The sequence below is a fragment of the Coregonus lavaretus genome, assembly GCF_964263955.1.
Source record: "Coregonus lavaretus genome assembly, chromosome: 24".
Taxonomy (NCBI): domain Eukaryota; kingdom Metazoa; phylum Chordata; class Actinopteri; order Salmoniformes; family Salmonidae; genus Coregonus; species Coregonus lavaretus.
Genome location: NC_140011.1, coordinates 46,680,409 through 46,752,497, shown reverse-complemented (window position 1 = coordinate 46,752,497; position 72,089 = coordinate 46,680,409). Strand labels below are relative to the sequence as shown.

General features: G+C 46.6%; 2 protein-coding genes across 2 annotated transcripts; both read left to right on the top strand.

Moving 5' to 3' along the window:
* Positions 1 to 26,607: 26,607 nt before the first annotated feature.
* Positions 26,608 to 49,077, top strand: LOC311099914 (interferon alpha/beta receptor 1-like; the record flags this gene model as incomplete). The annotated part of the gene is made up of 6 exons (XM_084140631.1): positions 26,608 to 26,665; positions 26,842 to 26,965; positions 27,489 to 27,661; positions 29,783 to 29,919; positions 46,840 to 46,978; positions 48,929 to 49,077. The coding sequence occupies 6 exons, from the start codon at positions 26,608 to 26,610 to the stop codon at positions 49,075 to 49,077; spliced, it is 780 nt and encodes a 259-aa protein (XP_083996757.1).
* A 2,095-nt stretch (positions 49,078 to 51,172) lies between these two features.
* Positions 51,173 to 52,015, top strand: LOC311099913 (uncharacterized protein; the record flags this gene model as incomplete). The annotated part of the gene is made up of 2 exons (XM_084140630.1): positions 51,173 to 51,824; positions 51,933 to 52,015. 2 exons carry the CDS (start codon positions 51,173 to 51,175, stop codon positions 52,013 to 52,015), a joined length of 735 nt encoding a protein of 244 aa, XP_083996756.1.
* Positions 52,016 to 72,089: the final 20,074 nt, after the last annotated feature.

Sequence of the window (72,089 nt, the reverse complement as noted above, 5' to 3'; positions counted from 1 at the left end):
GATTGACTGATCCCTCCTGATGACCCGGTTAAACATGACTCCAACAGGTTCATCAGGAGGGATCAGCCAATGAAGTTGGAAGTCCCACCCAGTTGACTACATTGAAATGGTTGAATCCATCAATGGCGCTGGCCATGGTAATACAGCCTTTTGGCCACTAGAGATCTCTATCATTCTCTATGACTCCCCCACACCTCACATCCCCCATAATGCACCTCATCTTCAGTGGAGGCTGCTGAGGGGAGGACGGCTCATAATAATGGCTGGAACGGAGCAAATGGAATGGCATCAAACCATGTGTTTGATGTATTTGATACCATTCCAATAATTCCACTCCAGCCATTACCACGAGCCCGTGGTCCCCAGTTAAGGTACTACCAACCTCCTGTGCTCACCTCCCATCCCCCATAATGCACCTCCATCCCCCATAATGCACCTCCCATCCCCCATAATGCACCTCCAATCCCCCAGAATGCACCTCCCATCCCCCATAATGCACCTCATCTTCCATCCCCTATAATGCCCCTCACCTCCCATCCCCCATAATGCACCTTACCCACCATCACCCATAATGCACCTCACCTCCCATCCCCCATAATGCACCTTACCCACCATCACCCATAATGCACCTCACCTCCCATCCCCATAATGCACCTCACCCTCCATCCCCATAATGCACCTCCCATCCCCCATAATGCACCTCCAATCCCCCAGAATGCACCTCCCATCCCCCATAATGCACCTCCCATCCCCCATAATGCACCTCATCTTCCATCCCCTATAATGCCCTTTACCTCCCATCCCCCATAATGCACCTTACCCACCATCACCCATAATGCACCTCACCTCCCATCCCCATAATGCACCTCACCCTCCATCCCCATAATGCACCTCACCTCCCATCCCCCATAATGCATCTCACCCTCCATCACCCATAATGCACCTCCATTCCCACATAATGTACTCTATGTATACTATATATTGTAATACCATAATGTACTGGTACTCTATGTTCAAATGAATACATGTTGGGGCTCCATTTTTCTCAGGTAAACAAAAATTACGTACTGAACAAATTAATGTATAATTTTGAAGTTACATTACAGATGTTGAGCCTGTGGGGACCCTCTAGAGATAAAACAGATGTTGAGCCTGTGGGGATCCTCTAGAGATAATGGCCAGACAGAATGAGCCTGTGGGGATCCTCTAGAGATAACGGCCAGACAGAATGAGCCTGTGGGGACCCTCTAGAGATAAAACAGATGTTGAGCCTGTGGGGATCCTCTAGAGATAACGGCCAGACAGAATGAGCCTGTGGGGATCCTCTAGAGATAAAACAGATGTTGAGCCTGTGGGGACCCTCTAGAGATAACGGCCAGACAGAATGAGCCTGTGGGGATCCTCTAGAGATAACGGCCAGACAGAATGAGCCTGTGGGGATCCTCTAGAGATAACGGCCAGACAGAATGAGCCTGTGGGGATCCTCTAGAGATAACGGCCAGACAGAATGAGCCTGTGGGGACCCTCTAGAGATAAAACAGATTTTGAGCCTGTGGGGATCCTCTAGAGATAACGGCCAGACAGAATGAGCCTGTGGGGACCCTCTAGAGATAAAACAGATTTTGAGCCTGTGGGGATCCTCTAGAGATAACGGCCAGACAGAATGAGCCTGTGGGGATCCTCTAGAGATAACGGCCAGACAGAATGAGCCTGTGGGGATCCTCTAGAGATAACGGCCAGACAGAATGAGCCTGTGGGGATCCTCTAGAGATAAAACAGATTTTGAGCCTGTGGGGATCCTCTAGAATGATCCCAGGAGCAGGAGGTCATATTGTTATATTATACACTGAATGGGTTAGGGTTAGAATGTACCAAACATTAAGAACTCCTTCCATCCTCATCCCCCCCTTTTGCCCTCATAACACCTTCCTAATATTGAGTTGCACCCCTCATCCCCCACTTTTGCCCTCATAACACCTTCCTAATATTGAGTTGCACCCCCCATCCCCCCTTTTGCCCTCATAACCCCATCCCCCCCTTTTGCCCTCATAACACCTTCCTAATATTGAGTTGCACCCCTCATCCCTCCCTTTGGTCCTCTGTAGCTCAACTGGTAGAGCACGGCGCTTGTAACGCCAAGGTAGTGGGTTCGATCCCCGGGACCACCCATACACAAAAATGTATGCACGCATGACTGTAAGTCGCTTTGGATAAAAGCGTCTGCTAAATGGCATTTTATTTTTTTTATTTTTTTATATAACAGCCTCAATTCGCTGGGGCATGGACTCAAGGTGTCGAAAGCGTTCCACATGGATGCTGGCCCGTGTTGGCTCCTATGCTTCCCACAGCTATGTCAAGTTGGCTGGATGTCCTTTGGGTAGTGGACCATTCTTGATACACACAGGAAACTGTTGAGTGTGAAAAACCCAGCAGTGTTGCAATTCTTGACACAAACCGGTGCGCCTGGTGCCTACTACCATACCCCGTTCAAAGGCACTTAAATATTTTGTCTTGCCCATTCACCCTCTGAATGGCACACATACACAATCCATGTCTCAATTGGCTCAAAGCTAAAAAATCATTATTTAACCCGTCTCCTCCCCTTCATCTACACTGGTTGAAGTGGATTTAACAAATGACATCAATAAGGGATCTTAGCTTTCACCTGGATGCAACTGGTCAGTCGATGTCATGGAAAGAGCAGGTGTTCTTAATGTTTTGCAAACTCAGTGTATATTAGTGTATTATTATTATTAGGGCTGTCAAAGTTGATGAGTTAACTCGAGTTTTAGTGCAATTCTTTTTTTTTTGCAGTTAATCGCATTGTCTGAAATCGTAAAAAATACGCTGAAAACATCCCAAGTATATCATATATACAGCTAAAATCTACAATGCCATGTAAAACCCTCAAAAACATTGAAGTTACACTGCAAAAAGTGATTTCTAAGCAAGCCTAAATATCTTGAATCAAGATTTTTATTTTCATATATTGAGTGATAATTCACTTAAAATGATTTTTTTTTCTTACCAAGATAAATTGGCTAACCTCATTGGCAGAACATTTGTCTCATTTTAACCCCCCCAGAAATGCATAATACAAGTAATTTATCTTATTTCAAGATATTTTTTGGGTAAAATATCATGATGCATTTTGCATCTCCCATCCATCATAATGCAACTTCCTTCCCCCATAATGCACCTTCCTTCCCTCATAATGCACCTCACCTCCCATCCCCATAATACACCTCACCTCCCATCCCCCATAATGCACCTCACCTCCCATCCCCCATAATGCACCTCACCTCCCATCCCCCATAATGCACCTCCCACCCCCATAATGCACTTCACCTCCCATCCCCCATAATGCACCTCACCTCCCATCCCCCATAATACACCTCACCTTCCATCCCCCATAATACACCTCACCTTCCATCCCCCATAATGCACCTCACTTCCCATCCCCCATAATGCACCTCACCTCCCATCCCCCATAATGCACCTCACCTCCCATCCCCCATAATGCACCTCCCATCCCCCATAATGTACCTCCCATCCCCCATAATGCATCTCACCTCTCATTCCCCGTAATGCACCTCCCATCCCCCATAATGCACCTCACCGCTCCTTTCCCATAATGCACCTCCCGACCCCCATAATGCACCTCACCTCCCATCCCCCATAATTTACTGTATTATACTATATACTGTAATACCATAATGTATTTATACTTTATGTTAAAAATAATACATGTTATCTCCATTTAAGATATATGCATCAGAGCTGAGACTCTCACGAACATGTACATGTAATATGTTTTGCTCTATGACTCACAAGCCACAGGAGTAGTTAGAAGGTAAGGAGCATCTACAGAGATCCCAGGAAATCCCAGGACATAGTGTCTATAATACTGAGTCATTAGAAGGTAAGGGGTCCTTCTCCATAGAAGACAGGAAATCCCAGGACATAGTGTCTATAATACTGAGTCATTAGAAGGTAAGGGGTCCTTCTCCATAGAAGACAGGAAATCCCAGGACATAGTGTCTATAATACTGAGTCATTAGAAGGTAAGGGGTCCTTCTCCATAGAAGACAGGAAATCCCAGGACATAGTGTCTATAATACTGAGTCATTAGAAGGTAAGGGGTCCTTCTCCATAGAAGACAGGAAATCCCAGGACATAGTGTCTATAATACTGAGTCATTAGAAGGTAAGGGGTCCTTCTACAGAGATCCCAGGAAATCCCAGGACATAGTGTCTATAAAACTGAGTCATTAGAAGGTAAGGGGTCCTTCTACAGAGATCCCAGGAAATCCCAGGACATAGTGTCTATAAAACTGAGTCATTAGAAGGTAAGGGGTCCATCTACAGAGATCCCAGGAAATCCCAGGACATAGTGTCTATAAAACTGGAATAAGCTCACATAGTTGCTGTCACAAACTCCAAACTCCACACAGTTGTCACTGAGCAAACTATTTCTGTACTTAAAGAATTCTTATAAATTCATTTTTATCAGGTTTTTGCTTGGTGGCCCTTGTTTTTTTGATTGACATTTGTCAATAAAACTCATGAATGCAACTGTTTATGTCAATTCTTTGTGTTTTGTGACTTGTAGCCCTGGTTGTCCTGAAAAGAAAACGATAGAACACTTCATTGTGAAGCTAAATATCAAGGCTGGACATCATATTATACATATGAACTGTGCAGGGTACAGTTCTGTTGACAACAGTGTCTTCAGTTATGTTGACAACAGGGTGTCCAGTTCTGTTGACAACAGGGTGTCCAGTTCTGTTGACAACAGGGTGTTCAGTTTTGTTGACAACAGTGTCTTCAGTTCTGTTGACAACAGGGTCTTCAGTTCTGTTGACAACAGGGTGTCCAGTTCTGTTGACAACAGGGTGTTCAGTTTTGTTGACAACAGTGTCTTCAGTTCTGTTGACAACAGGGTGTTCAGTTTTGTTGACAACAGTGTGTTCAGTTCTGTTGACAACAGTGTGTTCAGTTCTGTTGACAACAGTGTGTCCAGTTCTGTCGAGAACAGTGTGTCCAGTTCTGTTGAGAACAGTGTGTCCAGTTCTGTTGACAACATTGTGTCCAGTTCTGTTGACAACAGGGTGTTCAGTTTTGTTGACAACAGTGTGTTCAGTTCTGTTGACAACAGCGTGTCCAGTTCTGTTGACAACAGTGTGTCCAGTTTTGTTGACAACAGTGTGTCCGGTTCTGTTGACAACATTGTGTCCAGTTCTGTTGACAACAGTGTATTCAGTTCTGTTGAGAACAGTGTGTTCAGTTTTGTTGACAACAGTGTCTTCAGTTCTGTTGACAACAGTGTGTTCAGTTCTGTTGACAACAGTGTGTTCGGTTCTGTTGACAACAGTGTCTTCAGTTTTGTTGACAACAGTGTGTCCAGTTCTGTTGACAACAGTGTGTTCGGTTCTGTTGAGAACAGTGTGTCCGGTTCTGTTGACAACAGTGTGTCCGGTTCTGTTGAGAACAGTGTGTCCAGTTCTGTTGACAACAGTGTGTTCAGTTCTGTTGAGAACAGTGTGTCCGGTTCTGTTGAGAACAGTGTCTTCAGTTTTGTTGACAACAGTGTCTTCAGTTCTGTTGACAACAGTGTGTCCAGTTTTGTTGACAACAGTGTGTTCAGTTTTGTTGACAACCGTGTATTCAGTTCTGTTGACAACAGTTTGTCCAGTTCTGTTGACAACAGTGTCTACTTCTGTTGACAACAGTTGTCCACTTCTGTTGACAAAAGTGTGTTCGGTTCTGTTGAGAACAGTGTGTCCAGTTTTGTTGAGAACAGTTTGTCCAGTTCTGTTGAGAACAGTGTGTTCAGTTCTGTTGACAACAGTGTGTTCAGTTCAGTACTACACCGTCTCTGACGCTCGTCGGATGTGACAGGGCTTGAAAACTATTACAGACCACAAAGGGAAGCGCAGCCGCAAGCTTCCCAGTGACACAAGACTTCCAGACGAGCTAAACCACTTCTATGCTCGCTTCGAGGCAAGCAACACTGAAGCATGCATGAGAGCACCAGCTGTTCCGGATGACTATGTGATCACGCTCTCCGTAGCCGATGTGAGTGAGAATTTTAAGCAGGTCAACATTCACAAGGCCTCAGGGCCAGATGGATTACCAGGACGTGTACTCCGCGCATGTGCTGACCAACTGGCAAGTGTCTTCACTAACATTTTCAACATGTCCCTTACTGAGTCTGTCATACCAACATGTTTCAAGCAGACCACCATAGTCCCCGTGCCCAAGGACACTAAGGTAACCTGCCTAAATGACTACCGACCCGTAGCACTGACGTCTGTAGCCATGAAGTGCTTTGAAAGGCTGGTCATGGCTCACATCAACACCATTATCCCAGAAACCCTAGACCCACTCCAATTTGCATACCACCCCAACAGATCCACAGATGATGCAATCTCTATTGCACTCCACACTGCCCTTTCCCACCTGGACAAGAGGAACACCTACGTGAGAATGCTATTCATTGACTACAGCTCAGCGTTCAACACCATAGTGCCCTCAAAGCTAATCACTAAGCTAAGGATCCTGGGACTAAACACCTCCCTCTGCAACTGGATCCTGGACTTCCTGACGGGCCGCCCCCAGGTGGTAAGGGTAGGTAACAACACATCTGCCACGCTGATCCTCAACACGGGGGCTCCTCAGGGGTGCGTGCTCAGTCTCCTCCTGTTCTCCCTGTTCACCCATGACTGCATGGCCAGGCACGACTCCAACACCATCATTAAGTTTGCCGACGACACAACAGTGGTAGGCCTGATCACCGACAACGATGAGACAGCCTATAGGGAGGAGGTCAGAGACCTGGCTGTGTGGTGCCAGGATAACAACCTCTCCCTCAACGTGACCAAGACAAAGGAGATGATTGTGGACTATTCTCATCGACGGGGCTGTAGTTGAACAGGTTGAGAGCTTCAAGTTCCTTGGTGTCCACATCACCAACGAACTATCATGGTCCACACACACCAAGACAGTTGTGAAGAGGGCACGACAAAGCCTATTCCCCCTCAGGAGACTGAAAAGATTTGGCATGGGTCCTCAGATCCTCAAAAAGTTCTACAGCTGCACCATCGAGAGCATTCTGACTGGTTGCATCACCGCCTGGTATGGCAACTGCTCGGCCTCCGACCGCAAGGCACTACAGAGGGTAGTGCGTACGGCCCAGTACATCACTGGGGCCAAGCTTCCTGCCATCCAGGACCTCTATACCAGGCGGTGTCAGAGGAAGGCCCTCAAAATTGTCAAGGACTCCAGCCACCCTAGTCATAGACTGTTTTCTCTGGTACCACATGACAATCGGTACCGGAGCGCCAAGTTTAGGTCCAAAAGGCTTCTCAACAGCTTCTACCCCCAAGCCATAAGACTCCTGAACAGCTAATCATGGCTACCCGGACTACCTGCACTGCCCACCCACCCCCACCCCATCTTTTTACGCTGCTGCTACTCTGTTAATTATTTATGCATAGTCACTTTAACTCTACCCACATGTTCATATTACCTCAACTACCTCAACTAGCCGGTGCCCCCGCACATTGACTCTGCACCGGTACCCCCCTGTATATAGCCTCCCTACTGTTATTTTATTTTACTTCTGCTCTTTTTTTTCTCAACACTTTTTTTTTGTTGTTGTTGTTTTATTTTACTTTTTTATAAAAAAATAAATGCATTGTTGGTTAAGGGCTGTAAGTAAGCATTTCACGGTAATGTCTACACTGTTGTATTCGGCGCATGTGGCATATAAAATTTGATTTGATTTGTTGACATCAGTGTGTTCAGTTCTGTTGACAACAGTGTGTTCAGTTCTGTTGACAACAGTGTGTTCGGTTCTGTTGACAACAGTGTGTCCGGTTCTGTTGACAACAGTGTGTCCGGTTCTGTTGACAACAGTGTGTTCGGTTTTGTTGACAACAGTGTGTTCGGTTCTGTTGACAACAGTGTGTTCGGTTCTGTTGACAACAGTGTGTTCGGTTCTGTTGACAAGTGTCTTCAGTTCTGTTGACAACAGTGTGTTCGGTTCTGTTGACAACAGTGTGTCCGGTTCTGTTGACAACAGTGTGTTCGGTTTTGTTGACAACAGTGTGTTCGGTTTTGTTGACAACAGTGTGTTCGGTTTTGTTGACAACAGTGTGTTCGGTTCTGTTGACAACAGTGTGTTCGGTTCTGTTGACAACAGTGTGTTCGGTTCTGTTGAGCAAAAACAGTGTGTCCAGTTCTGTTGACAAGTGTCTTCAGTTCTGTTGAGAACAGTGTCTTCAGTTCTGTTGACAACAGTGTGTCCGGTTCTGTTGACAACAGTGTGTTCGGTTCTGTTGACAACAGTGTGTCCAGTTCTGTTGACAACAGGGTGTCCAGTTCTGTTGAGAACAGTGTATTCAGTTCTGTTGAGAACAGGGTGTCCAGTTCTGTTGAGAACAGTGTATTCAGTTCTGTTGACCAGTGTGTTTTGGATCAATGTATTATATTAAATGTATCATGTATATTTATTAATGAAATGTACAGGTACTCTGTCTGTCAGCCTGTTTGTCTCGCAGTCTGGCTGGCAATCTGTCTGGGTGGCTGTCTGTCTTTCTGTCAGTCTGTCTTTCTGCCTGTCTGTCTGTCTGTCTGTCTGTCTGTCTGCCTGCCTGTCTGTCTGTCTGTCTGTCTGTCTTTCTGCCTGTCTGTCTGTCTGTCTGTCTGTCTGTCTCTCTTTCAGTCAGTCTGTAATACTAATATTAATAATATAATAGTCTGTAATAATAATAATAATATTGTGGTCCTCTGTAGCTCAGCTGGTAGAGCACGGCGCTTGTAACGCCAGGGTAGTGGGTTCGATCCCCGGGACCACCCATAAAACAAAAAAATAATAATGTATGCACGCATGACTGTAAGTCGCTTTGGATAAAAGCGTCTGCTAAATGGCATATTATTATTTATTTTATTATTATATTGACCTTCTTTATTTATTTATGGACGTTTTATTTGATTTGTAATAGTAATAATACTACTAATAATAGTAATGGTAATTAATGTAACTACTGTATGATGTATACTGTTTTTATTTTAGTTTTTAGTTCTGACACAGGAAACTACCTGATGTAGAGAGAGAGAGTGTTATTCTATGTTTTTACCTGCGTGTGTGTGTGTGTGTGTGTGTGTGTGTGTGTGTGTGTGTATGCATGTGTGTGTGTTTATGCGTGTGTGTGTGTAAGCCATGTACATTTACATATACATTTACATCATTTAGCAGATGCTCTTATCCAGACAATGTAGACTATTGTGTTACACAGCGATGACTCTCTGATGTTGATCTGAACTAATAAAGATTCATTCATTAAACTGTTGCTCTTCCTGCTCTTCCTGTGTAGCCCCTCCGAGTGTGTGTCAAGGTGTGGCCTATAGAACCAGTTTCTGGATTCTCTGTGGTAGAATTCATACCAACACATTAGTCATGTGGTGTTGTGATAGTGTGTGATAGTGTGTGATAGTGTGTGATAGTGTGTGATAGTGTGTGTTAGTGTGTGTTAGTGTGTATATGAGGAAGAGCAGCAGGTAGAACAGGATGTCTGAAGGTATGAGAACAGGAAATATAAAACACAGAGCTCCAGACACTCAAAACTAGAGAAACAAACGCACCTGGACGCTTCTGACATGGGAAAATTGGAGATCAATCAACTTCATTGACATTGTGGACTTCCTGTGACCTGTATGACATTACTATGGCAACCCTGTCATGACCGTCACAGGGTCAGAAGTGGCCAATGAGATGCTGCGCTGCTCCAAGACAGGTGAGTTACAACCACACCTGACAAGAGTTCAGTTTGACAGAGTAACAAACCAAATGGACTGTTAGCTAACGTTGGCTAACTATTTCAACTGAAGATAGCACCTCAGACCTCTCTCTCTCTCTCTCTCTCTCTCTCTCTCTCTCTCTCTCTCTCTCTCTCTCTCTCTCTCTCTCTCTCTCTCTCTCTCTCTCTCTCTCCCCCCTCTCTCTCTCTCTCTCTCCCCCCTCTATAATAATAATAATAATAAGCCATTTAGCAGACGCTTTTATCCAAAGCGACTTACAGTCATTCATTTGATACAGTAATTCAACATAGGCAGAAAAAAGATTGCGATTAGTGTAGCACAAAATAATATTTTATTTCATAACTTTGAACACATAACAGGGCAGAATAAAATCAGATTAAAAATAAACATTTAACCTTAAATTTAGGCAGGGGAGTCTCATTGAGACCACGGTTGTGCTTTTTTTGACAGGCAAGTGAAAATAGGGTGATAGTTTAGGTCTCAAGGGTCACATTCGCCTTCCAAACCTTGAATTGTGTCAATGAATAGAAGAAATCAGTTAAACTTGCCAAAAATAAGTAAAATTACCAGTTTCTTCATTGATAGTGTAATGATTAAGTAATGAGATATTACTTATCTTTCTACCATCGTGGGTTTAGTTATAACGCTGGTAATTCAGATTAATGGCTTTTCAGCAGTGTAAAATCAGCAGAAATGTCAAAAAAGGCATCAGAATTCCAGTAAATATTACTGAACATGGGTAGAAAAAGCTTAGTCAACACCTCACAAACCAGGAGAGAAAAAAAACTCCCCTACTGCAGGTCCTCTCTCTCCCCCCCTCACTCTCTCTCTCCCCCCCCCCCCCCCCCCCCCCCTCTCTCTCTCTCTCTCTCTCTCTCTCCCCCCTCTCTCTCTCTCTCTCTCTCTCTCCCCCTTCTCCCCCCTCTCTCCCCCCTCACTCTCTCTCCCCCCTCACTCTCTCTCTCCCCCTCTCCCCCCCCCCTCTCTCTCTCTCCCCCTCTCCCCCCTCTCTCTATCTCTCTCTCTCTCTCGTTCGCTCTTTTTTCTCTGTCTCTATATGTCTCTTCCTCTCTCTGTCTCTCAATTCAATTTCAATTTAAGGGCTTTATTGTCATGGGAAACGTGTGTTAACATTGCCAAAGCAAGTGAAGTAGATAGTAAACAAAAGTGAAATAAACAATAAATATTAACAGTAAACATTACACTCACAAATGTTCCAAAAGAATAAAGACATTATAATGTCATATTATGTATATATACAGTGTTGGAATGATGTACAAATAGTTAAAGTACAAAAGGGAAAATAAATCAACATAAATATAGTTTGTATTTACAATGGTGTTTGTTCTTCACTGGTTGCCCTTTTCTTGTGGCAACATGTCTCAAATCTTGCTGCTGTGATGACACACTGTGGTATTTCACCCAATAGATATGGGAGTTTGTCAAAATTTGATTTGTTTTCAAATTCTTTGTGGGTTTGTATTCCAATTTCCTCTCTCTCTCTCTCTCGCTCTCTCTCTCTCTCTCGTTTGTCCATAAAAATAACATCTAATTGACCAGAAATACAGTGTAGACATTGTTCATGTTGTAAATGGCTATTGTAGCTGGAAACGGCTGATTTTTAATGGAATATCTACATAGGCGTACAGAGGCCCATTATCAGCAGGAGTGGGAGGCCCCGGTGCACAACTGAGCAAGAGGACAAATACATTAGAGTGTCTAGTTTGAGAAACAGACGCCTCACATGTCCTCAACTGGCAGCTTCATTAAATAGTACCCGCAAAACACCAGTCTCAACGTCAACAGTGAAGAGGCGACTCCGGGATGCTGACCTTCTAGGCAGAGTGGCAAAGAAAAAGCCATATCTCAGATTGCCCATCTTAACCTTTTCTTTATATTGGCCAGTCTAAGATATGGCTTTTTCTTTGCAACTCTGTAGTACACAGCGTTGTACGAGATCTTCAGTTGCTTGGCAATTTCTCGCATAGAATAACCTTCATTTCTCAGAATAACCTTGGTGCTGATGTTTAGGCCGAGGTATACCACTGGTCAAAAGTTTTAGAACACCTACTCATTCAAGGGTTTTTCTTTTCTTTTACTATTTTCTACATTGTAGAATAATAGTGAAGACATCAAAACTATGAAATAACACATATGGAATCATATAGTAACCAAAAACGTGTTAAACAAATAAAAATATATTTTATATATGAGATTCTTCTGTCAAAAGGCGTCAGTGAAATGCGGTGGGCGAAGTCAAACGCAGGACACAGAGCTGATCAGAAAACGTACTTTACTAGAAAGTAATCTGAGAATACACCATCTCCACACAGGGAGGAAATAACCTGCACACTAACGACTACCGATAACGATAACAATCACGCACAACACACAGTGCAAGACAGAGGGTTAAATAGGGAAGACAATACTACATAATGGGAAACAGGTGTACACATTAAAGACATAACAAGTCGAACATGGAAACATGGATCGGTAGCAGCTAGTACTCCGGTGACGACGCACACCGAAGCAAGGAGGAGGGGCAGCCTCGGCTGAATCCGTGACAGTACCCCCCCCTTGACGCGCGGCTCCAGCCGTGCGCCGACCCCGGCCTCGGGGATGGCCAGGAGGACGCGGAGCAGGGCGGGTCGGATGACTCTGGTGGAAATCCCTCAACATGGAGGGATCGAGGATGTCCCTCCTAGGGACCCAGCACCGTTCCTCCGGACCGTACCCCCCCCACTCCACGAGATACTGCAGGCCCCCCACCCGACGCCTCGAATCCAAGATGGAACGGACCGAGTACGCCGGAGCCCCCTCGATGTCCAGTGGGGGCGGAGGAACCTCCCGTACCTCAGACTCCTGGAGTGGACCAGCTACTACCGGCCTGAGGAGAGACACATGGAACGAGGGGTTAATACGGTAATTAATAGGAAGTTGTAACCTATAACAAACCTCGTTCAATCTCCTCAGGACTTTAAATGGCCCCACAAACCGCCGACCCAGCTTCCGGCAGGGCAGGCGAAGGGGCAGGTTTCGGGTCAAGAGCCAGACCCGATCCCCCGGTGCATACACCGGAGCCTCACTGCGGTGGCGGTCGGCGCTCGCCTTTTGTCGCCTGATAGCCCGCTGCAGGTGTACATGAGCAGCGTTCCAGGTCTCTTCCGAGCGCCGAAACCACTCGTCCACCGCAGGAGCTTCGATCTGGCTCTGACGCCAGGGTGCCAGGACCGGCTGATAACCCAACACACACTGGAAAGGCGTGAGGTTAGTAGAGGAGTGGGGGAGTGAGTTTTGGGCTATCTCTGCCCAGGGGATATAACCTGACCACTCCCCCTGCCGGTCCTGGCAATAGGACCGCAGAAACCTACCCACATCCTGGTTTACTCTCTCCACCAGCCCATTACTCTCGGGGTGAAAACCCGAGGTAAGGCTAATCGAGACCCCCAGACGTTCCATAAACGCCCTCCAGACTCTAGAGGTGAACTGGGGACCCCGATCAGACACTATATCCTCAGGCACCCCGTAGTGCCGGAAGACGTGTGTAAACAGGGCGTCAGCAGTTTGTAGGGCTGTAGGGAGACCTGGCATAGGAATGAGACGGCAGGCCTTCGAAAACCGATCCACAACGACCAAGATCGTGGTGTTCCCCTGTGAGGGGGGAAGGTCCGTGACAAAGTCCACCGATAGGTGAGACCACGGCCGTTGTGGAACGGGTAGGGGTTCTAATAGATGGGACCACGGCCGTTGTGAAACGGGTAGGGGTTGTAACTTCCCTCTGGGCAGGTGTCTAGGTGCCTTACACTGGGCGCACACCGAGCAGGAGGAAACATAGACTCTCACGTCCTTGGCTAAAGGGGGCCACCAGTATTTCCCACTAAGACAGTGCACTGTCCGACCGATACCAGGATGACCAGAGGAGGGTGACGTGTGAGCCCAATAAATCAATCGATCACGAACCTCGAGCGGCACGTACATCCGACCCTCCGGACACTGGGGGGGAGTAGGCTCGGTACGTAACGCCCGCTCGATGTCCACATCAACCTCCCACACCACCGGTGCCACCAGACACGACGCCGGGAGTATGGGAGTGGGCTCAATGGACCTCTCCTCTGTGTCATACAGTCGGGACAGGGCGTCTACCTTAGCGTTCTGGGGACCTGGTCTGTAAGTGAGAGTAAACACAAATCGAGTGAAAAACATAGCCCATTTTGCCTGACGAGGGTTCAACCTCCTCGCCGCCCGGATGTACTCCAGGATACGATGGTCAGTCAAAATGAGAAAAGGGTGTTTAGCCCCCTCAAGCCAATGCCTCCACACCTTCAGGGCTTGAACCACAGCTAACAGCTCCCGGTCCCCCACATCATAATTGCGCTCCGCCGGACTGAGCTTCTTAGAAAAGAAAGTACAGGGGCGGAGTTTTGGTGGCGTACCCGAGCGCTGAGACAGTACAGCACCGATCCCAGACTCGGACGCATCCACCTCAACCTGGAATGCCAAGGAAGGATCCGGATGAGCCAGCACCGGAGCCGAAGTAAACAGGTCCTTCAGATGCTTAAAAGCCCTGACCGCCTCAGCCGACCACTGCAGACGCACCGGCCCTCCCTTTAGCGAGGAGGTAATGGGAGCCGCTACCTGCCCAAAGCCCCGGATAAACCTCCGGTAGTAATTGGCAAAACCCAAGAACCGCTGCACCTCCTTCACCGTGGTTGGAGTCTGCCAATTACGCACGGCCGAAATGCGGTCAATCTCCACACCTGACGCGGACAAGCGGTGTCCCAGGAAGGAGATGGACTCCTGGAAGAACAGACATTTCTCCGCCTTCACATACAGGTCATGCTCCAACAGTCTACCAAGCACCCGACGAACCAGGGACACATGCTCGGCTCGTGTAGCGGAGTATACTAGAATGTCATCGATATACACCACTACACCCTGTCCATGCAGGTCCCGGAAAATCTCATCAACAAACGATTGGAAGACTGAAGGAGCATTCATCAGACTGTATGGCATGACGAGGTACTCATAGTGCCCCGAGGTGGTCCTAAATGCTGTCTTCCACTCATCTCCCTCCCGAATACGCACCAGGTTGTACGCGCTCCTGAGATCCAATTTAGTGAAGAAGCGCACCCCGTGCAATGACTCCGTCATACTAGCAATCAGAGGTAGTGGATAGCTATATTTTATTGTGATCTGATTTAGACCATGGTAGTCAATGCACGGGCGTAAACCTCCATCCTTCTTCTTCACAAAAAAGAAACTCGATGACGCAGGGGAAGTGGACGGCCGAATGTATCCCTGTCTCAGAGATTCAGTGACATATGTTTCCATAGCCGCCATCTCCTCCTGTGACAGGGGATACACGTGACTCTGGGGAAGCGCAGCGCCTACCTGGAGGTTTATCGCACAATCCCCCTGTCGATGGGGTTGTAATTGAGTCGTCTTCTTTTTACAGAAGGCGAGAGCCAAATCGGCATATTCAGGCGGAATGTGCATGGTGGGAACCTGGTTCGGACTTTCCACCGTAGTTGCCCCTACGGAAACACCTACACACCTCCCCAAGCACTGATCAGACCATCCCTTTAGAGCCCTCTGTTGCCATGAAATAGTGGGGTCATGAGATGTTAACCAGGGAAGCCCCAACACCACGGGAAATGCAGAAGAATCAATCAGATATAGACTAATCATTTCCTCATGGCTCTCCTGCGTTTTCATCCTGAGAGGCGCTGTGACCTCCCTAATCAAGCCTGACCCCAAAGGGCGGCTATCTAGGGCATGGATGGGGAAGGGCACATCGACAGGCACAATAGGAATCCCTAACTTATAGGTAAACTGATGATCAATAAAGTTCCCAGCTGCGCCTGAATCTACTAGCGCCTTATGCTGGGACTGAGGAGAAAACTCGGGAAACACAACATTCATACACATATGCGCAACAGGGAGCTCTGGGTGAGTTGGGTGCCTACTCACCTGGAATGACTCATCAGTGCGCTGCCTACTGCCTCGACTCCTAGGAGGCCCTCCCCAGCACCGACCAGCAGTGTGTCCTCTGAGGCCACAGTTGGTGCAGGGGACGGCCCCTCTACTGGTCTCCCTCATAGCAGCACCTCCGAGCTCCATAGAGGTAGGGTCGGAGGTGCTGGGGGATGGAATGGACGGCCCTGGATCCGGACGTCCGCGGGTAGCCAACAGGTTATCCAGTCGAATCGACATGTCCACCAGTTGGTCCAGGCTTAGGTTGGTGTCCCTGCAGGCCAATTCCCGACGAACGTCCTCCCTCAAGCTACATCGGTAGTGGTCGATGAGGGCCCTCTCATTCCATCCTGCGTTGGCAGCCAGAGTCCGAAAGTCCAGTGCGAATTCCTGTGCGCTCCTCTTCCCCTGTCTGAGGTGGAATAGACCCGTAATAACAAGTGCAGAATTACTCGGCATGTAAACTGTAATACAATGTACTCAGGAGACCAACGGACAATATTGGACAAGGACAATGGGGAACAGAGGGCACATATATACACATACCAATCACGGGGAATGGGGAACAGAGGGCCATATATACACATACCAATCACGGGGAATGGGGAACAGAGGGCCATATATACACATACCAATCACGGGGAATGGGAACCAGGTGTGCGTAAGGAGACAAGACAGTCCGGGGTTGGTGGTAATGAAACAGATCAGTGACGCCTAGAAGGCCGGTGACGTAGACCTCCGGAGCTGGTGAACGGAATGAGCAGCAGTACCGTGACACGTAGCATTCCTAATGAAGGTGTCTCTACAGATACACGGTAGTTATTGGGGTCAAATTTGTCTCCACTTTTGTGGATTGGGGAAGATGCCAGTGCTAAGGATGATGTTTAAGTATAGCCAATTGGAATTTGTGGTCTGTATATTTTATCATTTCATTGAGGATACCATCAACACCACAGGCCTTTTTGAGTTGGAGGTTTTGTATTTTGTCCTGTAGTTAATTCAATGTAATTGGAGAATCCAGTGGGTTCTGGTAGTCTTCAAATCAAATCAAATTGAATTGTATTTGTCACATACACGTGTTTAGCAGATGTTATAGCGGGTGTAGCGAAATGCTTGTGCTTCTAGCTCCGACAGTGCAGTAATATCTAATAAGTAATCTCTAACAATTTCACAACAAAGAAAATATACATACCTGTATATGGACAAGCAATGACAGAGTGGCATGGACTAAGATACAGTATAATATTTTATAATAGAATGCATATGAGATGAGTAGTGCAAGATATGTAACACATTATTAAAGTGACTGTAAACATTATTAAAGTGACTAGTGGCCCATTTCTTAAAGTGGCCAGTGATTTCAATAGGATGCTCTCAATTGTGCATCTGTAAAAGTTTGTGAGGGTTTTAGGTGCCAAGCCGAATTTCTTCAGCCTCCTGAGGTTGAAGAGGCTCTGTTGCGCCTTCTTCACCACACTGTCTGCGTGGGTGGACCATTTCAGTTTGTCGGTGATGTGTACGCCAAGGAACTTGAAGCTTTCCACCTTCTCCACTGCGATCCCGTCGATGTGGATAGGGGGGTGCACCCTCTGCTGTTTCCTCGATCATCTCCTTTGTTTTGTTGACGTTGAGTGAGAGGTTATTTTTTCTGGCACCACACTCCCAGAGCCCTCACCTCCTCCCTGTAGGCGGTCTCATCTTTGCTGTTGTGTCGTCTGCAAACTTGATGATTGAGTTGGAGGCGTGCTTGGCCACGCAGTCATGGGTGAACAGGGAGTACAGGAGGGGGCTGAGCACGCACCCTTGTGGGGCCCCAGTGTTGAGGATCAGCGAAGTGGAGATCTTGTTTCCTACCTTCACCACCTTGGGGCGGCCCATCAGGAAGTCAGGAAGTCCAGGACCCAGTTGCACAGGGCGGGGTTCAGACCCAGGGCCCTGAGCTTAATGATGAGCTTGGAGGGTACTATGGTGTTGAATGCTGAGCTATAGTCAATGAACAGCATTCTTACATAGGTATTCCTCTTGTCCAGATGGGATAGGGCAGTGTGCAGTGTGATGATGATTGCATCGTCTGTGGATCTATTGGGGTGGTAAGCATTTATTTATTTTATTTTATTTCACCTTTATTTAACCAGGTAAGCCAGTTGAGAACAAGTTCTCATTTACAACTGCGACCTGGCCAAGATAAAGCAAAGCAGGGTGTCACGATCGTCGTATACAGAGGAGGACCAAGGCGCAGCGTTGCAGGCAAACATACTCTTTATTTAGAGACACGAACAAAACGATAACGTGACAGTTCACGGTCTAACAAAAACCAACTAGAAACAAGAACCCACAAACACAACGGGAAAACAGACAGTTTAAATATGGCTCCCAATCAGAGACAACCAGCCCCAGCTGACACTTGTTGCCTCTGATTGGGAGTCACTCAGGCCAACATAGAAATAAACTACATAGATCTACACACCCTGGCTCAACATAACAGTGTCCCCAGAGCCAGGGCGTGACACAGTGCGATAAAAACAACAACACAGAGTTACATATGGGGTAAACAAAACATAAAGTCAAAAATACAACAGAAAATATATATACAGTGTGTGCAAATGTAGCAAGTTATGGAGGTAAGGCAATAAATAGGCCATAAGCATGACAAGAAAGACACTACATAAAGAGAGACCTAAGACAACAACATAGCATGGCAGCAACACATGACAACACAGCACGGTAGCAACACCACATGACAACAACATGGTAGCAACACAACATGGCAGCAGCACAACATGGTAGCAGCACAAAACATGGTACAAACATTATTGGCCACAGATAACAGTACAAATGGCAAGAAGGTAGAGACAACAACACATCACACGAAGCAGCCACAACTGTCAGTAAGAGAGTCCATGATTGAGTCTTTGAATGAAGACATGGAGATAAAACTGTCCAGTTGGAGTGTTTTTTGCAGCTCGTTCCAGTCGCTAGCTGCAGTGAACTGAAAAGAGGAGCGACCCAGGGATGTGTGTGTTTTGGGGACCTTTAACAGAACATGACTGGCAGAACGGGTGTTGTATGTGGACGTAGGTTGGGGTGCCTTGTAAGGATCCGACGGCGAGTGGGTAATCTGCCTCTACCATCAGTCCTATTAGCCAACATACAATCATTGGAAAACAAAATGGACGACCTAAGATCAAGGATATCCTACCAACGGGACATTAAAAACTGTAATATCTTATGTTTCACTGAGTCGTGGCTGAACGACAACATGGATAACATACAGCTGGCTGAATATATGCTGATAGAATGGCTGATTCCGGTAAGACAAGGGGTGGCGGTCTGTGTATATTTGTAAACAACAGCTGGTGCACGAAATCTAATATTAAGGAAGTCTCAAGGTTTTTCTCGCTTGAGGTAGAGTATCTCATGATAAGCTGAAGACCACACAATTTACCAAGTGAGTTTTCTTCTATATTTTTCATAGCCATCTATTTACCACCACAAACCGATGCTGGCACTAAGACTGCACTCAATGAGTTGTATAAGGCCATAAGCAAACAGGAAAACGCTCATCCAGAGGCAGCGCTTCTAGTGGCCGGGGACTTTAATGCAGGGAAACTTAAATCCGTTCTACCTAATTTCTACCAGCATGTTAAATGTGCAACCAGAGGAAAACAAACTCTAGACCACCTTTACTCCACACACAGAGACGCGTACAAAACTCTCCCTCGCACTCCATTTGGCAAATCTGACCATAATTATATCCTCCTGATTCCTGCTTATGAGCAAAAACTAAAGCAGGAAGCACCAGTGACTCTTCCGATGGCATTGAGGAGTACACCACATCAGTCACTGGCTTCATCAATGTGTGCATCAGTGCATCGATGACGTCGTCCCCACAGTGACCGTACGTACATACCCCAACCAGAAGCCATGGATTACAGGCAACATCCGCACTGAGCTAAAGGGTAGAGCTGCCGCTTTCAAGGAGCGGGACTCTAAGCCGGACGCTTATAAGAAATCCCGCTATGCCCTCCGACGAACCATCAAACAGACAAAGAGTCAATACAGGACTAAGATTGAATCGTACTACACCGGCTCCGATGCTCGTCGGATGTGGCAGGGCTTGAAAACTATTACAGACTACAAAGGGAAGCACAGCCACGAGCTGCCCAGAGACACAAGCCTACCAGACGAGCTAAATCACTTCTATGCTCGGTTCGAGGTAAGCAACACTGAAGCATGCATGAGAGCATCAGCTGTTCCGGATGACTAAATGATCACGCTCTCCATAGCCGATGTGAGTAAGACTTTTAAGAAGGTCAACATTCACAAGGCGCAGGGCCAGACGGATTACCAGGACGTTTACTTCGAGCATGCGATGACCAACTGGCAAGTGTCTTCACTATAATTTTCAACATGTCCCTGACTGAGTCTGTAATACCAACATGTTTCAAGCAGACCACCATAGTCCATGTGCCCAAGAACACTAAGATAACCTGCCTAAATGACTACCGACCCGTAGCACTAACATCTGTAGCTATGTTCACCCATGACTTTATGGCCAGGCACGACTCCAACACCATCATTAAGTTTGCCAACGACACAACAGTGGTAGGCCTGATCACCGATAACGATGAGACAGCCTATAGGGAGGAGGTCAGAGACCTGGCCGTGTGATGCCAGGATAATAACCTCTCCCTCAACGTGATCAAGACAAAGGAGATGATTGTGGACTACAGGAAAAAAAAGAGGACTGAGCACGCCCCCATTCTCATCGACGGGGCTGTAGTGGAACAGGTTGAGAGCTTCAAGTACCTTGGTGTCCACATCACCAACAAACTATCATGGTTCAAACACACCAAGACAGTCGTTAAGAGGGCACGACAAAGCCTATTCCCCCCCCAGGAGACTGAAAAGATTTGGCATGGGTCCTCAGATCCTCAAAAGGTTCTACAGCTGTACCATCGAGAGCATCCTGACTGGTTGCATCACTGCCTGGTATGGCAACTGTTCGGCCTCCGACCGCAAGGCACTACAGAGGGTAGTGCGTACGGCCCAGTACATCACTGGGGCCAAGCTTCCTGTCATCCAGGACCTCTGTACCAGGCGGTGTCAGAGGAAAGCCCTAAAAATGTTCAAAGACTCCAGCCACCCTGGTCATAGACTGTTCTCTCTGCTACCACACAGACAACAGCACAAAGGGCAAAAAGGTAAAGACAACAATACATCACACGAAGCACAACTGTCAGTAAGAGTGTCCATGATTGAGTCTTTGAATGAAGACATGGAGATAAAACTGTCCAGTTGGAGTGTTTTTTGCAGCTCGTTCCAGTCGCTAGCTGCAGCGAACTGAAAAGAGGAGCGACCCATGGATGTGTGTGCTTTGGGGACCTTTAATAATGTGACTGTCAGAACGGGTGTTGTATGTGGAGGATGAGGGCTGCAGTAGGTATCTCAGATAGGGGGGAGTGAGGCCTAAGATGGTTTTATAAATAAGCATCAACCAGTGGGTCTTGTGACGGGTATACAGAGATGACCAGTTTACAGAGGAGTATAGAGTGCTGTGATGTGTCCTATAAGGAGCATTGGTGGCAAATCTGATGGCCGAATGGTAAAGAACATCTAGCCGCTCGAGAGCACCCTTACCTGCCGATCTATAAATTACGTCTCTGTAATCTAGCATGGGTAGGATGGTCATCTGAATCAGGGTTAGTTTGGCAGCTGGGGTGAAACAGGAGCGATTACGATAGAGGAAGTCTAGATTGAACCTTAGCCTGCAGCTTTGATATGTGCTGAGAGAAGGACAGTGTACCGTCTAGCCATACTCCCAAGTACTTGGATGAGGTGACTACCTCAAGCTCTAAACCCTCAGAGGTAGTAATCACACCGGTGGGGAGAGGGGCATTCTTCTTACCAAACCACATGACCTTTGTTTTGGAGGTGTTCAGAACAAGGTTAAGGGCAGAGAAAGCTTGTTGGCCACTAAGAAAGCTTTGTTGTAGAGCGTTTAACACAATATCCGGGGAGGGGCCAGCTGAGTATAAGACTGTATCATCTGCATATAAATGGATGAGAGAGCTTCCTACTGCCTGAGCTATGTTGTGATGTAAATTGAGAAGAACGTGGGGCCTAGGATGGAGCCTTGGGGTACTCCCTTGGTGACAGGCAGTGGCTGAGACAGCAGATGTTCTGACTTTATACACTGCACTCTTTGAGAGAGGTAGTTAGCAAATCAGACTAAAGACCCCTCAGAGACACCAATACTCCTTAGCCGGCCCACAAGAATGGAATGGTCTACCGTAACAAAAGCTTTGGCCAAGTCAATAAAAATAGCAGCACAACATTGCTTAGAATCAAGGGCAATGGTGACATCATTTAGGACCTTTAAGGTTGCAGTGACACATCCATAACCTGAGAGGAAACCAGATTGCATACCAGAGAGAATACTATAGACATCAAGAAAGCCAGTCAGTTCATTATTGACAAGTTTTTCCAACACTTTTGATAAACAGGGCAAAATAGAAATTGGCCTATAACAGCTAGGATCAGCTTGATCTCCCCCTTTAAATAAAGGACGCACCATGGCTGCCTTCCAAGCAATGGGAACTTCCCCAGAGAGGAGAGACAGGTTAAAGGTCAGAGACAGGCTTGGCGATGATAGGGGCTGCAACCTTAAAGAAGAAAGGGTCTAAACCATCTGACCCAGATGTTTTTTTGGGGTCAAGTTTAAGGAGCTCCTTTAGCACCTCAGACTCAGTGACCGCCTGCAGAGAGAAACTTTGTTGTGGGGCAGGGGAAAAAGAGGGAGGAGTGTCGGGGCTAGTTGCACTTGTTCTCAACTGGCTTACCTGGTTAAATAAAGGTTAAAAAAATAAATAATTAGAAGGGCTGGGAGATTAGGAAATGTTGGACGGGCAAGGAGGCATGAATGAGTCCAATAGGAATCCTGACTTAATGAAGTGGTGATTAAAGAGCTCAGCCATGTGCTCCTTGTCAGTAACAACCACATCATCAACATTAAGGGACATGGGCAGCTGTGAGGAGGAGGGTTTATTCTCCAGGTCTTTCACCGTTTTCCAGAACTTCTTGGGGTTCGACCCACAGAGAGAGAACTGCTCCTTAAAGTAACTAACTTTGGCCTTCCGGATAGCCTGAGTGCAGATAGACTTTGATTTTACTGTGGTCTGAGAGAGGTGTTAGTGGGCTGACTGTGAAGGCTCTGAGAGTCTCTGGGTTGAGGTCGGTGACAAAGTAGTCTACAGTACTGCTGCCAAGGGATGAGCTGTAGGTGTACCTACCAAAAGAGTCCCCTCTTAGCCTACCATTGACTATGTACAGACCCAGTGTTCGACAGAGCTTCAGGAGCTGTGCTCCATTTTTGTTTTTCACTTTGTCATAGTCGTTTCTGGGGTGGTATGTGGGGTGGGAAAAGTTGTTGCTTCCCGGTAGGTGTTTGTCCCCATGACTGTTAATAGTGTCTAGTTCTTCTGCTGTTCTAGCATTCAGGTCTCCACAGACCAGCACATTGCCTTGGGCCTGAAAGTGACTAATCTCCCCCTCTAGAATAGAGAAACTCTTCATTGAAGTAGGGTGACTCTGATGGGGGAATGTATGTGGCGCAGAGGAAGACGTTTCTATCTGTTAAGATAGCCTCCTTGTTGATTTTTAACCAGATAAAGAATTTTCCTGTTTTGATCAATTCGATTGAATTAGTTAGTTCAGATTTATACCATATTAGCATTCCCCCTGAGTCTCTGCCCTGTGTGATTCCTTTTAATTTGGTGGATGGTAGGATTATCTCGCTATAACCTAGTGGACAGCCAGTGGAAACATCACCTCTGCACCATGTTTCCTGTAGTACTACAATATCAACACCATCAATTTATTTTAGGAAGTCTGGGTTTCTGCTCTTTAGCTCAAAAGCAGAGGACTTCAATCCTTGTAAATTCCAACATGCAACGTAAAAAGATTTCATAACTGTTTTTTCTTTACCTTCAAAATGAGATAAACACTCACAATCCAACAAGAACTATTAAAATAGGATTTTTCAATTAACGTAAACTCTTATTATGCAAATGTTATTTGTTTATAATTTAAGATGGCATTTGTGTCATACCACTTGGGTGGATGTAGTATGAGGATGGTGGAGTTCTTGTGCTCATCTTGCCATGACCCTCGGCCTATCACATTTGAGCATAGTAGATTAAGCATTTGTTTGATGTCACTCATTTTGTTGGTGGGGGCTGGGCCAGTTGCTCCTCTCACAGCTTGTGCGTAGCTCTGTCTGCCGGGCTGTGGCTCCTCCAGGTGTGGGTCTGCGGTGGGGGAGAGGGGGTGGTAGGCCTCGTCTGGGTGGGTCTGAAGCTGGGATGGGGTGGTCTGTGCTGTGCTGGCTATTCAGTGTAACAGACAGAGGATACTGACTAGGGATCCCCCTTTCCTTTCCCCAGTCGGTCCTGATATTCCCTACAGTATAACAGACAGAGGATACTGACTAGGGATCCCCCTTTCCTTTCCACAGTCGGTCCTGATATACGTGTTAAGGTTAGGATGAAGGTACGGATTAAGGTACGGGTTAAGGTTAGGGTTAGGGTTAAGGTACGGGTTAGGGTACGGGTTAAGGTACGGGTTAAGGTTAGGGTTAGGGTACGGGTTAAGGTACGGGTTAAGGTTAGGGTTAAGGTACGGGTTAGGGTACGGGTTAAGGTACGGGTTAAGGTACGGGTTAGGGTACGGGTTAAGGTACGGGTTAAGGTTAGGGTTAAGGTACGGGTTAAGGTACGGGTTAAGGTACGGGTTAGGGTTAAGGTACAGGTTAGGGTTAAGGTACGGGTTAGGGTTAAGGTACGGGTTAGGGTTAAGGTACGGGTTAGGGTACGGGTTAAGGTACGGGTTAAGGTTAGGGTTAAGGTACGGGTTAGGGTACGGGTTAAGGTACGGGTTAGGGTTAAGGTACGGGTTAGGGTTAAGGTACGGGTTAGGGTACGGGTTAAGGTACGGGTTAAGGTTAGGGTTAAGGTACGGGTTAGGGTACGGGTTAAGGTACGGGTTAGGGTTAAGGTACGGGTTAGGGTTAAGGTACGGGTTAGGGTTAAGGTACGGGTTAAGGTACGGGTTAGGGTACGGGTTAAGGTACAGGTTAGGGTTAAGGTACGGGTTAAGGTACGGGTTAGGGTACGGGTTAGGGTACGGGTTAGGGTACGGGTTAAGGTACGGGTTAAGGTACGGGTTAAGGTACGGGTTAGGGTTAAGGTACGGGTTAGGGTACGGGTTAAGGTACGGGTTAAGATTAGGGTTAAGGTACGGGTTAGGGTACGGGTTAAGGTACGGGTTAGGGTTAAGGTACAGGTTAGGGTTAAGGTACGGGTTAGGGTTAAGGTACGGGTTAGGGTTAAGGTACGGGTTAGGGTACGGGTTAAGGTTAGGGTTAAGGTACGGGTTAGGGTACGGGTTAAGGTACGGGTTAAGGTACGGGTTAAGGTATGGGTTAAGGTACGGGTTAGGGTACGGGTTAAGGTTAGGGTTAAGGTACGGGTTAGGGTACGGGTTAAGGTTAGGGTTAAGGTACGGGTTAGGGTACGGGTTAAGGTACGGGTTAAGGTACGGGTTAGGGTTAAGGTACGGGTTAGGGTTAAGGTACGGGTTAGGGTTAAGGTACGGGTTAGGGTTAAGGTACGGGTTAAGGTAAGGGTTAAGGTTAGGGTCAGGGTTAGGTAGGGGACAAATTCTTAACCCCAAGTGGGTGTTAAGTGTGCACAGGGGCTATATATATCCTCCTTTATGTTTTAATGAAAAAAATTAGTAGGATCCCAAAAACGGGAAGGGAAGGTTTTTATTTTTTATGTTTTTTTATGTTTTTTTAGGCATCGGTGCCACTGAGGTTAAGGTTAGGGTTAGGGTTAGGGTTAGGGTTAGGTTTAGGGTCAGGGTTAGGGTTAAGCTACGGGTTAGGGTTAGGGTTAAGGTTAGGTTTAGGGTCAGGGTTAGGGTTAAGGTACGGGTTAAGGTACGGGTTAAGGTTAAGGTTAGGGTTAAGGTTAGGGTTAAGGTACGGGTTAAGGTTAGGGTTAAGGTTAAGGTACGGGTTAAGGTACGGGTTAAGGTTAGGGTTAAGGTACGGGTTAGGGTTAAGGTTAGGGTTAAGGTTAGGGTTAAGGTTAGGGTTAAGGTACGGGTTAGGGTTAAGGTACGGGTTAAGGTTAGGGTTAAGGTTAGGGTTAGGGTTAAGGTTAGGGTTAAGGTACGGGTTAAGGTTAGGGTTAAGGTTAGGGTTAAGGTACGGGTTAAGGTAGAGACAACAATACATCATGCAAAGCCTAACCCTGGGTTAATCTGTTGGCCAACGCTAACCTAACCCTGGGGTTATCGGTTGGCCAACCCTAGCCTAACCCTGGGTTTATCTGTTGGCCAACCCTAACCTAATCCTGGGTTAATCTGTTGGTCAACCCTAACCTAACCCTGGGTTAATCTGTTGGCCAACCCTAACCTAATCCTGGGTTTATCTGTTGGCCAACCCTAACCTAATCCTGGGTTAATCTGTTGGCCAACCCTAACCTAACCCTGGAGTTATCGGTTGGCCAACCCTAGCCTAAACCTGGGTTTATCTGTTGGCCAACCCTAACCTAACCCTGGGTTTATCTGTTGGCCAACCCTAACCTAACCCTGGGTTTATCTGTTGGCCAATTTTAACCTAATCCTGGGTTTACGCCACCACAGGGCTGCAGTGTCCATGCTGTACAGATTGACCAATCAGGTGAGATTGGTGTCATCTGTCATGGTCGTCAGGGCAACTAGTGGTTGTGAGGGAGGTGTCTCCATGGTGATATGGCTTCAGTGTTCCATCTGTCTCTGGTTCTTCCTCTGGCCTTCAGCAGGTAAGACCTGACTACACACACACTAATCGAACTCTGATTAAGACAGATTCACTCAGGCTAATTTACACTCTCACTAATTGTGTGTGTGCGCGTGTTTGTTTGCGTCTGTGTTTGTGTGTCTGTTTGTGTGTATGTGTGTATGTGTGTATGTGTGTGTGTGTGTATGTATGTGTCAGGGTGTCTCTCCCCTCCTCAGAATGTGTCTGTAGAGTTTCTGGACTTCCACGGGACAGTCCACTGGCTGGCCGGAGCTGAAAACACCAACCATGCCCACTACTCTGTAGAGATACAAGCACTCAGGTCAGTGGCAGGGTTTCAGTGTGTGTGTGTGTGTCTGTGTCTGTGTCTGTCTGTCTGTCTGCCTGCCTGCCTGCCTGCCTGCCTGCCTGCCTGCCTGCCTGCCTCTGTGCCTGTCTGCCTGCCTGCCTCTGTGCCTGTCTGCCTGCCTGCCTCTGTGCCTGCCTGCCTGCCTGCCTGCCTGCCTGCCTCTGTGCCTGTCTGCCTGCCAGCCTGCCTGCCTGCCTGCCTGCCTGCCTGCCTGCCTGCCTGCCTCTGTGCCTGTCTGTCTGCCTGCCTGCCTCTGTGCCTGTCTGCCTGTCTGCCTGCCTCTGTGCCTGTCTGCCTGCCTGCCTGCCTCTGTGCCTGTCTGCCTGCCTCTGTGCCTGTCTGCCTGTCTGCCTGCCTCTGTGCCTGTCTGCCTGCGTGTGGTTGGATGGCTGGATGGTTGGATTGTTGGATGGCTGGTTGGATGAAAGAGAGAAAGAGAGAGAGAGTGAAGGAGAGTGAAGGAGGAGGAGTGATGATGTGTCCTCTTGTGATGTAGTGAGTCATGGTGGCAACCCGGTAACTGCAGCAACCCCGTTGCCATGGCGTGCCCCCTGGACATTCCACTGACCTGCCTTTTAAAGAATTACAACGTCAGAGTGAGGGCGGAGCTAGGAGAGCAGACGTCAGCCTGGAAATACCTGGAAGCCACAGTACAGCCCTGGGCAGACAGTAAGACACACAGTACAGCCCTGGGCAGACAGTAAGACACAGTACAGCCCTGGGCAGACAGTAAGACACAGTACAGCCCTGGGCAGACAGTAAGACACAGTACAGCCCTGGGCAGACAGTAAGACACAGTACAGCCCTGGGCAGACAGTAAGACACACAGTACAGCCCTGGGCAGACAGTAAGACACACAGTACAGCCCTGGGCAGACAGTAAGACACAGTACAGCCCTGGGCAGACAGTAAGACACAGTACAGCCCTGGGCAGACAGTAAGACACAGTACAGCCCTGGGCAGACAGTAAGACACAGTACAGCCCTGGGCAGACAGTAAGACACACGGTACAGCCCTGGGCAGACAGTAAGACACACAGTACAGCCCTGGGCAGACAGTAAGACACAGTACAGCCCTGGGCAGACAGTAAGACACACAGTACAGCCCTGGGCAGACAGTAAGACACAGTACAGCCCTGGGCAGACAGTAAGACACACAGTACAGCCCTGGGCAGACAGTAAGACACAGTACAGCCCTGGGCAGACAGTAAGACACAGTACAGCCCTGGGCAGACAGTAAGACACAGTACAGCCCTGGGCAGACAGTAAGACACACAGTACAGCCCTGGGCAGACAGTAAGACACACAGTACAGCCCTGGGCAGACAGTAAGACACAGTACAGCCCTGGGCAGACAGTAAGACACACAGTACAGCCCTGGGCAGACAGTAAGACACAGTACAGCCCTGGGCAGACAGTAAGACACACAGTACAGCCCTGGGCAGACAGTAAGACACACGGTACAGCCCTGGGCAGACAGTAAGACACAGTACAGCCCTGGGCAGACAGTAAGACACACAGTACAGCCCTGGGCAGACAGTAAGACACAGTACAGCCCTGGGCAGACAGTAAGACACACAGTACAGCCCTGGGCAGACAGTAAGACACAGTACAGCCCTGGGCAGACAGTAAGACACAGTACAGCCCTGGGCAGACAGTAAGACACACAGTACAGCCCTGGGCAGACAGTAAGACACACAGTACAGCCCTGGGCAGACAGTAAGACACAGTACAGCCCTGGGCAGACAGTAAGACACACAGTACAGCCCTGGGCAGACAGTAAGACACAGTACAGCCCTGGGCAGACAGTAAGACACACGGTACAGCCCTGGGCAGACAGTAAGACACAGTACAGCCCTGGGCAGACAGTAAGACACAGTACAGCCCTGGGCAGACAGTAAGACACAGTACAGCCCTGGGCAGACAGTAAGACACAGTACAGCCCTGGGCAGACAGTAAGACACAGTACAGCCCTGGGCAGACAGTAAGACACACAGTACAGCCCTGGGCAGACAGTAAGACACACAGTACAGCCCTGGGCAGACAGTAAGACACACAGTACAGCCCTGGGCAGACAGTAAGACACACAGTACAGCCCTGGGCAGACAGTAAGACACAGTACAGCCCTGGGCAGACAGTAAGACACAGTACAGCCCTGGGCAGACAGTAAGACACAGTACAGCCCTGGGCAGACAGTAAGACACACAGTACAGCCCTGGGCAGACAGTAAGACACACAGTACAGCCCTGGGCAGACAGTAAGACACAGTACAGCCCTGGGCAGACAGTAAGACACAGTACAGCCCTGGGCAGACAGTAAGACACAGTACAGCCCTGGGCAGACAGTAAGACACACAGTACAGCCCTGGGCAGACAGTAAGACACACGGTACAGCCCTGGGCAGACAGTAAGACACAGTACAGCCCTGGGCAGACAGTAAGACACACAGTACAGCCCTGGGCAGACAGTAAGACACAGTACAGCCCTGGGCAGACAGTAAGACACAGTACAGCCCTGGGCAGACAGTAAGACACACAGTACAGCCCTGGGCAGACAGTAAGACACACGGTACAGCCCTGGGCAGACAGTAAGACACAGTACAGCCCTGGGCAGACAGTAAGACACACAGTACAGCCCTGGGCAGACAGTAAGACACAGTACAGCCCTGGGCAGACAGTAAGACACACAGTACAGCCCTGGGCAGACAGTAAGAGATTAACCTAAATGCTAACTGTGTGTTGTGTGTGTGTGTGTGTGTGTGTGTGTGTGTGTGTGTGTGTGTGTGTGTGTGCAGCAGTGTTGAGTGCCCCAGGTCTGAAGTTGAAGGTGGAGAACCAGAGTGTATTTGTGTCGCTGCGCCATCCTTCTCAGAACATCTTCAAACTCTACAACATCACACTGCTGCAGATCGCACAACATCACAATACCACGGTGAGACCACAACATCACAATACCACGGTGAGACCACAACATCACAATACCACGGTGAGACCACATCACAATACCACGGTGAGACCACAACATCACACAGCAACACAATACCACGGTGAGACCACAACATCACACAGCAACACAATACCACGGTGAGACCACAACATCACACAGCAACACAATACCACGGTGAGACCACAACATCACACTGCTGCAGATCACACAGCAACACAATACCACGGTGAGACCACAACATCACAATACCACGGTGAGACCACAACATCACACTGCTGCAGATCACACAACATCACAATACCACGGTGAGACCACAACATCACACTGCTGCAGATCACACAGCAACACAATACCACGGTGAGACCACAACATCACACTGCTGCAGATCGCACAGCAACACAATACCACGGTGAGACCACAACATCACACTGCTGCAGATCGCACAGCAACACAATACCACGGTGAGACCACAACATCACACAGCAACACAATACCACGGTGAGACCACAACATCACAATACCACGGTGAGACCACAACATCACACAGCATCACAATACCACGGTGAGACCACAACATCACACAGCATCACAATACCACGGTGAGACCACAACATCACAATACCACGGTGAGACCACAACATCACACAGCATCACAATACCACGGTGAGACCACAACATCACACAGCATCACAATACCACGGTGAGACCACAACATCACACTGCTGCAGATCACACAGCAACACAATACCACGGTGAGACCACAACATCACAATACCACGGTGAGACCACAACATCACACAGCAACACAATACCACGGTGAGACCACAACATCACACAGCAACACAATACCACGGTGAGACCACAACATCACACAGCAACACAATACCACGGTGAGACCACAACATCACAATACCACGGTGAGACCACAACATCACAATACCACGGTGAGACCACAACATCACACTGCTGCAGATCGCACAGCAACACAATACCACGGTGAGACCACAACATCCCAATACCACGGTGAGACCACAACATCACACTGCTGCAGATCGCACAGCAACACAATACCACGGTGAGACCACAACATCACACAGCAACACAATACCACGGTGAGACCACAACATCACACTGCTGCAGATCGCACAGCAACACAATACCACGGTGAGACCACAACATCACACAGCAACACAATACCACGGTGAGACCACAACATCACACAGCAACACAATACCACGGTGAGACCACAACATCACAATACCACGGTGAGACCACAACATCACACAGCAACACAATACCACGGTGAGACCACAACATAACAATACCACGGTGAGACCACAACATCACAATACCACGGTGAGACCACAACATCACACTGCTGCAGATCACACAGCAACACAATACCACGGTGAGACCACAACATCACACTGCTGCAGATCGCACAACATCACAATACCACGGTGAGACCACAACATCACACTGCTGCAGATCGCACAGCAACACAATACCACGGTGAGACCACAACATCACACAGCAACACAATACCACGGTGAGACCACAACATCACACAGCAACACAATACCACGGTGAGACCACAACATCACACTGCTGCAGATCACACAACATCACAATACCACGGTGAGACCACAACATCACAATACCACGGTGAGACCACAACATCACACAGCAACACAATACCACGGTGAGACCACAACATCGCACAGCAACACAATACCACGGTGAGACCACAACATCACAATACCACGGTGAGACCACAACATCACACTGCTGCAGATCACACAGCAACACAATACCACGGTGAGACCACAACATCACACAGCAACACAATACCACGGTGAGACCACAACATCACAATACCACGGTGAGACCACAACATCACACAGCAACACAATACCACGGTGAGACCACAACATCACACAGCAACACAATACCACGGTGAGACCACAACATCACAATACCACGGTGAGACCACAACATCACACAGCAACACAATACCACGGTGAGACCACAACATCACAATACCACGGTGAGACCACAACATCGCACAGCAACACAATACCACGGTGAGACCACAACATTGCACAGCAACACAATACCACGGTGAGACCAAAACATCGCACAGCAACACAATACCACGGTGAGACCACAACATCGCACAGCAACACAATACCACGGTGAGACCACAACATCACACAGCAACACAATACCACGGTGAGACCACAACATCACACTGCTGCAGATCGCACAGCAACACAATACCACGGTGAGACCACAACATCGCACAGCAACACAATACCACGGTGAGACCACAACATCACACTGCTGCAGATCACACAGCAACACAATACCACGGTGAGACCACAACATCACACTGCTGCAGATCACACAACATCACAATACCACGGTGAGACCACAACATCACACTGCTGCAGATCGCACAGCAACACAATACCACGGTGAGACCACAACATCGCACAGCAACACAATACCACAGTGAGACCACAACATCACACTGCTGCAGATCGCACAACATCACAATACCACGGTGAGACCACAACATCACACTGCTGCAGATCGCACAGCAACACAATACCACGGTGAGACCACAACATCACACTGCTGCAGATCGCACAGCAACACAATACCACGGTGAGACCACAACATCACACTGCTGCAGATCACACAACATCACAATACCACGGTGAGACCACAACATCACACTGCTGCAGATCACACAGCAACACAATACCACGGTGAGACCACAACATCGCACAGCAACACAATACCACGGTGAGACCACAACATCACAATACCACGGTGAGACCACAACATCACACAGCAACACAATACCACGGTGAGACCACAACATCACACAGCAACACAATACCACGGTGAGACCACAACATCACAATACCACGGTGAGACCACAACATCACACAGCAACACAATACCACGGTGAGACCACAACGTCACACAGCAACACAATACCACGGTGAGACCACAACATCGCACAGCAACACAATACCACGGTGAGACCACAACATCGCACAGCAACACAATACCACAGTGAGACCACAACATCACACTGCTGCAGATCGCACAACATCACAATACCACGGTGAGACCACAACATCACACTGCTGCAGATCGCACAGCAACACAATACCACGGTGAGACCACAACATCACACTGCTGCAGATCGCACAGCAACACAATACCACGGTGAGACCACAACATCACACTGCTGCAGATCACACAGCAACACAATACCACGGTGAGACCACAACATCACACTGCTGCAGATCGCACAACATCACAATACCACGGTGAGACCACAACATCACACTGCTGCAGATCGCACAGCAACACAATACCACGGTGAGACCACAACATCACACAGCAACACAATACCACGGTGAGACCACAACATCACACAGCAACACAATACCACGGTGAGACCACAACATCACACTGCTGCAGATCACACAACATCACAATACCACGGTGAGACCACAACATCACAATACCACGGTGAGACCACAACATCACACAGCAACACAATACCACGGTGAGACCACAACATCGCACAGCAACACAATACCACGGTGAGACCACAACATCACAATACCACGGTGAGACCACAACATCACACTGCTGCAGATCACACAGCAACACAATACCACGGTGAGACCACAACATCACACAGCAACACAATACCACGGTGAGACCACAACATCACAATACCACGGTGAGACCACAACATCACACAGCAACACAATACCACGGTGAGACCACAACATCACACAGCAACACAATACCACGGTGAGACCACAACATCACAATACCACGGTGAGACCACAACATCACACAGCAACACAATACCACGGTGAGACCACAACATCACAATACCACGGTGAGACCACAACATCGCACAGCAACACAATACCACGGTGAGACCACAACATCGCACAGCAACACAATACCACGGTGAGACCAAAACATCGCACAGCAACACAATACCACGGTGAGACCACAACATCGCACAGCAACACAATACCACGGTGAGACCACAACATCACACAGCAACACAATACCACGGTGAGACCACAACATCACACTGCTGCAGATCGCACAGCAACACAATACCACGGTGAGACCACAACATCGCACAGCAACACAATACCACGGTGAGACCACAACATCACACTGCTGCAGATCACACAGCAACACAATACCACGGTGAGACCACAACATCACACTGCTGCAGATCACACAACATCACAATACCACGGTGAGACCACAACATCACACTGCTGCAGATTTCACAGCAACACAATACCACGGTGAGACCACAACATCGCACAGCAACACAATACCACAGTGAGACCACAACATCACACTGCTGCAGATCGCACAACATCACAATACCACGGTGAGACCACAACATCACACTGCTGCAGATCGCACAGCAACACAATACCACGGTGAGACCACAACATCACACTGCTGCAGATCGCACAGCAACACAATACCACGGTGAGACCACAACATCACACTGCTGCAGATCACACAACATCACAATACCACGGTGAGACCACAACATCACACTGCTGCAGATCACACAGCAACACAATACCACGGTGAGACCACAACATCGCACAGCAACACAATACCACGGTGAGACCACAACATCACAATACCACGGTGAGACCACAACATCACACAGCAACACAATACCACGGTGAGACCACAACATCACACAGCAACACAATACCACGGTGAGACCACAACATCACAATACCACGGTGAGACCACAACATCACACAGCAACACAATACCACGGTGAGACCACAACGTCACACAGCAACACAATACCACGGTGAGACCACAACATCGCACAGCAACACAATACCACAGTGAGACCACAACATCACACTGCTGCAGATCGCACAACATCACAATACCACGGTGAGACCACAACATCACACTGCTGCAGATCGCACAGCAACACAATACCACGGTGAGACCACAACATCACACTGCTGCAGATCGCACAGCAACACAATACCACGGTGAGACCACAACATCACACTGCTGCAGATCACACAACATCACAATACCACGGTGAGACCACAACATCACACTGCTGCAGATCACACAGCAACACAATACCACGGTGAGACCACAACATCGCACAGCAACACAATACCACGGTGAGACCACAACATCACAATACCACGGTGAGACCACAACATCACACAGCAACACAATACCACGGTGAGACCACAACATCACACAGCAACACAATACCACGGTGAGACCACAACATCACAATACCACGGTGAGACCACAACATCACACAGCAACACAATACCACGGTGAGACCACAACGTCACACAGCAACACAATACCACGGTGAGACCACAACATCGCACAGCAACACAATACCACGGTGAGACCACAACATCGCACAGCAACACAATACCACGGTGAGACCACAACATCGCACAGCAACACAATACCACGGTGAGACCACAACGTCACACAGCAACACAATACCACGGTGAGACCACAACATCACACAGCAACACAATACCACGGTGAGACCACAACATCACAATACCACGGTGAGACCACAACATCACACTGCTGCAGATCACACAGCAACACAATACCACGGTGAGACCACAACATCACACAGCAACACAATACCACGGTGAGACCACAACATCACAATACCACGGTGAGACCACAACATCACACAGCAACACAATACCACGGTGAGACCACAACATCACACAGCAACACAATACCACGGTGAGACCACAACATCACAATACCACGGTGAGACCACAACATCACACAGCAACACAATACCACGGTGAGACCACAACATCACAATACCACGGTGAGACCACAACATCGCACAGCAACACAATACCACGGTGAGACCACAACATCGCACAGCAACACAATACCACGGTGAGACCAAAACATCGCACAGCAACACAATACCACGGTGAGACCACAACATCGCACAGCAACACAATACCACGGTGAGACCACAACATCACACAGCAACACAATACCACGGTGAGACCACAACATCACACTGCTGCAGATCGCACAGCAACACAATACCACGGTGAGACCACAACATCGCACAGCAACACAATACCACGGTGAGACCACAACATCACACTGCTGCAGATCACACAGCAACACAATACCACGGTGAGACCACAACATCACACTGCTGCAGATCACACAACATCACAATACCACGGTGAGACCACAACATCACACTGCTGCAGATCGCACAGCAACACAATACCACGGTGAGACCACAACATCGCACAGCAACACAATACCACAGTGAGACCACAACATCACACTGCTGCAGATCGCACAACATCACAATACCACGGTGAGACCACAACATCACACTGCTGCAGATCGCACAGCAACACAATACCACGGTGAGACCACAACATCACACTGCTGCAGATCGCACAGCAACACAATACCACGGTGAGACCACAACATCACACTGCTGCAGATCACACAACATCACAATACCACGGTGAGACCACAACATCACACTGCTGCAGATCACACAGCAACACAATACCACGGTGAGACCACAACATCGCACAGCAACACAATACCACGGTGAGACCACAACATCACAATACCACGGTGAGACCACAACATCACACAGCAACACAATACCACGGTGAGACCACAACATCACACAGCAACACAATACCACGGTGAGACCACAACATCACAATACCACGGTGAGACCACAACATCACACAGCAACACAATACCACGGTGAGACCACAACGTCACACAGCAACACAATACCACGGTGAGACCACAACATCGCACAGCAACACAATACCACGGTGAGACCACAACATCGCACAGCAACACAATACCACGGTGAGACCACAACATCGCACAGCAACACAATACCACGGTGAGACCACAACGTCACACAGCAACACAATACCACGGTGAGACCACAACATCACACAGCAACACAATACCACGGTGAGACCACAACATCACAATACCACGGTGAGACCACAACATCACAATACCACGGTGAGACCACAACATCACACAGCAACACAATACCACGGTGAGACCACAACATCGCACAGCAACACAATACCACGGTGAGACCACAACATCACACTGCTGCAGATCACACAGCAACACAATACCACGGTGAGACCACAACATCACAATACCACGGTGAGACCACAACATCACACAGCAACACAATACCACGGTGAGACCACAACATCACACTGCTGCAGATCACACAGCAACACAATACCACGGTGAGACCACAACATCACACTGCTGCAGATCACACAACATCACAATACCACGGTGAGACCACAACATCACACTGCTGCAGATCGCACAGCAACACAATACCACGGTGAGACCACAACATCGCACAGCAACACAATACCACAGTGAGACCACAACATCACACTGCTGCAGATCGCACAACATCACAATACCACGGTGAGACCACAACATCACACTGCTGCAGATCGCACAGCAACACAATACCACGGTGAGACCACAACATCACACTGCTGCAGATCACACAACATCACAATACCACGGTGAGACCACAACATCACACTGCTGCAGATCACACAGCAACACAATACCACGGTGAGACCACAACATCACAATACCACGGTGAGACCACAACATCGCACAGCAACACAATACCACAGTGAGACCACAACATCACACTGCTGCAGATCACACAACATCACAATACCACGGTGAGACCACAACATCACACTGCTGCAGATCACACAGCAACATAATACCACGGTGAGACCACAACATCACAATACCACGGTGAGACCACAACATCGCACAGCAACACAATACCACGGTGAGACCACAACATCACACAGCAACACAATACCACGGTGAGACCACAACATCGCACAGCAACACAATACCACGGTGAGACCACAACATCACAATACCACGGTGAGACCACAACATCGCACAGCAACACAATACCACGGTGAGACCACAACATCGCACAGCAACACAATACCACGGTGAGACCACAACATCGCACAGCAACACAATACCACGGTGAGACCACAACATCACACAGCAACACAATACCACGGTGAGACCACAACATCACAATACCACGGTGAGACCACAACATCACACTGCTGCAGATCGCACAGCAACACAATACCACGGTGAGACCACAACGTCGCACAGCAACACAATACCACGGTGAGACCACAACATCACAATACGACGGTGAGACCACAACATCGCACAGCAACACAATACCACGGTGAGACCACAACATCACAATACCACGGTGAGACCACAACATCACACAGCAACACAATACCACGGTGAGACCACAACATCACACAGCAACACAATACCACGGTGAGACCACAACGTCGCACAGCAACACAATACCACGGTGAGACCACAACATCACACAGCAACACAATACCCCGGTGAGACCACAACATCACACAGCAACACAATACCACGGTGAGACCACAACATCACACAGCAACACAATACCACGGTGAGACCACAACATCACACTGCTGCAGATCACACAACATCACAATACCACGGTGAGACCACAACATCACAATACCACGGTGAGACCACAACATCACACAGCAACACAATACCACGGTGAGACCACAACATCGCACAGCAACACAATACCACGGTGAGACCACAACATCACAATACCACGGTGAGACCACAACATCACACTGCTGCAGATCACACAGCAACACAATACCACGGTGAGACCACAACATCACACAGCAACACAATACCACGGTGAGACCACAACATCACAATACCACGGTGAGACCACAACATCACACAGCAACACAATACCACGGTGAGACCACAACATCACACAGCAACACAATACCACGGTGAGACCACAACATCACAATACCACGGTGAGACCACAACATCACACAGCAACACAATACCACGGTGAGACCACAACATCACAATACCACGGTGAGACCACAACATCGCACAGCAACACAATACCACGGTGAGACCACAACATCGCACAGCAACACAATACCACGGTGAGACCAAAACATCGCACAGCAACACAATACCACGGTGAGACCACAACATCGCACAGCAACACAATACCACGGTGAGACCACAACATCACACAGCAACACAATACCACGGTGAGACCACAACATCACACTGCTGCAGATCGCACAGCAACACAATACCACGGTGAGACCACAACATCGCACAGCAACACAATACCACGGTGAGACCACAACATCACACTGCTGCAGATCACACAGCAACACAATACCACGGTGAGACCACAACATCACACTGCTGCAGATCACACAACATCACAATACCACGGTGAGACCACAACATCACACTGCTGCAGATTTCACAGCAACACAATACCACGGTGAGACCACAACATCGCACAGCAACACAATACCACAGTGAGACCACAACATCACACTGCTGCAGATCGCACAACATCACAATACCACGGTGAGACCACAACATCACACTGCTGCAGATCGCACAGCAACACAATACCACGGTGAGACCACAACATCACACTGCTGCAGATCGCACAGCAACACAATACCACGGTGAGACCACAACATCACACTGCTGCAGATCACACAACATCACAATACCACGGTGAGACCACAACATCACACTGCTGCAGATCACACAGCAACACAATACCACGGTGAGACCACAACATCGCACAGCAACACAATACCACGGTGAGACCACAACATCACAATACCACGGTGAGACCACAACATCACACAGCAACACAATACCACGGTGAGACCACAACATCACACAGCAACACAATACCACGGTGAGACCACAACATCACAATACCACGGTGAGACCACAACATCACACAGCAACACAATACCACGGTGAGACCACAACGTCACACAGCAACACAATACCACGGTGAGACCACAACATCGCACAGCAACACAATACCACAGTGAGACCACAACATCACACTGCTGCAGATCGCACAACATCACAATACCACGGTGAGACCACAACATCACACTGCTGCAGATCGCACAGCAACACAATACCACGGTGAGACCACAACATCACACTGCTGCAGATCGCACAGCAACACAATACCACGGTGAGACCACAACATCACACTGCTGCAGATCACACAACATCACAATACCACGGTGAGACCACAACATCACACTGCTGCAGATCACACAGCAACACAATACCACGGTGAGACCACAACATCGCACAGCAACACAATACCACGGTGAGACCACAACATCACAATACCACGGTGAGACCACAACATCACACAGCAACACAATACCACGGTGAGACCACAACATCACACAGCAACACAATACCACGGTGAGACCACAACATCACAATACCACGGTGAGACCACAACATCACACAGCAACACAATACCACGGTGAGACCACAACGTCACACAGCAACACAATACCACGGTGAGACCACAACATCGCACAGCAACACAATACCACGGTGAGACCACAACATCGCACAGCAACACAATACCACGGTGAGACCACAACATCGCACAGCAACACAATACCACGGTGAGACCACAACGTCACACAGCAACACAATACCACGGTGAGACCACAACATCACACAGCAACACAATACCACGGTGAGACCACAACATCACAATACCACGGTGAGACCACAACATCACACTGCTGCAGATCACACAGCAACACAATACCACGGTGAGACCACAACATCACACAGCAACACAATACCACGGTGAGACCACAACATCACAATACCACGGTGAGACCACAACATCACACAGCAACACAATACCACGGTGAGACCACAACATCACACAGCAACACAATACCACGGTGAGACCACAACATCACAATACCACGGTGAGACCACAACATCACACAGCAACACAATACCACGGTGAGACCACAACATCACAATACCACGGTGAGACCACAACATCGCACAGCAACACAATACCACGGTGAGACCACAACATCGCACAGCAACACAATACCACGGTGAGACCAAAACATCGCACAGCAACACAATACCACGGTGAGACCACAACATCGCACAGCAACACAATACCACGGTGAGACCACAACATCACACAGCAACACAATACCACGGTGAGACCACAACATCACACTGCTGCAGATCGCACAGCAACACAATACCACGGTGAGACCACAACATCGCACAGCAACACAATACCACGGTGAGACCACAACATCACACTGCTGCAGATCACACAGCAACACAATACCACGGTGAGACCACAACATCACACTGCTGCAGATCACACAACATCACAATACCACGGTGAGACCACAACATCACACTGCTGCAGATCGCACAGCAACACAATACCACGGTGAGACCACAACATCGCACAGCAACACAATACCACAGTGAGACCACAACATCACACTGCTGCAGATCGCACAACATCACAATACCACGGTGAGACCACAACATCACACTGCTGCAGATCGCACAGCAACACAATACCACGGTGAGACCACAACATCACACTGCTGCAGATCGCACAGCAACACAATACCACGGTGAGACCACAACATCACACTGCTGCAGATCACACAACATCACAATACCACGGTGAGACCACAACATCACACTGCTGCAGATCACACAGCAACACAATACCACGGTGAGACCACAACATCGCACAGCAACACAATACCACGGTGAGACCACAACATCACAATACCACGGTGAGACCACAACATCACACAGCAACACAATACCACGGTGAGACCACAACATCACACAGCAACACAATACCACGGTGAGACCACAACATCACAATACCACGGTGAGACCACAACATCACACAGCAACACAATACCACGGTGAGACCACAACGTCACACAGCAACACAATACCACGGTGAGACCACAACATCGCACAGCAACACAATACCACGGTGAGACCACAACATCGCACAGCAACACAATACCACGGTGAGACCACAACATCGCACAGCAACACAATACCACGGTGAGACCACAACGTCACACAGCAACACAATACCACGGTGAGACCACAACATCACACAGCAACACAATACCACGGTGAGACCACAACATCACAATACCACGGTGAGACCACAACATCACAATACCACGGTGAGACCACAACATCACACAGCAACACAATACCACGGTGAGACCACAACATCGCACAGCAACACAATACCACGGTGAGACCACAACATCACACTGCTGCAGATCACACAGCAACACAATACCACGGTGAGACCACAACATCACAATACCACGGTGAGACCACAACATCACACAGCAACACAATACCACGGTGAGACCACAACATCACACTGCTGCAGATCACACAGCAACACAATACCACGGTGAGACCACAACATCACACTGCTGCAGATCACACAACATCACAATACCACGGTGAGACCACAACATCACACTGCTGCAGATCGCACAGCAACACAATACCACGGTGAGACCACAACATCGCACAGCAACACAATACCACAGTGAGACCACAACATCACACTGCTGCAGATCGCACAACATCACAATACCACGGTGAGACCACAACATCACACTGCTGCAGATCGCACAGCAACACAATACCACGGTGAGACCACAACATCACACTGCTGCAGATCACACAACATCACAATACCACGGTGAGACCACAACATCACACTGCTGCAGATCACACAGCAACACAATACCACGGTGAGACCACAACATCACAATACCACGGTGAGACCACAACATCGCACAGCAACACAATACCACAGTGAGACCACAACATCACACTGCTGCAGATCACACAACATCACAATACCACGGTGAGACCACAACATCACACTGCTGCAGATCACACAGCAACATAATACCACGGTGAGACCACAACATCACAATACCACGGTGAGACCACAACATCGCACAGCAACACAATACCACGGTGAGACCACAACATCACACAGCAACACAATACCACGGTGAGACCACAACATCGCACAGCAACACAATACCACGGTGAGACCACAACATCACAATACCACGGTGAGACCACAACATCGCACAGCAACACAATACCACGGTGAGACCACAACATCGCACAGCAACACAATACCACGGTGAGACCACAACATCGCACAGCAACACAATACCACGGTGAGACCACAACATCACACAGCAACACAATACCACGGTGAGACCACAACATCACAATACCACGGTGAGACCACAACATCACACTGCTGCAGATCGCACAGCAACACAATACCACGGTGAGACCACAACGTCGCACAGCAACACAATACCACGGTGAGACCACAACATCACAATACGACGGTGAGACCACAACATCGCACAGCAACACAATACCACGGTGAGACCACAACATCACAATACCACGGTGAGACCACAACATCACACAGCAACACAATACCACGGTGAGACCACAACATCACACAGCAACACAATACCACGGTGAGACCACAACGTCGCACAGCAACACAATACCACGGTGAGACCACAACATCACACAGCAACACAATACCCCGGTGAGACCACAACATCACACAGCAACACAATACCACGGTGAGACCACAACATCGCACAGCAACACAATACCACGGTGAGACCACAACGTCGCACAGCAACACAATACCACGGTGAGACCACAACATCACAATACCACGGTGAGACCACAACATCGCACAGCAACACAATACCACGGTGAGACCACAACATCACACAGCAACACAATACCACGGTGAGACCACAACATCACAATACCACGGTGAGACCACAACATCACAATACCACGGTGAGACCACAACATCACACAGCAACACAATACCACGGTGAGACCACAACGTCGCACAGCAACACAATACCACGGTGAGACCACAACATCACAATACCACGGTGAGACCACAACATCGCACAGCAACACAATACCACGGTGAGACCACAACATCACAATACCACGGTGAGACCACAACGTCGCACAGCAACACAATACCACAGTGAGACCACAACATCACACAGCAACACAATACCACGGTGAGACCACAACATCACAATACCACGGTGAGACCACAACATCACACAGCAACACAATACCACGGTGAGACCACAACATCACACAGCAACACAATACCACGGTGAGACCACAACACACACAGCAACACAATACCACGGTGAGACCACAACATCACACAGCAACACAATACCACTGTGAGACCACAACATCACAATACCACGGTGAGACCACAACATCACACAGCAACACAATACCACGGTGAGACCACAACATCACAATACCACGGTGAGACCACAACATCACAATACCACGGTGAGACCACAACACACACAGCAACACAATACCACGGTGAAACCACAACGTCGCACAGCAACACAATACCACGGTGAGACCACAACATCACAATACCACGGTGAGACCACAACATCACACAGCAACACAATACCACGGTGAGACCACAACATCACAATACCACGGTGAGACCACAACATCACAATACCACGGTGAGACCACAACACACACAGCAACACAATACCACGGTGAGACCACAACATCGCACAGCAACACAATACCACGGTGAGACCACAACATCACACAGCAACACAATACCACGGTGAGACCACAACATCACAATACCACGGTGAGACCACAACATCACAATACCACGGTGAGACCACAACATCACACAGCAACACAATACCACGGTGAGACCACAACGTCGCACAGCAACACAATACCACGGTGAGACCACAACATCACACAGCAACACAATACCACGGTGAGACCACAACATCACAATACCACGGTGAGACCACAACATCACAATACCACGGTGAGACCACAACATCACACAGCAACACAATACCACGGTGAGACCACAACATCACAATACCACGGTGAGACCACAACGTCGCACAGCAACACAATACCACGGTGAGACCACAACATCACACAGCAACACAATACCACAGTGAGACCACAACATCACACAGCAACACAATACCACGGTGAGACCACAACATCGCACAGCAACACAATACCACGGTGAGACCACAACATCACACAGCAACACAATACCACGGTGAGACCACAACATCACAATACCACGGTGAGACCACAACATCACACTGCTGCAGATCACACAGCAACACAATACCACGGTGAGACCACAACATCGCACAGCAACACAATACCACGGTGAGACCACAACATCACAATACCACGGTGAGACCACAACATCACACAGCAACACAATACCACGGTGAGACCACAACATCACACTGCTGCAGATCACACAGCAACACAATACCACGGTGAGACCACAACATCGCACAGCAACACAATACCACGGTGAGACCACAACATCACAATACCACGGTGAGACCACAACATCACACAGCAACACAATACCACGGTGAGACCACAACATCACAATACCACGGTGAGACCACAACATCACACAGCAACACAATACCACAGTGAGACCACAACATCACACAGCAACACAATACCACGGTGAGACCACAACATCACACATCAACACAATACCACGGTGAGACCACAACATCACACAGCAACACAATACCACGGTGAGACCACAACATCACACAGCAACACAATACCACGGTGAGACCACAACATCACAATACCACGGTGAGACCACAACGTCGCACAGCAACACAATACCACGGTGAGACCACAACATCACAATACCACGGTGAGACCACAACATCACACTGCTGCAGATCACACAGCAACACAATACCACGGTGAGACCACAACATCACACAGCAACACAATACCACGGTGAGACCACAACATCACACTGCTGCAGATCACACAACATCACAATACCACGGTGAGACCACAACATCGCACAGCAACACAATACCACGGTGAGACCACAACGTCGCACAGCAACACAATACCACGGTGAGACCACAACATCACACTGCTGCAGATCACACAACATCACAATACCACGGTGAGACCACAACATCACACTGCTGCAGATCACACAACATCACAATACCACGGTGAGACCACAACATCGCACAGCAACACAATACCACGGTGAGACCACAACATCACACAGCAACACAATACCACGGTGAGACCACAACATCACACATCAACACAATACCACGGTGAGACCACAACATCACACAGCAACACAATACCACGGTGAGACCACAACATCACACAGCAACACAATACCACGGTGAGACCACAACATCGCACAGCAACACAATACCACGGTGAGACCACAACATCGCACAGCAACACAATACCACGGTGAGACCACAACATCACAATACCACGGTGAGACCACAACATCACAATACCACGGTGAGACCACAACATCGCACAGCAACACAATACCACGGTGAGACCACAACGTCACACAGCAACACAATACCACGGTGAGACCACAACATCACAATACCACGGTGAGACCACAACATCGCACTGCTGCAGATCGCACAGCAACACAATACCACGGTGAGACCACAACATCACACTGCTGCAGATCGCACAACATCACAATACCACGGTGAGACCACAACATCACACAGCATCACAATACCACGGTGAGACCACAACACACACACACACACACACACACACACACACACACACCCCAAAATCATGCAAAATGAAGTGTTTTCAACAGGGTCCTTGTTGATGTGTGTGTAGGTTCTATCAGACGTTGAGTCGGGCTCAAAGAGAGAGTTCTCCCTCCTCCCTCCAGACCACACCTACTGCATCTTGGCCTCAGCCAATCACTACAGCCTACGCCGTCACATGACTGGTGAGAGGTGTGTCAAACTGCCAGGTACACACTCACACACAGCCCACCTCTACACACACACACACACACACACAGCCCACCTCTACACACACACACACACACAGTTCAGTTCTCATTGTAATTCATTTACATTTACATTTTAGTCATTTAGCAGACGCTCTTATCCAGAGCGACTTACAGTTAGTTAATTCATTGTAAATCTCATTGTAATTCAGTTTAGTCACATGATTTCTCAATTTGCAGTACGTTTGCCAGTCGGTTGTGCAGCCAGACTTGTTTGCCATTCCTTTTGCCTCATCCCTCTCAACCAAACCACTTTTCAATTCCTCATCAATCCATGGGGATTTAACAGTTTTTACAGTCATTTTCTTAATGGGTGCATGCTTATTAGTAATTGGAATAAGCAATTTCATAAATGTGTAAAGTGCAGCGTCTGGTTGCTCCTCATTACACACCACAGACCAACTAATATTCTTTACATCAACAACGTATGAATCATGTTGGTCCTCTGTAGCTCAGCTGGTAGAGCACGGCGCTTGTAACGCCAGGGTAGTGGGTTCGATCTCCGGGACCACCCATACACAAAAAATATATATGTATGCACGCATGACTAAGTCGCTTTGGATAAAAGCGTCTGCTAAATGGCATATTATTATTATATTGTAATCACTACATCTGATGGATTTGGATACTGCTCTAAAGCAAATTTCTGTAGCATTAGTAAAGATGTGATCAATACATGTTGATGATTTCATTGCTATGCTGTTTGTAACTGCCCTGGTAGGTTGACTGATTGTCACGATCGTCATATTGAACAGACCAAGGCGCAGCGTGATGAACGAACATACTTTAATTAGTTAAAGTGTAAACACGATACAAAAACAAGAAACGACTCGTGAAGTCCACGGTAACAATGACCGAACACGGAACAAGAACCCACAAACACAAAGGGAAAATAGACAGTATAAATATGGCTCCCAATCAGAGACAACCAACGACAGCTGGTTTTCTACAGATGAACCTGTAGCTATATTACTTCAACAGTATTTAACATGAGATCCTCTCTAAGCTTTACAGGAATGTGGTTCTGAATATAAACAGCCACACCTCCACCTTTGGCATTTCTGTATTTTCTGTAGATGTTATAACCTTGTATTGCTACCACTGTATCATCAAAGGAATTATTTAAGTGAGTTTCAGAGATCTTCAGAATATGAATGTAATCTGTTACTAGCAAATTATTGATTTCATGAACATTGTTTCTTAAGCTACATATGTTAAAGTGGGCTATTTGTAACACTTTTCTGTGATGCTTGATTGTTTTTCTTGCTTTACTGGGAAGCTTAGCAGAGGTAGACATACTCAGGTTATTTATGTTAGTGCACGGTGAGCTGCACACAGTGGACTTCCTGCTAGGGCACACCACTTCAGTGCTAACAGTATAACTCTGGTTCATAGGCATATGATTACTGCATACAATAGCTGTAGGATCAGCAGAGGCATTCCTGGCAGTAAGAGGGACATAAATTAGGTTACTGACATTGTGTCTGCCAACGCCCCTGGGATAATCTACATTTGCTGAAGCATTATAACAACACAGCGACACAATGGTAGGGATTAACTGAGCTGGGCTTGGGTCATTGATAAGTCATTGTCTCAAAGCAGCCATATAATGCTGTGAAAGGATCCAGGAACCCAAATTATTTGGGTGGATCCCATCCTCCTTATAAAATGAGTTTTGTTTCCAGAAGGAATCAAAATTGTCAATAAATGTTACACCCACAGAGCTGCAATATTCTCGTAGCCTGTTATGGAAGCTAAAAGTCTACTGAACCTTTCAATGCCACGATTTAGGGAGGGTAGTTTCAGATTGATCAAACTGTTTAAGACTGAAAAGAGCTTCATTAGATTAAACTGTTTCCTTCCTTCTGTGCGTGCGCGCGCGCGTGTGTGTGTGTGTGTGTGTGTGTTCAGGTCAGCCAAGCCTGGTGGCCGTGACTGTGGGCGTGACTGTGGGCGTTCTGCTCCTGCTGCTGGCTGTTCTGATTTGTCTGATCGCTGTGAGACGCTACTTCCTGAGGAGCACAGACCCCCCTCCCACAGCTCTGGTACCTACCTGCTAAACCTTAATAATATAACATCTGTGTCTGTATGCAACAAGATCTCATTGTTTCACATCGAAATTTGACGTCCATTTCTTAGGACTGCAGGTTTTGAGGGTTCGACAGTTAACAGTTTAGGTATTCATGCCAACTGGTTAAGATTAGGGCTAAGGTTTGAGATAGTGTTAAAAAATATATATACATTTAGGGAAAAAAGTATTTGATTCCCTGCTGATTTTTTACGTTTGCCGACTGACAAAGACATTATCAGTCTATATTTTTAATAGTAGGTTTATTTGAACAGTTAGAGACAGAATAACAACAAAAAAATCCAGAAAAACGCATGTCAAAAAATGTTATAATTTGATTTGCATTTTAATGAGGGAAATAAGTATTTGACCCCTCTGCAAAACATGACTTAGTACATGGTGGCAAAACCCTTGTTGGCAATCACAGAGCTCAGACGTTTCTTGTAGTTGGCCACCAGGTTTGCACTCATCTCAGGAGGGATTTTGTCCCACTCCTCTTTGCAGATCTTCTCCAAGTCATTAACGTTTCGAGCCTGACGTTTGGCAACTCGAACCTTCAGCTCCCTCCACAGATTTTCTATGGGATTAAGGTCTGGAGACTGGCTAGGCCACTCCAGGACCTTAATGTTCTTCTTCTTGAGCCACTCCTTTGTTGCCTTGGCCGTGTGTTTTGGGTCACTGTCATGCTGGAATATCCATCCACGACCCATTTTCAATGCCCTGGCTGAGGGAAGGAGGTTCTCAAGATTTGACGGTACATGGCCCCGTCCATCGTCCCTTTGATGCGGTGATGTTGTCCTGTCCCCTTAGCAGAAAAACACCCCCAAAGCATAATGTTTCCACCTCCATGTTTGACAGTGGGGATGGTGTTCTTGGGGTCATAGGCAGCATTCCTCCTCCTCCAAACACGGCGAGTTGAGTTGATGCCAAAGAGCTCGATTTTGGTCTCATCTGACCACAACACTTTCACCCAGTTCTCCTCTGAATCATTCAGATATTCATTGGCAAACTTCAGACGGGCAGTATATGTGCTTTCTTGAGCAGGGGGACCTTGCGGGCGCTGCAGGATTTCAGTCCTTCACGGCGTAGTGTGTTACCAATTGTTTTCTTGGTGACTATGGTCCCAGCTGCCTTGAGATCATTGACAAGATCCTCCCGTGTAGTTCTGGGCTGATTCCTCACCGTTCTCATGATCATTGCAACTCCACGAGGTGAGATCTTGCATGGAGCCCCAGGCCGAGGGAGATTGACAGTTCTTTTGTGTTTCTTCCATTTGCGAATAATTGCACCAACTGTTGTCACCTTCTCACCAAGCTGCTTGGCGATGGTCTTGTAGCCCATTCCAGCCTTGTTTAGGTCTACAATCTTGTCCCTGACATCCTTGGAGAGCTCTTTGGTCTTGGCCATGGTGGAGAGTTTGGAATCTGATTGATTGATTGCTTCTGTCGACAGGTGTCTTTTATACAGGTAACAAGCTGAGATTAGGAGCACTCCCTTTAAGAGTGTGCTCCTAATCTCAGCTCGTTACCTGTATAAAAGACACCTGGGAGACAGAAATCTTTCTGATTGAGAGGGGGTCAAATACTTATTTCCCTCATTAAAATGCAAATCAATTTATAACATTTTTGACATGCGTTTTTCTGGATTTTGATGTTGTTATTCTGTCTCTCACTGTTCCAATAAACCTACCATTAAAATTATGTCAGTGGGCAAACGTACAAAATCAGCAGGGGATCAAATACTTTTTTCCCTCACTGTATATATACACATGTTTACATCAAGTAGTCTAGTGGCCTCGAGTTGTCAATGGTGATGGCTTAATGGAGTAAGCTGCTGCCTATGGCTCTGAGGTTTGTGGGTTTGATTCCAGTGCTAATCAGTCTTGCTTCATTTTTTGGGTGAGCGCAAAATCAGCGGTCAGTTTTCAATGTTTGGGGGACCTGGACAAACGTCTAATATTGAAGTCCACATTTAGTGATCTCCCTGGTGTGTGCATGCATGTTTGTGTGTTAACTCTGTCTCGGTGTGTTTGTATGTGTGTGTTTGTGTGTGTGCAGGGTTTGTGTGTGCGTTCCGCAGGGTGCGTGATGACTCCGGAGAAGGTGGGGTGTGTCCCAGTGATGTGGGTAGAGCCAGAGAGCTGTGGGACTGCCCCCTCTGGTTACCAGGATTACCTGCTGAGAGCCGTCGTTACATTTCACCTTGACGACCGCCTGGAGACAGATACCCTCCTACCACATTCAGATATAGGAACCCCTCGAACAGTCACCCTACTGACCCTGTCTCCCTCCTCTCCCTCCTCTCCCTCCTCTCCCCCCCGCTCTGACTATAGTCTGGCCTGGGACAGTGTATCCAGCCAGAGCGACACAGGGACACACACAGACAGAACTACTAACATAACTACAGACATAACTATGGACATAACTACTGACAGAACTATGGACATAACTACTGACAGAACTACAGACAGAACTATGGACATAACTACTGACATAACTACAGACAGAACTACTAACAGAACTACAGACAGAACTATGGACATAACTACTAACATAACTACTAACATAACTACTGACATAACTACAGACAGAACTATGGACAGAACTACAGACAGAACTATGGACAGAACTACAGACATAACTATGGACATAACTACAGACAGATGGGACAGCAGGTCCCAGCAGTCTCCGGATAGACAATCTGACTGTAAGCTGTATTCTCCTGAGATAGAGGTCAGGGGTCAGGGGTTGTGGTTAAAGGTTACAGGTCAGGGGTTGGGTTTAGAGGTTACAGGTCAGGGGTTGGGTTTAGAGGTTACAGGTCAGGGGTTGTGGTTAAAGGTTACAGGTCAGGGGTTGGGTTTAGAGGTGCATTCTCCTGGAGCCAGTCTCTGCTCCTTCAGTGAATATGAACCTCGCCCTGACCTCTAACCAGGGGTAAGGATGGCTACTTGTGTTTCTGCTGCATATATTCATTGTTATAGTATTTACCTGTTTATTTTGAGTTTATTGTTTTTAGTTCTGCCTGTCTTTCCCACCAAGGACCAATTGGTGTTGGAGCCGAACTCTTACCTTTATGTTTGATTAATATTTTCTAGGCTTTTTCAGAACTTTTACTTTGGAATGAGCACGGTAACCCCTGTCACTGGTCAGACGTGTTGACCCCTCAGGGGGGGACTGAGGACGCACTTCACCCTCAGGGGTGAACACACCCGAACCTCAGGGGGGGTCGAGGAGGTAATGTTGTAGATGTTGTATAGGTGCAGCTGTAGAACCTTTTGAGGATCTGAGGACCCATGCCAAATCTTTTCAGTCTCCTGAGGGGGAATAGGCTTTGTTGTGCCCTCTTCACGACTGTCTTGGTCTGTTTGGACCATGATAGTTTGTTGGTGATGTGGACACCAAGGAACTTGAAGCTCTCAACCTGTTCCACTACAGCCCCGTCGATGAGAATAGTCCACAATCATCTCCTTTTTCTTGATCACGTTGAGGGATAGGTTGTTATCCTGGCACCAGACGGCCAGGTCTCTGACCTCCTCCTTATAGGATGTCTCATCGTTGTCAGTGATCAGGCCTACCACTGTTGTGTCGTCGGCAAACTTAATGATGGTGTTGGAGTCGTGCCTGGCCATGCAGTCATGAGTGAACAGGGAGTACAGGAGGAGACTGAGCACGCACCCCTGAGGAGCCCCCGTGTTGAGGATCAGCGTGGCAGATGTGTTGTTACCTACCCTTACCACCTGGGGGCGGCCCGTCAGGAAGTCCAGGATCCATTTGCAGAGGGAGGTGTTTAGTCCCAGGATCCTTAGCTTAGTGATGAGCTTTGAGGGCACTATGGTGTTGAACGCTGAGCTGTAGTCAATGAATAGCATTCTCACGTAGGTGTTCCTCTTGTCCAGGTGGGAAAGGGCAGTGTGGAGTGCAATAGAGATTGCATCATCTGTGGATCTGTTGGGGCGGTATGCAAATTTTGTGGGTCTAGGGTTTCTGGGATAATGGTGTTGATGTGAGCGATGACCAGCATTTCAAAGCACTTCATGGCTACAGACATGAGTGCTACGGGTCGGTAGTCATTTAGGCAGGTTATCTTAGTGCTCTTGGGCACAGGGACTATGGTGGTCTGCTTGAAACATGTTGGTATTACAGACTCAGTCAGGGACATGTTGAAAATGTCAGTGAAGACACTTGCCAGTTGGTCAGCATATGCTCGGAGTACACGTCCTGGTGATCTGAGTGTTGACCTGCTACAAAGTCTTACTCACATCGGCTACGGAGAGCGTGATCACGTAGTCATCCGGAACAGCTGATGCTCTCATGCATGCTTCAGTGTTGCTTGCCTCGAAGCGAGCATAGAAGTGATTTAGCTCGTCTGGTAGGCTTGTGTCACTGGTCAGCTTGCGGCTGTGCTTCCCTTTGTTGTCTGTAATCGTTTTCAAGCCCTGCCACATTCGATGAGTGTCGGAGCCGGTGTAGTACGATTCAATCTTAGTCCTGTATTGACTCTTTGCCTGTTTGATGGTTCGTCAGAGGGCATAGCGGGATTTCTTATAAGCGTCCGGGTTAGAGTCCTGCTCCTTGAAAGCGGCAGCTCTACACTTAAGCTCAGTGCGGATGTTGCCTGTAATCCATGGCTTCTGGTTGGGGTATGTACGTACGGTCACTGTGGGGACGACGTCATCGATGCACTTATTGATGAAACCAGTGACTAATGTGGTGTACTCCTCAATGCTATCTGAAGAATCCCGGAACATATTCCAGTCTGTGCTAGCAAAACAGTCCTGTAGCTGAGCATCTGCGTCGTCTGACCACTTCCTTATTAACCGAGTCACTGGTGCTTCCTGCTTTAGTTTTTGCTTATAAGCAGGACTCAGGAGGATAGAGTTATGGTCAGATTTGCCAAATTGAGGGTGAGGGAGAGCTTTGTACGCGTCTCTGTGTGTGGAGTAAAGGTGGTCTAGAGTTTTTTTTCCTCTGGTTGCACATTTAACATGCTGGTAGAAATTAGGTAAAATGGATTTAAGTTTCCCTGCATTAAAGTCCCCGGTCACTAGGAGCGCTGCCTCTGGATGAGCGTTTTCCTGTTTACTTATGGCCTTATCCAGCCCGTTGAGTGCGGTCTTAGTGCCAGCATCGGTTTGTGGTGGTAAATAGACAGCTACGAAAAATATAGATGAAAACTCTCTTGGTAAATAGTGTGGTCTACAGCTTATCATGAGATACTCTACCTCAAGCGAGCAAAACCTCAAGACTTTCTTAGTATTAGATTTAATGCATCAGCTGTTGTTTACAAATATACACAGACCGCCACCCCTTGTCTTACCAGAGTCAGCCGTTCTATCCTGCCGATGTAGCGTATAGCCCGCTAGCTCTATGTTGTCCATGTCGTCGTTCAGCCACGACTCGGTGAAACATAAGATATTACAATTTTTAATGTCCCGTTGGTAGGATAACCTTGATTTTAGGTCGTCTAATTTATTTTATTTAAATTTTTATATTTTTTCTTCTTCTTTTTTTTTTTTAGGGGGTATTATTTTTATTTATTTTTTATTTATATTTCTGAAACTTCCATCAATGTAATTGTCTGCATCACTTCCAATCCCCCATATGTTTTTTTTCTCTCGCAAATATATATATATATATATATATATATATATATATACATACATATAAATACATATACATACACATATACATACACATATACATATCCTTTAAAAAAATATATTCCCCTTTATTACCTTCCAACCCCACCACTCCTTCCCTAATTGGAGTAAACTAATTAACAACAATGCTTAGGCCTCTACTTCCAGCTTATACATACTATATACATTTTATGGACACAGTCAATTTTACAATGATTCTATTTTGTTTGTTTTTACTCCTGAAACTTCCTCTACTCTCAACCTCTCCGATCATTTTCATGATGTCCATCCAGTTTGCTTCTATATGCCATATCTTTCTAACTGTGCTCCTTCCCAAAAGCTCCCAACATACAACCTATATACTTATTATGGACACAGTATGCCTACATTATTAGTTATCTTGTTATTATTTGTTGTTATTTGTTATTAGTCCCATCCTTCAACTCCATTCAACACCTCCCATCTATCTCTTAACACCATCCATATAGGATTTCTATTTGCCATATATTTTTGAACTGTACTGTGATGTTTTACAAAAGTTCTGAACCTTTCTATTCTCATTGCTTCTACAGATTGTGAATTAAAAATAAACATTTTTGCTAAAAGTATTATTATATTATTGATTGATTGACTATGACTTTGCAGATCACCCAGTAATGCTATCTGCAAGGTTAGCTCCAGGTAAATATTGCAATCCTTTAGCCATTCCTGGACCTGGGTCCAAAAACAAGCTACAAATGGACAGAACCAAAACAAATGATCTAATGATTCTGTCTCTTCACAGCAAAACCTGCAGAGCTGGGAAGATTGTATCCCCCATATAAATAACATTCTATTGGTAGCAAGAATCTTATATAATAATTTAAATTGATTGATTCTAATTTTTGAATCCGGTGTCGTTTTGCGTGTCAGTTCATAAACACTATGCCATGGGATCGGTACGTCAAAGATCTCTTCCCAACTATTTTGCAATCTATGTGGGACGGCTGTCAATCCTTTGGTCCTTAAGTGAAACTGATATACTTTTTTATTTATCACAGTTTTCCTTAACCAATTATGTTCTTTAATGCAAGGCCGACAGACAAGTTCCTTACTTTCTCCCCCTTCCACTTTCCGCTTCCACTTTTGCGGTAAGGCTGCAATTATTTGGTTGTAATTTTGGGTAGAGCAGACATTTCCATATGTTTTTGTTAGCTGCATGTGCGACATAACTCCACCAGTCCTACCGATGATATCATTTACGAAGATTATACCTTTTTTAAACATTCTTTCAAAAAATAAAGGTTTTTTGTCAATTAGTATATTTGAATTTGACCACAATATTTGTTGCATTATTTGTTCTGTCGTTTCTGGAGGATTAAATTGAAATTGCAACCAACTTTCTATGGCTTGTTTTAGAAATAGTGATATTTGGGAGATGATTTCCTTTTCAAATAACTGCAAATTAGTTGTTGTAATCTGAATAAAGGGAAAAAGGCCTTTCTTGAACATTGGGTGAGACAATCTTACTAATTTGCTTGAGAACCAGTTCGGATTGAAGTATAACTTTTGTATGACTGAAGCTTTTAGTGAATGCTTTAATATTTAATAATTTCTGTCCTCTGAATTCATATTCATTATATAAATATGCCCTTTTAATTTTGTCTGGCTTGCCGTTCCAAATAAAATTGAATTTTTTTTTCTCATATAATTTAAAAAACTGTTCGCTAGGCGTAGGCAAGACCATAAGCAAATAGGTAAACTGGGATAATACTAAAGAGTTAATCAGGGTGATTTTTCCACAAATTGACAGGTATTTTCCTTTCCATGGTAGCAAGATCTTATCTATTTTTGCTAACTTTCTATTAAAATGTATTGAAGTGAGATCATTTATTTCCTTTGGGATATGTATTCCGAGTATATCCACATCACCATCAGACCATTTTATTGGTAAACTACATGGTAATGTAAAATTTATATTTTTTAGTGATCCAATACGTAATATAGTACATTTGTCATAATTTGGTTGTAATCCAGAGAGGTTAGAAAATGTATCTAGATCCTCTATGAGGCTGTGGAGGGATTCTAGTTGTGTATTTAAAAGAAAACATGAATCATACATTTTACATTTTACATTTTAGTCATTTAGCAGACACTCTTATCCAGAGCGACTTACATTATTATTTTTATTTTATATACTGCCCCCCCCCCCCCCGTGGGAATCGAACCCACAACCCTGGCGTTGCAAACGCCATGCTCTACATCCCTGCCGGCCATCATCAGCGTACAATGACACCTTTGTTTTTAAGCCCTGGATTTCTAATCCTCTGATATTATTATTGGATCTGATTTTAATAGCTAACATCTCGATGACCACAATAAATAGATATGCCGATAGTGGACAACCTTGTTTCACTCCTCTTGACAGTTTAAAACTTTCTGAGAAATAGCCATTATTTACTATTTTACACCTAGGGTTACTATATATGATTTTGACCTATTTTATAAGAGATTCTCCAAAATTGAAATGCTCCAGGCATTTACATATAAACCCCAGTCGAACTTTATCAAATGCCTTTTTGAAGTCTGCTATGAATAGCAGACCTGGTTTCCCATATTTTCCATAGTGTTCTATTGTTTCCAGTACTTGCCTTATATTATCTCCAATGTATCTTCCATGTAAAAGTGTCGTGGTCCTCTGTAGCTCAGCTGGTAGAGCACGGCGCTTGTAACGCCAAGGTAGTGGGTTCGATCCCCGGGACCACCCATACACAAAAAAATTTATGCACGCATGACTGTAAGTCGCTTTGGATAAAAGCGTCTGCTAAATGGCATATTAAAAAAAGTATTATTTAAAAAACCTGTCTGATTAGAATGAATAATATCCGACAATACCTTTTTAATTCTATGCGCTATACATTTTGCTAGGATTTTTGCATCACAACATTGAAGTGTAAGGGGCCTCCAATTTTGTAAATGGACTGGATCTTTATATTTTCCACTTGTATCCTGTTTCAGTAATAATGTAATCAGACCTTCTTCTTGAGTGTCTGATAATCTACCATTTACATAGGAGTGGTTAAAACATGCTAATAACGGTCCTCTTAGTATATCAAAAAAGGTTTGGTAAACCTCGACTGGTATGCCATCCAACCCTGGAGTTTTCCCGGACTTAAAGTCTTTAATTGCATCCAGAAGTTCCTCCTCTGTAATTTCACCTTCACATGAGTCTTTCTGTGTGGCTGTTAATTTGACATTATCAATAGAAAAAAAATCTCTACAATTAGCTTCAGTTAGAGGAGATGGAGGCGACTGAAAAGAAAACATATGCTTAAAGTACTTTGTTTCCTCCTTCAAAATATCATTTGGTGAATTATGGGTGACTCCGTCAATTGTAACCAGTTTCATTAAGTTCTTTTTGGTAACATTCCTATGTTGAAGATTTAAAAAATAAAAAAAAGACGCTAGTCAACAAACTACGTGCGCGTTTTGGTGGCCTTACAGGCTCGTTACAATACTATACCGCTCCCTGGTAATGTTCTACTTTGTATATTTATAATGTTCTACTTTGTATATTTATAATGTTCTACTGTTTATATACAGTGCCTTGCAAAAGTATTCAGACCTATTGGATTTCTTCACATATTATTGTTACAAAGTGGGATTAAAATAGATTTAATTGGAATTTTTTTGTCAACAATCTACACAAAATACTCTGAAGTGTCAAATTGGAAGATGTAATAATTAAAATATAGTCGTTGCATAAGTATTCAGCTCCCTGAGTCATTACATGTTAGATCACCTTTAGCAGCGATTACAGCTGTGAGTCTTTCTGGGTAAATCTCTACACCTGGATTACAGCTGTGAGTCTTTCTGGGTAAATCTCTACACCTGGATTACAGCTGTGAGTCTTTCTGGGTAAGTCTCTAAGAGATTTGCACACCTGGATTGCGCAATATTTATTATTTTCAAAATGCTTCAAGCTCTGTAAAGATGTTGTGGATCATGGCTACACAGCAATTATCAAAACTTGCCATACATTTTAAGCAGATTTAAGTCAAAACTGTAACTTGAACATTCACTATCTTTTTGGTAAGCAACTCCAGTGTATATTTGGCCTTGTGTTGCAGGTTATTGTCCTGCTGAAAGGTGAATTCCTCTCCCAGTGTCTGGTGGAAAGCAGACTGAAGCAGGCTTTCCTCTAAGGTCTTGCCTGTACTTAGCTCAATCACATTTCTTTTTATCCTGAAACAACTCCCCAGTATTTGCCGATACCAAAGCATACCCATACCATGATGCAGCCACCACCATGCTTGAAAATACTTTTTTTGCAGTATTCATTTAGCGCCTTGTTCAATACAAAATGCATGTTTTGGAATAATTGTATTCTGAATATTTGTATTCTTCCTTTCACTATTATTGTGAAGTCACTACAATGTTGTTGATCCATTCTCAGTTTTCGGCCGTCACAGCCATTGTACTCTGTCGCTGTTTTTAAATCACCATGGTGACATCCCTGAGCAGTTTCATTCCTCTCCTGCAGCTCAGTTCAGAAGGACGACTGTATCTTTGACGTGTCTGGCTGGTTTAATACAACATCCACAGGATAATTATTAACTTGACCATGCTTAAAGAGATATTCAATGTCTGATTTGTTATTGTTAACCAGCTACCAATAACTGCCCTTCTTTATGAGGCTTTCGAAAAGCTCCCTGGTCTTTGTAGTTGAATCTGTGCTTGAAATTCAATACTTGACTGAGGGACCTAACAGATGTTGTATGTATGGGGGACAGAGAAAGGTGTAGTCATTCAAAAATCATTTCAACCCCTATAATTTCACACAGAGTGAGTCCATGTAACTCCATGTACATTTTACTGCAGGACAGGAATGATTGGTGCCGGAGAAGATGGCTGCCGTTTTACAGCCCTCTAACCAATTGTACTATTATGTGTGTTTTTTCGTGTTATTTGTAATTGATTCTGTACATAATGTTTCTGCCACCATCTCTTATGACCAAAAAGAGCTTCTGGATATCAGGACAGTGATTATTCACCTCGTATTGGACTAAGATTTTTTCTTCAACGAGTCGGGCACAAAGGATATTCTACAGACACCCGACAAGGCCCAAATCCCCGTCATTCACATAAGAAAGAGAGATATCGTGGACGTAGGTCAGGGTGCCTTGTAAGGATCCGATGTCGAGCGAGTAAACTGCCTCTTCCATCAATCCTATTAGCCAATGTTCAATCATTTGAAAATAAATTGGATGACCTAAGATTAAGGTTTGTGTCTCAGGTGAAGAGGGTGGATCTGATCTCCATCACCTAGGACTTGACATAGATTAATCAAATCTCACATTGTTGTCAATTTATGCTCAATCTTGCATACTTTCTCAAAGAGCTGAACTGTATATGCATTCGTAAATCAGGTCCTTTCTTGAGTTGGGCTCTGGGATGTAACAACCGTTGAGCATCTGATCTTATTGTTGATTGTGGAGGAAAGGAGTTGAGTGTGTTAGAGTATGTGTGTGTGTGTTTATCCCACATCTGTTTTAAGGGGGTAAGGATGTTAGGGAGAATATAGGATGAACCACAATAATTGTTTGCTAAAATAATAATTGCTTGTCAAAAATGTAATGTAATAGAATGGCAATCCGGGTTATAGGTAACAATCCTACGCATGAACTGCCAACATTAGTATGCATATTAATTGATAATTATGGAAAATAAGATATGTAAGATATTTGAATAGATATATATTTTTAAATAACTGTATATATATATTGAGGTGAGAGCATTGGAAATGCTTTTGGCGGTTGACCTGCTTCTGTTTTGTGGGTGGCACTGTGTGCTGTTTTCGATGGACGGGTCCTGGCCTCTCAGGGGCCTAGGGATCCGGGGGGACGGGGGTGGTCCGATTACTGGGATGACGGCCCAGCTTGGGATGGGGAGGGGCTTTAGCGGGGGGATTAGTGGAGAACAATTGGAGGGTTACTTAGTAGCAATGCAAATATCATGGTACAGCTATATGGACACTCAATCTCTAAGGTATTTTTTATTGGTAAATTTGCAAACATTTATAATGATAAATAGATTTGAAACTTGTATCTCATTATGGTGTGTGGTGAAATAAGTATAGCCAGTTATAATTGTAATGGCTTAGCTGATAATAACAAAAGAAGAACAATATTTACATGGCTCAAAGAGAAGGAATACATTACAGTGGGGAAAAAAAGTATTTAGTCAGCCACCAATTGTGCAAGTTCTCCCACTTAAAAAGATGAGAGAGGCCTGTAATTTTCATCATAGGTACACGTCAACTATGACAGACAAATTGAGAAAATAAAATCCAGAAAATCACATTGTAGGATTTTTTATGAATTTATTTGCAAATGATGGTGGAAAATAAGTATTTGGTCACCTACAAACAAGCAAGATTTCTGGCTCTCACAGACCTGTAACTTCTTCTTTAAGAGGCTCCTCTGTCCTCCACTCGTTACCTGTATTAATGGCAACTGTTTGAACTTGTTATCAGTATAAAAGACACCTGTCCACAACCTCAAACAGTCACACTCAAAACTCCACTAGGGCCAAGACCAAAGACCTGTCATAGGACACCAGAAACAAAATTGTAGACCTGCACCAGGCTGGGAAGACTGAATCTGCAATAGGTAAGCAGCTTGGTTTGAAGAAATCAACTGTGGGAGCAATTATTAGGAAATGGAAAACATACAAGACCACTGATAATCTCCCTCGATCTGGGGCTCCACGCAAGATCTCACCCCGTGGGGTCAAAATGATCACAAGAACGGTGAGCAAAAATCCCAGAACCACACGGGGGGACCTAGTGAATGACCTGCAGAGAGCCGGGACCAAAGTAACAAAGCCTACCATCAGTTACACACTACGCCGCCAGGGACTCAAATCCTGCAGTGCAAGACGTGTCCCCCTGCTTAAGCCAGTACATGTCCAGGCCTGTCTGAAGTTTGCTAGAGTGCATTTGGATGATCCAGAAGAGGATTGGGAGAATGTCATATGGTCAGATGAAACCAAAATAGAACCTTTTGGTAAAAACTCAACTTGTCGTGTTTGGAGGACAAAGAATGCTGAGTTGCATCCAAAGAACACCATACCTATTGTGAAGCATGGGGGTGGAAACATCATGCTTTGGGGCTGTTTTTCTGCAAAGGGACCAGGACGACTGATCCGTGTAAAGGAAAGAATGAATGGGGCCATGTATCGTGAGATTTTGAGTGAAAACCTCCTTCCATCAGCAAGGGCATTGAAGATGAAACGTGGCTGGGTCTTTCAGCATGACAATGATCCCAAACACACCGCCCGGGCAACGAAGGAGTGGCTTCGTAAGAAGCATTTCAAGGTCCTGGAGTGGCCTAGCCAGTCTCCAGATCTCAACCCCATAGAAAATCTTTGGAGGGAGTTGAAAGTCCGTGTTGCCCAGCGACAGCCCCAAAACATCACTGCTCTAGAGGAGATCTGCATGGAGGAATGGGTCAAAATACCAGCAACAGTGTGTGAAAACCTTGTGAAGACTTTTGACCTGTGTCATTGCCAACAAAGGGTATATAACAAAGTATTGAGAAACTTTTGTTATTGACCAAATACTTATTTTCCACCATAATTTGCAAATAAATTCATTAACAATCCTACAATGTGATTTTCTGGAATTTTTTTTCTCATTTTGTCTGTCATAGTTGACGTGTATCTATGATGAAAATTACAGGCCTCTCTCATCTTTTTAAGTGGGAGAACTTGCACAATTGGTGGCTGACTAAATACTTTTTTTCCCCACTGTATCTATTGTTTACAGGAAACTCATTCAACAATTCTAGATGAAGTTGCGTGGAAAAGGAATGGGGGGGCGAAATATACTTCTCCCATGGGCAAAGAAATTCAAAAGGGGTGATGATATTAATTAACAGTAATTTCGATCCGAATGTGCAAATTGTCCAAACAGATACGCAAGGTAGATGGATTATTTTAAATATGTTATTGGACCATAAACAGATATGGCTCATTAACCTTTACGGACCAAATAATGATGATCCACACTTCTTTGACAATATATATAATAAATTATCAACCCTGCAAGCAATACAATACTCTATTATTACTGTGGGAGATTATAATACTGTTTTAAATAGCTCAATGGACCGTAAAGGAAATCACACTACAAATTATCACCCTCATGCTCTTAAGGAAATGGTGAATGTCATGGATACATTAGAACTAGTAGATATATGGAGGCTTAAATATCCTGATCTAGTGAGACATATATGGCGGAGACTCAATCAAGCTAGTCATCTTGACTTCTTTCTTATGTCATTCTTGTTGGCACCAAAACATTAAAAAGTGTTGATGGTCGGACCATCATATAATTGGCATATACATTACTCTTACTGAATTTCCACGTGGGCGAGGATATTGGAAATTTAATCAAAGCCTATTGGATGATAACTTGTTTTTAACTAGGACAGAGGAATTTAGAACTGATTTTTTCCAACATAACATAGGTACAGCAAATCCCCTTAGAGTGGGGTAAAAAAGTATTTAGTCAGCCACCAATTGTGCAATGTCACGATCGTCGAAAGGAGTAGACCAATGCGCAGCGTGATATGCGTACATCTCTTTTTATTAGAGTACACCACACGAACAAATAACAAAACAACAAACGATAACGTGAAGTCCTTGGTTACATAAACAAACCAACACGGAACAAGATCCCACAACCAAATGCACACAAGGCTGCCTAAGTATGGTTCCCAATCAGAGACAACAAGCAACAGCTGATTCTCGTTGCCTCTGATTGAGAACCACCCCGGCCAACATAGAAACACAATGAACTAGATCCTGAACATAGAAACAAAACACATAGACTCTACACACCCTGGCTCAACATAACAGAGTCCCCAGAGCCAGGGCGTGACAGTACCCCCCCCCCAAAGGCGCGGACAGCGACCGCGCCAAACATAAACCGAACAGGGGAGGGCCGGGTGGGCATTCCTCCTCGGAGGCGGATCCGGCTCTGGGCGTGACCACCACCCTCTAATAACCCCCCCGTAGTGCCCCTGGTCTGGTCTGGCCCCGCTGGCTGGAGCTGGACTGGACATCGGTGGAGCGGATTGCTAAGGCTCCGGTGTGGAGCAGCTGACCGGTACCTGACCAGGCACCGGTGAAACAGGCACGGGCTGTGCCGGACTGACGACGCGCACCACAGGCTTGGTGCGGGGAGCAGGAATGGGCCGGACCGGGCTGACGACGCGCACCCCTGGCTTGGTGCGGGGAGCAGGAACAGGCCGGGCAGGGCTGGCGACGCGCACCATTGGCTTGGTGCGAGGGGCAGGAACAAGCCGGACCGGGCTGGCGACGTGCACCATTGGCTTGGTGCGAGGGGCAGGAACAGGCCGGGCCGGGCTGGCGACGTGCATCACAGGCTTGGTGCGAGGGACAGGAACAGGCCGGACCGCACTGGGAACACACACCACTGGCCTTATACGGGGATCAGGAACGGGCCGGACCGGACTGGTAACACACTTCAGTACCTCTCGCCGTGCCTCTACACTTTCCTTCCCTCTAATGACCAATGGCCCCCGTAACCTGGTGGCCTTCTCTCCATGTCCACAAACTCGCCCTTTATCTGCCTCCAGCAGCCCCGTCATCCATGCCATGTGCCCCCCCCTAAACATTTCTTGGGGGTGCCTCTCGCCTGTCCGACGACGACACTGTTGGCGCCGTACCTCCTCTCTCGCCAAGGCTTTAACCTTTGCCCATGGTCCTTTGCCCTCGAACATGTCCTCCCAGGACCACGATTGGCCCACCGCCAACCTCTCCATCTCCTTACCCGGCGTTTGCTCCGAAACACGCTGCTTGGTCCTGTTGTGGTGGGATCTTCTGTCACGATCGTCGAAAGGAGTAGACCAATGCGCAGCGTGATATGCGTACATCTCTTTTTATTAGAGTACACCACACGAACAAATAACAAAACAACAAACGATAACGTGAAGTCCTTGGTTACATAAACAAACCAACACGGAACAAGATCCCACAAAATACCAAATGCACACAAGGCTGCCTAAGTATGGTTCCCAATCAGAGACAACAAGCAACAGCTGATTCTCGTTGCCTCTGATTGAGAACCACCCCGGCCAACATAGAAACACAAAACATAGACTCTACACACCCTGGCTCAACATAACAGAGTCCCCAGAGCCAGGGCGTGACATGCAAGTTCTCCCACTTAAAAAGATGAGAGAGGCCTGTAATTTTCATCATAGGTACACGTCAACTATGACAGACAAAATGAGAAAAAAATATCCAGAAAATCACATTGTAGGATTTTTAATGAATTTATTTGCAAATTATGGTGGAAAATAAGTATTTGGTCAATAACAAAAGTTTGTCAATACTTTGTTATATACCCTTTGTTGGCAATGACACAGGTCAAACGTTTTCTGTAAGTCTTCACACGGTTTTCACACACTGTTGCTGGTATTTTGGCCCATTCCTCCATGCAGATCTCCTCTAGAGCAGTGATGTTTTGGGGCTGTCGCTGGGCAACACGGACTTTCAACTCCCTCCAAAGATTTTCTATGGGGTTGAGATCTGGAGACTGGCTAGGCCACTCCAGGACCTTGAAATGCTTCTTACGAAGCCACTCCTTCGTTGCCCGGGCGGTGTGTTTGGGATCATTGTCATGCTGAAAGACCCAGCCACGTTTCATCTTCAATGCCCTTGCTGATGGAAGGAGGTTTTCACTCAAAATCTCATGATACATGGCCCAATTCATTCTTTCCTTTACACGGATCAGTCGTCCTGGTCCCTTTGCAGAAAAACAGCCCCAAAGCATGATGTTTCCACCCCCATGCTTCACAGTAGGTATGGTGTTCTTTGGATGCAACTCAGCATTCTTTGTCCTCCAAACACGACGAGTTGAGATTTTACCAAAAAGTTCTATTTTGGTTTCATCTGACCATATGACATTCTCCCAATCCTCTTCTGGATCATCCAAATGCACTCTAGCAAACTTCAGACGGGCCTGGACATGTACTGGCTTAAGCAGGGGGACACATCTCGCACTGCAGGATTTGAGTCCCTGGCGGCGTAGTGTGTTACTGATGGTAGGCTTTGTTACTTTGGTCCCAGCTCTCTGCAGGTCATTCACTAGGTCACCCCGTGTGGTTCTGGGATTTTTGCTCACCGTTCTTGTGATCATTTTGACCCCACGGGGTGAGATCTTGCGTGGAGCCCCAGATCGAGGGAGATTATCAGTGGTCTTGTATGTCTTCCATTTCCTAATAATTGCTCCCACAGTTGATTTCTTCAAACCAAGCTGCTTCCCAGCCTGGTGCAGGTCTACAATTTTGTTTCTGGTGTCCTTTGACAGCTCTTTGGTCTTGGCCATAGTGGAGTTTGGAGTGTGACTGTTTGAGGTTGTGGACAGGTGTCTTTTATACTGATAACAAGTTCAAACAGGTGCCATTAATACAGGTAACGAGTGGAGGACAGAGGAGCCTCTTAAAGAAGAAGTTACAGGTCTGTGAGAGCCAGAAATCTTGCTTGTTTGTAGGTGACCAAATACTTATTTTCCACCATCATTTGCAAATCAATTCATTAAAAATCCTACAATGTGATTTTCTGGATTTTTTTTTCTAAATTTGTCTGTCATAGTTGACGTGTACCTACAGTGAGGGAAAAAAGTACTTGATCCCCTGCTCATTTTGTACGTTTGCCCACTGACAAAGAAATGATCAGTCTATAATATTAATGGTAGGTTTATTTGAACAGTGAGAGACAGAATAACAACATCAAAATCCAGAAAAACGCATGTCAAAAATGTTATAAATTGATTTGCATTTTAATGAGGGAAATAAGTATTTGACCCCCTCTCAATCAGAAAGATTTCTTGCTCCCAGGTCTTTTATACAGGTAACGAGTTGAGATTAGGAGCACACTCTTAAAGGGAGTGCTCCTAATCTCAGTTTGTTACCTGTATAAAAGACACCTGTCCACAGAAGCAATCAATCAATCAGATTCCAAACTCTCCACCATGGCCAAGACCAAAGAGCTCTCCAAGGATGTCAGGGACAAGATTGTAGACCTAAACAAGGCTGGAGTGGGCTACAAGACCATCGCCAAGCAGCTTGGTGAGAAGGTGACAACAGTTGGTGCGATTATTCGCAAATGGAAGAAACACAAAAGAACTGTCAATCTCCCTTGGCCTGGGGCTCCATACAAGATCTCACCTCGTGGAGTTGCAATGATCATGAGAACGGTGAGGAATCAGCCCAGAACTACACGGGAGGATTTTGTCAATGATCTCAAGGCAGCTGGGACCATAGTCACCAAGAAAACAATTGGTAACACACTACGCCGTGAAGGACTGAAATCCTGCAGCGCCCGCAAGGTCCCCCTGCTCAAGAAAGCACATATACAGGCCCGTCTGAAGTTTGCCAATGAACATCTGAATGATTCAGAGGAGAACTGGGTGAAAGTGTTGTGGTTAGATGAGACCAAAATGGAGCTCTTTGGCATCAACTCAACTCGCCGTGTTTGGAGGAGGAGGAATGCTGCCTATGACCCCAAGAACACCATCCCCACCGTCAAACATGGAGGTGGAAACATTATGCTTTGGGGGGGTTTTTCTGCTAAGGGGACAGGACAACTTCACCGCATCAAAGGGACGATGGACGGGGCCATGTACCGTCAAATTTTGGGTGAGAACCTCCTTCCCTCAGCCAGGGCATTGAACATGGGCCGTGGATGGGTATTCCAGCATGACAATGACCCAAAACACACGGCCAAGGCAACAAAGGAGTGGCTCAAGAAGAAGCACATTAAGGTCCTGGAGTGGTCTAGCCAGTCTCCAGACCTTAATCCCATAGAAAATCTGTGGAGGGAGCTGAAGGTTCGAGTTGCCAAACGTCAGCCTCGAAACCTTAATGACTTGGAGAAGATCTGCAAAGAGGAGTGGGACAAAATCCCTCCTGAGATGTGTGCAAACCTGGTGGCCAACTACAAGAAACGTCTGACCTCTGTGATTGCCAACAAGGGTTTTGCCACCAAGTACTAAGTCATGTTTTGCAGATGGGTTAAATACTTATTTCCCTCATTAAAATGCAAATCAAATTATAAATTTTTTTTACATGCATTTTTCTGGATTGTTTTGTTGTTATTCTGTCTTTCACTGTTCAAATAAACCTACCATTAAAATTATAGACTGATCATGTCTTTGTCAGTGGGCAAATGTACAAAATCAGCAGGGGATCAAATACTTTTGTATGATGAAAATTACAGGCCTCTCTCATCTTTTTTTCTCTCAGCACAACAAATACTTTTTTTTCCCCACTGTATTGTATGGGACACTTTTAAATGTGCCTTTAGAGGCCATGCAATTCAGTACTCATCTCGAAAACAAAAGCAATTTAGGTCAAAAGAGTCCATACTAACAAAGGATATAGAAGGTCTAACAGAACAGATAGATAGCAATAAAAACTGTAACATAGAGGCTCAGAATAAATTAGAGGAAAAACAAAAAGAAATGGAGAAACTTATTCAAGAAAGATCAAGTGTGATATATTATAAAAATAAATCAAACCGGATGGAATATGTGGAAAAATGAACCAAATTCTTTTTAAATCTTCAACATAGGAATGTTACCAAAAATTATTTACTGAAACTGGTTACAAATGACGGAGTCACCCATGATTCACCAAATTATCTTTTGAAGGAGGAAACAAAGTACTTTAAGCATAGGTTTTCGTTTCAGTCGCCTCCATCTCCTCTAACTGAAGCTAATTGTAGAGATTGTTTTTGTATTGATAATGTAAAATTAACAGCCATACAGAAAGACTCATGTGAAGGTGAAATTACAGAGGAAGAACTTCTGGATGCAATTAAAGACTTTAAGTCCGAGAAAACCTTTTTTGACATACTCAGAGGACCGTTATTAGCATGTTTTAACCACTCCTATGTGAATGGTAGATTATCAGACACTCAAGAAGAAGGTCTGATTACATTATTACTGAAACAGGATACAAGTGGAAAATATAAAGATCCAGTCCATTTAAAAATTGGAGGCCCCTTACACTTCAGTGTTGTGATGTAAAAATTCTAGCAAAATGTATAGCGCATAGAATTAAAAAGGTATTGTCAGACATTATTCATTCTAATCAGACAGGTTTTTTACATGGACGATACATTGGAGATAATATAAGGCAAGTACTGGAAACAATAGAACACTATGAAAAATCTGGGAAACCAGGCCTGCTATTCATAGCAGACTTCAAAAAGGCATTTGATAAAGTTCGACTGGGGTTTATATATAAATGCCTGGAGCATTTCAATTTTGGAGAATCTCTTATAAAATGGGTCAAAATCATGTATAGTAACCCTAGGTGTAAAATAGTAAATAATGGCTATTTCTCAGAAAGTTTTAAACTGTCAAGAGGAGTGAAACAAGGTTGTCCACCATCGGCATATCTATTTATTGTGGCCATCGAGATGTTAGCTATTAAAATCAGATCCAATAATAATATCAGAGGATTAGAAATACAGGGTTTAAAAACAAAGGTGTCATTGTACGCTGATGATTCATGTTTTCTTTTAAATCCACAACTAGAATCCCTCCACAGTCTCATAGAGGATCTAGATACATTTTCTAACCTCCCTGGATTACAACCAAATTATGACAAATGTACTATATTACGTATTGGACCCAGCACCGCTCCTCCGGACCGTACCCCTCCCACTCCACGAGATACTGCAGACCCCCCATCCGACGCCTCGAATCCACGATGGAACGGACTGAGTACGCCGGAGCCCCTTCGATGTCTAGTGGGGGCGGAGGAGCCTCTCGTATCTCATTCTCCTGGAGTGGACCAGCTACCAACGGCCTGAGGAGAGCCACATGGAATGAGGGGTTAATGCGGAAATTAATGGGCAGTTTTAACCTACAACATACCTCGTTCAATCTCCTCAGGACTTTAAATGGCCCCACAAACCGCCGACCCAGCTTCCGGCAGGGCAGGCGAAGGGGCAGGTTTCGGGTCGAGAGCCAGACCCGATCTCCAGGTGCATAAACCGGACCCTCACTGCAGTGGCGATCGGCGCTCGCCTTTTGCCGTCTGATGGCCCGCTGCAGATGGACATGCACAGCGTTCCATGTCTCCTCCGAGCGCCGAAACCACTCATCCACCGCAGGAGCCTCGATCTGGCTCTGATGCCAGGGTGCCAGAACCGGCTGATAACCCAACACACACTGGAAAGGCGTAAGATTAGTGGAGGAGTGGCAGAGTGAGTTTTGGGCTATCTATGCCCAGGGGATATACCCCGACCACTCCTCCTGCCGGTCCTGGCAATAGGACCTCAGAAACCTACCCACATCCTGGTTTACTCTCTCCACCTGCCCATTACTCTCAGGGTGAAAACCCGAGGTAAGGCTGATCGAGACCCCCAAACGTTCCATAAACGCCCTCCAAACTCTAGAGGTGAACTGGGGACCCCGATCAGACACTATATCCTCAGGCACCCCGTAGTGCCGGAAAACGTGAGTAAACAGGGCATCAGCAGTTTGTAGGGCTGTAGGAAGACCTGGCATAGGAATGAGACGGCAGGCCTTAGATAACTGATCCACAACGACCAAGATCGTGGTATTCCCCTGGGAGGGGGGAAGGTCCGTGACAAAGTCCACCGACAGGTGAGACCACAGCCGTTGTGGAACGGGTAGAGGTTGTAACTTCCCTCTGGGCAGGTGTCTAGGCGACTTACACTGGGCGCACACCGAGCAGGAAGAAACGTAAACCCTCACGTCCCTGGCTAAGGTGGGCCACCAGTACTTCCCGCTAAGAGAGTGCACCGTCCGACCAATACCAGGATGACCAGAGGAGGGTGACGTGTGAGCCCAATATATCAGTCGGTCACGGACCTCGAGCAGCACGTACCTCCGCCCCTCTGGACATTCTGGTGGAGTAGGGTCGGTACGTAACGGCCGCTCGATTTCCGCGTCGACCTCCCACACCACCAGTGCCACTAGACAAGACTCCGGAAGTATGGGAGTGGGCTCAATGGACCTCTCCTCTGTGTCATATCGTCGGGACAGGGCATCTGCCTTAACGTTCTGTGACCCTGGGATATAAGTGATCTTAAATACAAACCGGGCAAGAAACATGGCCCACCTAGCCTGACGAGGGTTCAGTCTCTTCGCTGCCCGGACTGAGCTTCTTGGAATAGAAAGCACAGGGGCGAAGTTTTGGAGACGTGCCTGAGCGCTGAGACAGTATAGCACCGATCCCGGCCTCGGACGCATCCACCTCAACTTGGAACGCCAAAGAGGGATCCGGATGTGCCAGCACCGGAGCCGAGGTGAACAGGTCCTTCAACTGACTAAACGCCCTGTCCGCCTCAGCCGACCACTGCAAACGCACCGGCCCCCCTTTAGCAAGGAGGTGATGGGAGCTGCTACCTGTCCAAAACCCCGGATAAACCTCCGGTAGTAATTGGCAAAACCCAAAAAACGCTGCACCTCCTTAACCATAGTGGGAGTCTGCCAATTACGCACGGCTGAAACGCGGTCAATCTCCATCTCCACCCCTGACGCAGACAACCGGTGTCCCAGGAAGGAGATGGACTCCTGGAAAAACAGACATTTCTCCGCCTTCACATACAGGTCATGCTCCAACAGTCTACCCAGCACCCGACGTACCAGGGACACATGCTCGGTACGTGTAGCGGAGTATATTAGAATGTCATCAATATACACCACTACCCGGTCCATGCAAATCTTGTCCACAAATGATTGGAAGACTGAAGGAGCATTCATTAAACCGTATGGCATGACGAGGTACTCATAGTGAACCGAGGTGGTACTGAATGCTGTCTTCCACTCATCTCCTTCCCGAATGCGCACCAGGTTGTAAGCGCTCCTGAGATCCAATTTTGTGAAGAATCGCGCCCCGTGTAATGACTCCGTCATACTAGCAATCAGAGGGAGAGGATAGCTGTATTTAATAGTAATCTGATTGAGACCACGGTAATCAATACACGGGCGTAAACCCCCATCACAAAAAAGAAACTCGAGGACGCAGGGGAAGTGGACGGCTGTATGTATCCCTGTCTCAAGGATTCGGTGACGTATGTCTCCATAGCAGCCGTCTCCTCCTGAGACAGAGGATACACATGGCTACGAGGGAGCGCACCGCCAACCTGGAGGTCTATCGCACAATCCCCCTGTCGATGAGGTGGTAATTGAGTCGCCTTCTTCTTACAGAAGGCGCGTGCCAAATCGGCATACTCAGGAGGAATGTGCATTGTGGGCATTTGGTTCGGACTTTCCACCGTCGTTGCCCCTACGGAAACACCTACACACCCCC